Source organism: Oncorhynchus mykiss, chromosome 10, assembly GCF_057628025.1.
Source record: "Oncorhynchus mykiss isolate SJ-2025 chromosome 10, ASM5762802v1, whole genome shotgun sequence".
Lineage (NCBI taxonomy): Eukaryota > Metazoa > Chordata > Actinopteri > Salmoniformes > Salmonidae > Oncorhynchus > Oncorhynchus mykiss.
In genome coordinates, this window is record NC_143031.1 from 12,909,806 (window position 1) to 12,981,894 (window position 72,089).

Consider the following 72,089-nt stretch of genomic DNA (forward strand, 5'->3'; position numbering starts at 1 on the left):
AGCCCTGCTGGAGGACCCTAGATAGCAGCGTCAGCCCTGCTGGAGGACCCTAGATAGCAGCGCCGGAGGATACTGGATAGCAGCGTCGGCCCTGCTGGAGGACCATAGATAGCAGCGCCGGAGGATACTGGATAGCAGCGTCGGCCCTGCTGGAGGACCCTAGATAGCAGCGCCGGAGGATACTGGATAGCAGCGTCGGCCCTGCTGGAGGACCCTAGATAGCAGCGCCGGAGGATACTGGATAGCAGCGTCGGCCCTGCTGGAGGACCCTAGATAGCAGCGTCGGCCCTGCTGGAGGACCCTAGATAGCAGCGTCGGCCCTGCCGGAGGACCCTAGATAGCAGCGTCGGCCCTGCTGGAGGACCCTAGATAGCAGCGTCGGCCCTGCCGGAGGACCCTAGATAGCACCGTCGGCCCTGCTGGAGGACCCTAGATAGCAGCGTCGGCCCTGCTGGAGGACCCTAGATAGCAGCATCAGCCCTGCCGGAGGACCCTAGATAGCAGCGTCGGCCCTGCCGGAGGACCCTAGATAGCAGCGTCGGCCCTGCTGGAGGACCCTAGATAGCAGCGTCGGCCCTGCCGGAGGATACTGGATAGCAGCGTCGGCCCTGCCGGAGGACCCTAGATAGCAGCGTCGGCCCTGCTGGAGGACCCTAGATAGCAGCGTCGGCCCTGCCGGAGGACCCTAGATAGCAGCGTCGGCCCTGCCGGAGGACCCTAGATAGCAGCGCCGGAGGATACTGGATAGCCGCGTCAGCCCTGCTGGAGGACCATAGATAGCAGCGTCGGCCCTGCCGGAGGACCCTAGATAGCAGCGCCGGAGGATACTGGATAGCAGCGTCAGCCCTGCTGGAGGACCATAGATAGCAGCGTCGGCCCTGCTGGAGGACCCTAGATAGCAGCGTCGGCCCTGCCGGAGGATACTGGATAGCAGCGTCAGCCCTCCCGGAGGACCCTAGATAGCAGCGTCAGCCCTGCTGGAGGACCATAGATAGCAGCGTCAGCCCTGCTGGAGGACCCTAGATAGCAGCTTCAGCCCTGCTGGAGGACCATAGATAGCAGCGTCGGCCCTGCTGGAGGACCATAGATAGCAGCGCCGGAGGATACTGGATAGCAGAGTCAGCAGTGCTGGAGGACCCTAGATAGCAGCGCCGGAGGATACTGGATAGCAGCGTCAGCCCTGCTGGAGGACCATAGATAGCAGCGTCGGCCCTGCTGGAGGACCCTAGATAGCAGCGTCGGCCCTGCCGGAGGATACTGGATAGCAGCGTCAGCCCTCCCGGAGGACCCTAGATAGCAGCGTCAGCCCTGCTGGAGGACCATAGATAGCAGCGTCAGCCCTGCTGGAGGACCCTAGATAGCAGCTTCAGCCCTGCTGGAGGACCATAGATAGCAGCGTCGGCCCTGCTGGAGGACCATAGATAGCAGCGCCGGAGGATACTGGATAGCAGAGTCAGCAGTGCTGGAGGACCCTAGAAAGCAGAGTCGGCCCTGCCGGAGGACCCTAGATAGCAGCGTCGGCCCTGCCGGAGGACCCTAGATAGCAGCGTCAGCCCTGCCGGAGGACCCTAGATAGCAGCGTCGGCCCTGCTGGAGGACCATAGATAGCAGCGTCAGCCCTGCTGGAGGACCCTAGATAGCAGCGTCAGCCCTCCCGGAGGACCCTAGATAGCAGCGTCGGCCCTGCCGGAGAATACTGGATAGCAGCGTAAGCCCTGCTGGAGGACCCTAGATAGCAGCGTCAGCCCTGCTGGAGGACCCTAGATAGCAGCGCCGAAGGATACTGGATAGCAGCGTCGGCCCTGCTGGAGGACCATAGATAGCAGCGTTGGCCCTGCTGGAGGACCCTAGATAGCAGCGTCGGCCCTGCTGGAGGACCCTAGATAGCAGCGTCGGCCCTGCTGGAGGACCCTAGATAGCAGCGTCGGCCCTGCTGGAGGACCATAGATAGCAGCGCCGGAGGATACTGGATAGCAGCGTCAGCCCTGCTGGAGGACCCTAGATAGCAGCGTCGGCCCTGCCGGAGGACCCTAGATAGCAGCGTCAGCCCTGCTGGAGGACCATAGATAGCAGCGTCAGCCCTGCCGGAGGACCCTAGATAGCAGCGTCAGCCCTGCTGGAGGACCATAGATAGCAGCGTCAGCCCTGCTGGAGGACCCTAGATAGCAGCGTCGGCCCTGCTGGAGGACCCTAGATAGCAGCGCCGGAGGATACTGGATAGCAGCATCAGCCCTGCTGGAGGACCCTAGATAGCAGCATCAGCCCTGCTGGAGGACCATAGATAGCAGCGTCAGCCCTGCTGGAGGACCCTAGATAGCAGCGTCGGCCCTGCCGGAGGATACTGGATAGCAGCGTCAGCCCTCCCGGAGGACCCTAGATAGCAGCGTCAGCCCTGCTGGAGGACCATAGATAGCAGCGTCAGCCCTGCTGGAGGACCCTAGATAGCAGCTTCAGCCCTGCTGGAGGACCATAGATAGCAGCGTCGGCCCTGCTGGAGGACCATAGATAGCAGCGCCGGAGGATACTGGATAGCAGAGTCAGCAGTGCTGGAGGACCCTAGAAAGCAGAGTCGGCCCTGCCGGAGGACCCTAGATAGCAGCGTCGGCCCTGCCGGAGGACCCTAGATAGCAGCGTCAGCCCTGCCGGAGGACCCTAGATAGCAGCGTCGGCCCTGCTGGAGGACCATAGATAGCAGCGTCAGCCCTGCTGGAGGACCCTAGATAGCAGCGTCAGCCCTCCCGGAGGACCCTAGATAGCAGCGTCGGCCCTGCCGGAGAATACTGGATAGCAGCGTAAGCCCTGCTGGAGGACCCTAGATAGCAGCGTCAGCCCTGCTGGAGGACCCTAGATAGCAGCGCCGAAGGATACTGGATAGCAGCGTCGGCCCTGCTGGAGGACCATAGATAGCAGCGTTGGCCCTGCTGGAGGACCCTAGATAGCAGCGTCGGCCCTGCTGGAGGACCCTAGATAGCAGCGTCGGCCCTGCTGGAGGACCCTAGATAGCAGCGTCGGCCCTGCTGGAGGACCATAGATAGCAGCGCCGGAGGATACTGGATAGCAGCGTCAGCCCTGCTGGAGGACCCTAGATAGCAGCGTCGGCCCTGCCGGAGGACCCTAGATAGCAGCGTCAGCCCTGCTGGAGGACCATAGATAGCAGCGTCAGCCCTGCCGGAGGACCCTAGATAGCAGCGTCAGCCCTGCTGGAGGACCATAGATAGCAGCGTCAGCCCTGCTGGAGGACCCTAGATAGCAGCGTCGGCCCTGCTGGAGGACCCTAGATAGCAGCGCCGGAGGATACTGGATAGCAGCATCAGCCCTGCTGGAGGACCCTAGATAGCAGCATCAGCCCTGCTGGAGGACCATAGATAGCAGCGTCAGCCCTGCTGGAGGACCCTAGATAGCAGCGTCGGCCCTGCTGGAGGACCATAGATAGCAGCGTCAACCCTGCTGGAGGACCCTAGATAGCAGCTTCAGCCCTGCCGGAGGACCCTAGATAGCAGCGTCAGCCCAGCTGGAGCCATAGACAAACGGTAGGAAACAGGATATAACCAACTCAACATGAGGTAGTGTCATGTTAAATGTACCATTTTTGGGTGATGACATCTGTTGGATTCTAGCAAGTTCTCCCACTTAAAAAGATGAGAGAGGCCTGTAATTGTCATCATAGGTACACTTCAACTATGACAGACAAAATGAGAAAGAAAATCCAGAAAATCACATTGTAGGATTTTTAATGAATTTATTTGCAAATTATGGTGGAAAATAAGTATTTGGTCAATAACAAAAGTGTATCTCAATACTTTGTTATATACCCTTTGTTGGCAATGACAGAGGTCAAACGTTTTCTGTAAGTCTTCACAAGGTTTTCACACACTGTTGCTGGTATTTTGGCCCATTCCTCCATGCAGATCTCCTCTAGTTTTGGGGCTGTTGCTGGGCAACACGGACTTTCAACTCCCTCCAAAGATTTTCTATGGGGTTGAGATCTGGAGACTGGCTAGGCCACTCCAGGACATTGAAATGCTTCTTACGAAGCCACTCCTTCGTTGCTCGGGCAGTGTGTTTGGGATCATTGTCATGATGAAAGAACCAGCCACGTTTTATCTTCAATGCCCTTGCTGATGGAAGGAGGTTTTCACTCAAAATCTCACGATACATGGCCCCATTCATTCTTTCCTTTACACGGATCAGTCGCCCTGGTCCCTTTGCAGAAAAACAGCCCCAAAGCATGATGTTTCCAACCCCAGGCTTCACAGTAGGTATGGTGTTCTTTTGATGCAACTCAGCATTCTTTGTCCTCCAAACACGATGAGTTGAGTTTTTACCAAAAAGTTATATTTTGGTATCATCTGACCATATGACATTCTCCCAATCTTCTTCTGGATCATCCAAATGCTCTCTAGCAAACTTCAGACGGGCCTGGACATGTACTGGCTTAAGCAGGGGGACACGTCTGACACTGCAGGATTTGAGTCCCTGGCGGCGTAGTGTGTTACTGATGGTAGGCTTTGTTACTTTGGTCCCAGCTCTCTTTCAGGTCATTCACTAGGTCCCCCCCGTGTGGTTCTGGGATTTTTGCTCACCGTTCTTGTGATAATTTTGACCCCACGGGGTGAGATCTTGCGTGGAGCCCCAGATCGAGGGAGATTATCAGTGGTCTTGTATGTCTTCCATTTCCTAATAATTGCTCCCACAGTTGATTTCTTCAAACCAAGCTGCTTATCTATTGCAGATTCAGTCTTCCCAGCCTGGTGCAGGTCTACAATTTTGTTTCTGATGTCCTTTCACAGCTCTTTGGTCTTGGCCATAGTGGAGTTTGGAGTGTGACTGTTTGAGGTTGTGGACAGGTGTCTTTTATACTGATAACAAGTTCAAACAGGTGCCATTAATACAGGTAACGAGTGGAGGACAGAGGAGCCTCTTAAAGAAGAAGTTACAGGTCTGTGAGAGCCAGAAATCTTCCTTGTTTGTAGGTGACCAAATACTTATTTTCCACCATAATTTGCAAATAAATTCATTAAAAATCCTACAATGTGATTTTCTGGATTTTTTTTCTCATTTGGTCTGTCATAGTTGAAGTGTACCTATGATGAAAATTACAAGCCTCTCTCATCTTTTTAAGTGAGAGAACTTGCACAATTTGGTGGCTGACTAAATACTTTTTTGCCCCACTGTATATGTTGGGGTCAATGGAGGGAGGATAAGAACTAGGTGAATGTAAATTTACTGAGTGAGACAATTGGGGGAGGCAGGAAGCAGGAACAGTCATGCTACTCACACGTAAACTCAGCAAAAAAAGAAACGTCCTCTCACTGTCAACTGCGTTTATTTTCAGCAAACTTAACGTGTAATTATTTGTATGAACATAACAAGAATCAAATACTGAGACAAGCTGAATAAGTTCCACAGACATGTGACTAACAGAAATTGAATAATGTGTCCCTGAACAAAGGGGGGATCAACATCTAAATTAACCACCAGCTGCATTAAGTATTGCAGTGCATGTCCTCCTCATGGACTGCACCAGATTTGCAAGTTCTTGCTGTGAGATGTTACCCCACTCTTCCACCAAGGCACCTGCAAGTTCCCGGACATTTCTGGGTGGAATGGCCCTAGCCCTCACCCTCCGATCCAGACATGCTCAATGGGATTGAGATCCGGGCTCTTCGCTGGCCATGGCAGAACACTGACATTCCTGTCTTGCAGGAAATCACGCACAGAATGAGCAGTATGGCTGGTGGCATTGTCATGCTGGAGGTCATGTCAGGATGAGCCTGCAGGAAGGGTACCACATGAGGGAGGAGGATGTCTTCCCTGTAACGCACAGCACTGAGATTGCCTGCAATGACCACAAGCTCAGTCCGATGATGCTGTGACACACTGCCCCAGACCATGATGGACCCTCCACCTCCAAATTGATCCCACTCCAGAGTACAGGCCTCGGTGTAACGCTCATTCCTTCGACGATAAACGTGAATCCGACCATCACCCCTGGTGAGACAAAACTGCGACTTGTCAGTGAAGAGCACTTTTTGCCATTCCTGTCTGGTCCAGCGACGGTGGGTTTGTTTCCATAGGCGACGCTGGTGATGCCCTGCCTTACAACAGGCCTACAAGCCCTCAGTCCAGCCTCTTGAGGACAGTCTGAACACTGATGGAGGGATTGTGCGTTCCTGGTGTAACTCGGGCAGTTGTTGTTGCCATCCTGTACTTGTCCCGCAGGTGTGATGTTCAGATGTACCCATCCTGTGCAGGTGTTGTTGGACATGGTCTGCCACTGCGAGGACGATCAGCTGTCCGTCCTGTCTCCCTGTAGCGCTGTCTTAGGCATCTCATAGTACGGACATTGAAATGTATTGCCCTGACCACATCTGCAGTCCTCATGCCTCCTTCCAGCATGCCTAAGGCATGTTCACGCAGATGAGCAGGGACCCTGGGCATCTTTCTTTTGGTGTTTTTCAGAGTCAGTAGAAAGGCCTCTTTAGTGTCCTACGTTTTCATAACTGTGACCATAATTGCCTACCGCCTGTAAGCTGTTAGTGTCTTAACGACCGTTCCACAGGTGCATGTTCATTCATTGTTTATGGTTAATTGAACAAGCATGGGAAACAGTGTTTAAACCCTTTACAATGAAGATCTGTGAAATTATTTTGATTTTTACAAATTATCTTTGAAAGACAGGGTCCTGAAAAAGGGATGTTTCTTTTTTTGCTGAGTTTACTTACATGCACACGAAGGTTCTAGTAGGAGGCGGGGCCATGCCTTCACCAGTGAGAGGAACCAATTAATTTCCTTACTAGCAACAGAGATTTATTGGCTGTCTAGATGTGCAAGGAGTTGACATCGTCTAGTAGGAGGGTGTAATTTTTGATTTATTTTACCTTCATTTAACTTGGAAAGTCAGTTAATAACAAATTCCTATTTACAATGACAGCCTACAGGGGAACAGTGGGTTAACTGCCTTGTTCAGGGGCAGACCAATAGATTTTTACCTTATCAGCTCAGGGATTTGATCCAGCAACCTTTCAGTTACTTAACCAACACTCTAACCACTAGGCTACCTGCTGCAACATATAGTGTATATGTGCTTCTGTAAACATGTCTTTGTCTTTGCAGCTGTTTGACCCAGTGGGAGAATTAACTTGGTTTGAGCTTTTCCTCTGTTTGTTTAGAACCTAACACATCACAGGACGGTAAAGGTCACGGTCAGCACCAATGTCCATAATAACAATGTGCCCATGAATAGTAATAATTGCCATACTGCAGTTAAGTACACCACATATTCAGTAGGAATGATTTGTATAGTGTCCACACTATACCGCTTAATTTCAATCCCCCTGCAAGGAAAATACATGAAGTTTATAAGTAAACAACAACAGTTTCCTCGTCTTTTCTTCACAGTACTGTTACTGCAAATGTAAACAAACAAAGATAACAGTCCTTTTTCATTCAACTATGTCTGCTGTTCAAACACTGACACCATGAGTCTCCTAGTCTGAACTTTAGAGTTAGTCTGTCAGGAGACCTGATGACTATGCTGTGATCTGATCAGTACTCCTGGTGTCCTAGTGGAGCTGGGTCTGAGGGCACAGGAGTAGGTCTGGTGTTTGTAAGAAAAAGTCCATCACCCTCTCCTGGAGCCACTGAACGCTCCTATTCCTCAGACACTTTTTCCTGTGGTGTTTCAACTTGTGCTCTACCACCCACAGCTGTTTTGTCTGTATTTGTACATTGTATTTTTCTTTGTCATAGCGCCGGCAGATGTGGCTTCTTGTGAAGTTGCGGAAGTAGACAGTGTCATTGTGTTTTATTAACTGTCTCTCCCTTGCATCATGTCTCTCTTCTTGTTTCTTCTGTTTCCGTTCCACTCGTGCTTTGATGTCTAGCCGCAGCAGGTACAGGTGAGATTTTGGCGTTCTGCTGGAGTCTACCCTGCTCCAAGCCGTTGGAGGCCGGGTGAAACGGAGCTCTGCAGACATGGTGAATCCTGTTTCTCTGTATGAATTCTTGAAACCAGTCACAGGTGAAGGTTGTCGCATTGTCTAACATTAGAGAGTCAGGCAGACCATAGGTTGCAAACACCAGGCTCAGCTTCTCGATGGTTATTGTCGCTGTAATGTTGCTCCTAATGTGTGCCTCAAGACAATCATAATTTGAGCCTCCAGCCACTTGCAGTGCGCATCAACCATGACAAGGAATATGTAACCCATAAAAGGGCCTGCAAAGTCTATGTGCAGCCTGGACCATGGGCAGTCAGGCCACTCCCACAGAGCCATCTTCTGGTTGATCTGGCACTCAGAGAGGCACCCGTTTGAGCCTCATGAACCTTATCCATGACTTATGAATAGCCCCCAGAGTATGCAGCTATCTTGCACACTCATCTCAGTTTGCGCTTTGCATATGGTCTTATGTCCATCATCCTCTATGACAGGAGGCCAACCCTGCATAAGGAATCCTTTTACTTGGGACAGGATAGGATCACTGTCTGTCCACTGTTTAATCTAATCTATTTGGCATTCACAGGTGAGTGTGACAATCTCTCCGTTAGGAAAATTGTCTTGGAAGGTACCACAGCTGTGGCGGGCATCTCTGGTAGCGGAAGATGTCTGAGCGCATCTGCTTTTGCATTGTCCTTCCCCGCTCTGTACACAATGGTGTATTGGTAAGCTAACAGTGTGAGAGCACAGGCGTTGTATCTTTGCTGAAGCCATTGGGGGAATACATCTTGATCCACTGAAAAGGCTCATCAGGAGCTTGTGGTCAGTGCATATGGTGACTGTAGAGGTACTGATTAAAACGTTTTACAGAAAAGACAATGGCTAGACCTTCCTTGTCTAACTGTGAATATCCCTTCTCAGCACTTGTCAGCGTGCGCAATGCTAATGGGCTTTTCTGACCCATCCTCCATCTGATGAGAGAGTGCTGCCCCGACACCATAGGGCGAGGCGTCACATGACAGGATGATCTCTTTGTTTTGGTCGAAGTGAACCAGCAGTTGTGCTGATTGTAGTAGTGCTTTTACTTCCTTGAAAGCTTTCTCTTGTGCTGGTCCCCACTTACAATTACAGTCTTCTGCGGAGCAGCTGGTACAGTGGAGCCAACACTGTTGACAGCTCAGGGAGGAACTTACCATAATAGTTCACCATGAGCAGGAACGACCCGAGTTCTGATAAGTTCTTGGGGTTTGGAGCATCCTTAATTTCTCTGACTTTGTCCTCCATTTTGTGACCTGGGTATGTCACACTCTGTGATTGGATGGTGCTCTGTGTCAGAAAGTCTCTTTAACACTTGGTCCAGATTGCTCCTCCTCCGTCTTCCCTGTAACCAGGATGTTGTCCAGGCACACTGCTACATGAAGGATCCCCTGCAACAGATTGTCCATTGTCCTCTGGAAAATGGCCGGACTGGACGCCACTCCGAGAACCAAGCAGTTGTATTTGAACAAGCCTTTGTGAGTATTGACTGTGACATATTCTTTTGAATCCTCATCCAACAGGAGCTGTTGGTAGGAGTGGCTCATATCAAGCTTTGAAAACATCTTGCCTCTTGCAAGCGTCGCAAACAGGTCCTCCACCAATGGAGGGGGGGCGGTAAGCATCCAGATTGTAAGCACAGTCCAGCATAAAAGCACAGTGCTGTCACTTTTCAGAACGAGAATGATTGGAGCTGCCCAGCGGAAGAACTGAATGGGAATAATGTTTGTTTCCTGCAGTCGCTCCAACTCATCTTCCACTTCCTTTTTCAGTGGATAGGGGATTGTCCTGGGCTTGAAAAAATGAGTCTCGGCCTGTTGATCCACAAACGATTTAACTGCAGTACCATGCAGCGTGCCCAGTTCATCTCTGTAAACCTCAAGGTACCTTTGAATTACATCCTCAGTCACTTGTCTGTGTTTTATCCCACCCCAGTTCAGTTGTATTTTGTTGAGTCAGTCACGCCCTAGTAAACTGGGTCCATTCTCTTTCACTCCCAGGAGCCGTGCTCTCGTTTCCTGGCTGTTGTATGCAATTTACACCTCTAGAGCCCCCAGCAATGGTATGGTCTCTCCGGTGTAGGTACGCAGTATGATCCCTGCCAGTGTGATGGCGGGAGTCTGTTCTGAGTCCCAGTTCTTTCTGTATGTCTCCTCACTGATGACAGATGCAGAGGCCCCTGTGTCAACCTCCATCCTCATCTCTTTTCCATCTACCTCTTCTGTAACATAAATAGGCTCTGCGCACAGTTCACTCACATTAAACATGTTGTAGGAACAATCCTCATCCTCCTCTTCTGTGCTTTCTAGGTGGTGTGCTGCTGACTGTGGCTTCTTTGATTTGAACTTGCCTTGCCCAGTCTGCTCACCCTCTGGATTGCTCTTAGCACCCCTGGACTTTCCAGCTAAACATACTTTTTTTGTGGCAATTGTGACAGATGGTGTCTGTGAACTTAATAGTTTGCATAATGTGTTCCCCCACATCTGAAACATTCCACTGTTTTTCCCCTTTTTCCTGCTGCCTCCTTTGTTGATGCACTGCACTGTTGGCTTTTTGAACATCTTTAGCGTTGCTAGCTGCCATCTCCTTCCCTTAAGATATGTCCAATGCTCTCTTGAAAGTCAGTGTGGCTTCCCCCAGCAAACAGAGCTGTATGCTGTCCTCATTAATGCCACAGACTAATCTGTCACAGAGCATGTCCTCTAACACAGCCCCAAACTCACAATGTTCAGAGAGTAGCCGTAATTCAGCAACAAAGCTGGCAACAGACTGACCTGTTTTCTGAAGATGGCAATTAAACTTGAACCTCTGGCCAATCACTGAAGGCTTTGGATTGTGGTGAGTCTGAAGGAGAGCGACCAGAGCAACAAAAGGAATTTATCTCGTCCTCCGTGGTGTAGCCAAATTCCTCATTAGGGTATAGGCTTTAGCCCTACACACACTCAAGAGAATAGAGCACTGTTTACCCTCATCTGTAATTCCATTTGCCAAGAAAAAGTGTTCCAACCTTTCCACATATGTAACACCAACTTGCCCTTGATCCTCGTTAGCGATTTACAGTTGTTGTTAGTGATTCTCACTGTCGCCGATTCCCTCTGGTCGCTCCTACTCTCCGTTGCTCATAAAACTAGCTAACTGGCTAACTCACTGTTTCTTAGCTAGGAATATCCACATGTGTTTCAATGTTCATTGCCTCTACTGTCAAACCCCAAAATAAATGTTTACAGCCATATCCAAACGGTAGAAAACAGGAGAGCGATATACCCAACTCAACATGAGGTAGAGTCACTTTAAATGTACAGACTCTGGGTGGGTAAAAGTCACGATCAACACCAATATCCATAATAACAATGCTCCCATGAATAGTAATAATGCTATACTGAAGTTAAGTACACCACATATTCAGTAGGAATGATTTGTATAGTGTCCACACTATAACACATCTTAAGAGTGTCATGTAAGACAACATATCATGTAGTGAATTCACCAAGTGTTATATTGGCTAAAACTATATGTTCAGGTAGTCTCAGAAATCCTAACCGCTGGCATCTTGAGCATATCAACACACAGATCATCTCTGGAAATGCCTCAAGTATCCAGGAAATTCACATTTTTACATTGCTTTACACTGAAGAAGTTTCTACCATGAGAGAATTTGTACAGTAAATGCATTCAACTCAGGTAGCACCAATGTGGTAGTCAGTGAGTGTTGAGATATTCTAAATGCTGTGTCAATTATTGTTATTGATTTCTTGTTTCTTATAACCAACCCTCCCTCTGAGATTATTACCATACAAACATCTCTTATGAAGCCATATTCAAGCCCTCCCTATGTATGTATTCCAGAATTAGACCAGATAACACAGAGTACTGCTGAGTCAAATACATAATGTCAGCTTCACAATCATGAATAAGAGGTCCCTTGGATATTGGCTTTAATAAATATCTCTGAGAACTTTATCTGAGATTGGAGTACCTTCTGCAAACACACCTGTAGTTCACCAAGCTTCATTTGCATGAAAGTGGGCTTCATTTGCCCACTGGTTATTTTGAGACACGCTCAGGTTGGAGCTTAGTGGCTTGTGGAAATTGAAAACGTTACCAAGGTGCTAATGAATTTCTGATGTTGACATCTCTAGGCAATAACTCAAGTATTTACTCCTCAGAATATGTGATCATTGTCATGAGATGTAAATTCTTACCTAGAGTTAAATCAAGCTGAATTTTTAGCCATCTCCATACTGTAAAAGAGGAGATGTAATATAACATTCCTTATACATTACAAAAAGCAATATGAAAAAAGAACATGGAAAGATAAACCCTCACCTCGACCCTAACTCATATCTCTACCCTCACCCTACCCTAACCTTACCCCTACCCTCACCCTTATCCCTACCCTATCCCCTACTACCTCTACCCTAACCGCTACTACCTCTACCCTAACCCCTACTACCTCTACCCTAACTTCTACTACCTCTACCCTAACCCCTACTACCTCTACCCTAACCCCTACTACCTCTACCTAACCCCTACTACCTCTACCCTAACCCCTACTACCTCTACCCTAACCCCTACTACCTCTAACCCCTACTACCTCTACCCTAACCCCTACTACCTCTAACCCCTACTACCTCTACCTAACCCCTACTACCTCTACCCTAACCCCTACTACCTCTACCCTAACCCCTACTACCTCTACCCTAACCCCTATTACCTCTACCCTAACCACTACTACCTCTACCCTAACCCCTACTACCTCTAACCCCTACTACCTCTACCCTAACCCCTACTACCTCTAACCCCTACTACCTCTACCCTAACCCCTACTACCTCTACCCTAACCCCTACTATCTCTACCCTAACCCCTACTACCTCTACCCTATCCCCTACTACCTCTACCCTAACCCCTACTACCTCTAACCCCTACTACCTCTACCCTAACCCCTACTACCTCTAACCCCTACTACCTCTACCCTAACCCCTACTACCTCTACCCTAACCCCTACTATCTCTACCCTAACCCCTACTACCTCTACCCTATCCCCTACTACCTCTACCCTAACCCCTATTACCTCTACCCTAACCCCTACTACCTTTACCCTAACCCCTACTACCTCTACCCTAACCACTACTACCTCTACCCTAACCTCTACTACCTCTACCCTAACCCCTACTACCTCTATCCTAACCCCTACTACCTCTACCCTAACCCCTACTACCTCTACCCTAACCCCTATTACCTCTACCCTAACCCCTATTACCTCTACCCTAACCTCTACTACCTCTACCCTAACCCCTACTACCTCTACCCTAACCCCTACTACCTCTACCCTAACCCCTACTACCTCTACCCTAACCCCTACTACCTCTACCCTAACCCCTACTACCTCTACCCTAACCCCTACTACCTCTACCCTAACCTCTACTACCTCTACCCTAACCCCTACTACCTCTACCCTAACCCCTACTACCTCTACCCTAACCCCTACTACCTCTACCCTAACCCCTACTACCTCTACCCTATCCCCTACTACCTCTACCCTAACCCCTATTACCTCTACCCTAACCCCTACTACCTTTACCCTAACCCCTACTACCTCTACCCTAACCCCTACTACCTCTACCCTAACCACTACTACCTCTACCCTAACCCCTACTACCTCTAACCCCTACTACCTCTACCCTAACCCCTACTACCTCTAACCCCTACTACCTCTACCCTAACCCCTACTACCTCTACCCTAACCCCTACTATCTCTACCCTAACCCCTACTACCTCTACCCTAACCCCTACTACCTCTAACCCCTACTACCTCTACCCTAACCCCTACTATCTCTAACCCCTACTACCTCTACCCTAACCCCTACTACCTCTACCCTAACCCCTACTATCTCTACCCTAACCCCTATTACCTCTACCCTAACCCCTACTACCTCTACCCTAACCCCTACTACCTCTACCCTAACCCCTACTACCTCTACCCTAACCCCTACTACCTCTACCTAACCCCTACTACCTCTACCATAACCCCTACTACCTCTACCCTAACCCCTACTACCTCTAACCCCTACTACCTCTACCCTAACCCCTACTACCTCTACCCTAACCCCTACTATCTCTACCCTAACCCCTACTACCTCTACCCTATCCCCTACTACCTCTACCCTAACCCCTACTACCTCTAACCCCTACTACCTCTACCCTAACCCCTACTACCTCTAACCCCTACTACCTCTACCCTAACCCCTACTACCTCTACCCTAACCCCTACTATCTCTACCCTAACCCCTACTACCTCTACCCTATCCCCTACTACCTCTACCCTAACCCCTATTACCTCTACCCTAACCCCTACTACCTTTACCCTAACCCCTACTACCTCTACCCTAACCACTACTACCTCTACCCTAACCTCTACTACCTCTACCCTAACCCCTACTACCTCTACCCTAACCCCTACTACCTCTACCCTAACCCCTACTACCTCTACCCTAACCCCTATTACCTCTACCCTAACCCCTATTACCTCTACCCTAACCTCTACTACCTCTACCCTAACCCCTACTACCTCTACCCTAACCCCTACTACCTCTACCCTAACCCCTACTACCTCTACCCTAACCCCTACTACCTCTACCCTAACCCCTACTACCTCTACCCTAACCCCTACTACCTCTACCCTAACCTCTACTACCTCTACCCTAACCCCTACTACCTCTACCCTAACCCCTACTACCTCTACCCTAACCCCTACTACCTCTACCCTAACCCCTACTACCTCTACCCTATCCCCTACTACCTCTACCCTAACCCCTATTACCTCTACCCTAACCCCTACTACCTTTACCCTAACCCCTACTACCTCTACCCTAACCCCTACTACCTCTACCCTAACCACTACTACCTCTACCCTAACCCCTACTACCTCTAACCCCTACTACCTCTACCCTAACCCCTACTACCTCTAACCCCTACTACCTCTACCCTAACCCCTACTACCTCTACCCTAACCCCTACTATCTCTACCCTAACCCCTACTACCTCTACCCTAACCCCTACTACCTCTAACCCCTACTACCTCTACCCTAACCCCTACTACCTCTAACCCCTACTACCTCTACCCTAACCCCTACTACCTCTACCCTAACCCCTACTATCTCTACCCTAACCCCTATTACCTCTACCCTAACCCCTACTACCTCTACCCTAACCCCTACTACCTCTACCCTAACCCCTACTACCTCTACCCTAACCCCTACTACCTCTACCTAACCCCTACTACCTCTACCATAACCCCTACTACCTCTACCCTAACCCCTACTACCTCTACCCTAACCCCTACTACCTCTACCCTAACCCCTACTACCTCTACCCTATCCCCTACTACCTCTACCCTAACCCCTACTACCTCTACCCTAACCCCTACTACCTCTACCTAACCCCTACTACCTCTACCCTAACCCCTACTACCTCTACCCTAACCCCTACTACCTTTACCCTAACCACTACTACCTCTACCCTAACCCCTACTACCTCTAACCCCTACTACCTCTACACTAACACCTACTACCTCTACCCTAACCCCTACTACCTCTACCCTAACCCCTACTACCTCTACCCTAACCTCTACTACCTCTACCCTAACCCCTACTACCTCTACCCTAACCACTACTACCTCTACCCTAACCCCTACAACCTCTAACCCCTACTACCTCTACCCTAACCCCTACTACCTCTACCCTAACCCCTACTACCTCTACCCTAACCCCTACTACCTCTACCCTAACCTCTACTACCTCTACCCTAACCCCTACTACCTCTACCCTAACCCCTACTACCTCTACCCTAACCCCTACTACCTCTACCCTAACCTCTACTACCGCTACCCTAACCCCTACTACCTCTACCCTAACCCCTACTACCTCTACCCTAACCCCTACTACCTCTACCCTAACCTCTACTACCGCTACCCTAACCCCTACTACCTCTACCCTAACCCCTACTACCTCTACCCTAGCCCCTACTACCTCTACCCTAACCCACATCCTTAATCATGTCAATTAGTTCAATTCAGGCTTTCCCTGTATTGTAGTACATTGCAATTGCAGAAGACGTCTTTGTGACCCTCGCCTTAGTAAATCTGGCCTCAAGTGTTTTGCTTAGTCTGTAGGATTTCTCTCTGTCTATACTCAGGCCAATTAATGGGCTATGGACAGTCCTACTTATCCAACTGAGTGCTCCGTGAACGTTTGTTAAGGCATTACATTAATTGCCTCTTAAATTTGCTGGCCTCAGTACAGTGACCGCCAATGGTGAGTCACAGTAGAGAACATCCATCGCTATTAGGAGTTATTCTGCTCAAAAGACTATGGTTTGCTATGGTTTGTTACGGTCTTATTATAGAGTTTTCCCATGTACTGTGAGCCTGTTGTGGTATTCTTTGCTGATCCACTAGCATCAACACCATCATTTCAGATTACTGATCTTTGTTGTAAATTATAGCCCACCCTTGTCCTACATTATCGACCATATTATGTCGCTCAAACTGCAGAGTTGTCATGGCGGGGCCTTGATCCACAATAATAACAAAATAACACAGAAATGGTCTGGAATGAAGATTATTGTTTTGACACAGTAATACCTTAGAACAATTTTAAAAGTCAAATTCATACTTTTCAACGTTTACAGTATCTTATGTAAAATATATGAATTTCAGCTACCCCTACTTTGGTCAATATGTCAAAATCACAACTTATTTATCTCATGATCACTGCATAACAAAAGTTATTTTGTCGAGATCATGAGATAAACTATATAAATAGGAGTGGATGTATTCGTGATAGACAGATGATTCAAAAGTATAACCATTTGCACGACTTGGTTCAGCTAATGGTGGCACAACCAGTTATTGAGTGTAAGGGGGCAATTACTCTTTCAGACAGGGGCATTGGCTGTTGCATAACTTTGTTTATGAAGTAAATGAAATAAGTATGTAATTGTTGTGTTATTTGTTCACTCAGCTTCCCTTTATGTAATATTAGGTTTTGGTTGAAGATCTGATAACATTCAGTATCTAAACATATGCAAAGGCTGAGAACATTAGAAAGGAGGGAAATACTTTTTCATGGCGCTGTATGTGTAAGGGACACTTCATCTGTTGTGGATAATATTCACATTTGCAGAGTGGATGAGCTCCATTCTTAACAGGCTGATTAGATCAAATTTCATCCTCAGAGCTTGATCAGATGCAAGAGCAGCTTCAGAGGCTGATAAGTCAGGATTCATAGGTAAAGCTCCTTGCAGGCAGATTAGCCGTCAGTGCATTATGTATATGATCAAGACTGGGTACGCTCTATTCCTGGCAGGCTGATCAGGTTTAAAGAAGCCTCAGAGGCTGATAAGTAAGAATGCTGCCTTGTAGGCTGACTACAAGGAGCCTTACATATGAAACAGCCTACAATGCAGCATCCTGATTGATCAGCCTCTGAGGCTGCAATTGAATCTGATCAGAATGCCAGGAATAGAGCTCACCCAGTCTGGATGATATGCATCAGCCTATAACACGCTGACAGATAATCTGCCTGCAAAGAGCTTTACCTATGAAACAGCCTACAAGGCAGCATCCTGACATCAGGCTCTGAAGCTGCTATAGATTCTGATTAGCCTGCAAAGAATAGAGCTCATCCCCTGGATCAGATATGCATTTGCCTTTTAAGCACGTTGACAGCTCATCTGCCTGCAAGGAGCATTACCAATGAAACAGCCTACAAGGCAACATCCTGATTTATCAGCCTCTGAGTCTGAAATTGAATCTGATCAGCCTGTCAGGAATGGAGCTCACCCACTGTAAATGTAAATGTTATCCACAATACATGAAATACACACATCAGTTATGCAGGCAAACAACCAGCATAGAAAACAAGCTAGCTTGCTAGCTAACAAGACTACCTAGCTAACTGGCTAGCTCATAAGACTAGCCACGTTCGCTACATTGTTCCTTGCATACAATTGGCTGTGGTCCAAGGTTTCAGGCTTGTAACTTCAGAAACGAATAAGAAATAACAGTTTTAGTAGAAGGACACAGTCTTAGAAATCCATGTTGAACGAGTGGATTAATAAAAAAATTGATGGCGCCAACTAAACAGACTTTTGGGATATAAAGAAGGATTTATTCTAACAAAACGACACTACGTGTTATAGCTGGGACCCTTTGGATGACAAATCAGGAAGTTTTTCAAAAAGTAAGTGAATATTTAATCTTTATATGTGAATGTATGAAACCTGTGCCGGTGTAAAAATATTTTGATGTCGGGCGCCATCCTCAAACAATCACATGGCATGTTTTCGCTGTAATAGCTACTGTAAATCGAACAGTGCAGTTAGATTAACAAGAATTTAAGCTTTCAGCCAATATAAGACACTTGTACCTAAATGTTTAAAATATCCATAATATTTATGATTATTTATTTGAATTGTGGTTTCACCGGAAGTTGTTCCGCTAGCGGGACACCGATCCTTATTAACCAAATTGACATGACTATTATCATAGCCTACATGAAAAAGTAAGCATTATTGACCCTGGAAAGCTGCTGTGTCTGATCCCATGTAGACCTACCACCTCCTGCCGTTTTGTCCTTGATCAATGCACTTTGACCCCCACATAGAACTGCACTGTTAGTCACATGTTGCCAACCCTCTATCTGGAGAGATCCTGGGTGTGCAGGCTTCTGATCCAGCCCTGAAACACCCAAGTCTGCTTATCAAGGTCCTGTTGAGCAGCCAATGTTTAGTCTACAATGTGGTTAGACCAGGGCTTGAACAAAAGCCTGCACACACAGTAGCTATCCTGTAGGATGGTTGCCACCCTCGATTTAAAATACCACCACATTACAAACAAATACTTTTGTTTTCATAAAATGATTCCCTCATTCAATAAATCAGGGCTCAAATGGATACGGTAGGCTACTTCAAAGCAAGGTACCAAACTAGACATCTTTATATATAAGGCAAAAATATGAATGTTTCACGGGAGATCTATGCACAGCAAGTTATTTGTCAATTAGGCGGTTCTTCTAATATTCCCAGCTTCCCAACGGTGCAGATTTATGTAGGCTCTCCAGAGCCGGTACCTACCAGTCTCTGTTCCTCTCATCCCTCCCTACCTACCAGTGTCTCTGGTCCTCTCCTGCCTCTCTACCTACCAGTCTCTGTTCCTCTCCTCCCCCCTACCTACCAGTCTCTGTTCCTCTCATCCCTATCTACCTACCAGTCTCTGTTCCTCTCATCCCTATCTACCTACCAGTCTCTGTTCCTCTCCTCCCTCCCTACCTACCAGTCTCTGTTCTTCTCCTCCCCCTACCTACCAGTCTCTGTTCCTCTCATCCCTCCCTACCTACCAGTGTCTCTGGTCCTCTCCTGCCTCTCTACCTACCAGTCTCTGGTCCTCTCCTCCCCCCTACCTACCAGTCTCTGTTCCTCTCATCCCTATCTACCTACCAGTCTCTGTTCCTCTCATCCCTATCTACCTACCAGTCTCTGTTCCTCTCCTCCCTACCTACCTACTAGTCTCTGTTCCTCTCCTCCCTCCCTACCTACCAGTGTCTGTTCCTCTCATCCCTATCTACCTACCAGTCTCTGTTCCTCTCCTCCCTCCCTACCTACCAGTCTCTCTGGTCCTCTCCTGCCTCTCTACCTACCAGTCTCTGTTCCTCTCCTCCCCCTACCTACCAGTCTCTGTTCCTCTCCTCCCTCTCTGCCTACCAGTCTCTGTTCCTCTCCTCCCTCTCTACCTACCAGTCTCTGTTCCTCTCCTCCCTCTCTACCTACCAGTCTCTGTTCCTCTCCTCCCAGTCTCTGTTCCTCTCATCCCTCTCTATCTACCAGTCTCTCTGTTCCTCTCCTCCCTCCCTACCTACCAGTCTATGTTCCTCTCCTCCCTCCCTACCTACCAGTCTCTGTTCCTCTCATCCCTATCTACCTACCAGTCTCTGTTCCTCTCCTCCCTCCCTACCTACCAGTCTCTGTTCCTCTCCTCCCTCCCTACCTACCAGTCTCTGTTCCTCTCCTCCCTCCCCACCTACCAGTCTCTCTGGTCCTCTCCTGCCTCTCTACCTACCAGTCTCTGTTCCTCTCCTCCCCCTACCTACCAGTCTCTGTTCCTCTCCTCCCTCCCTACCTACCAGTGTCTCTGGTCCTCTCCTGCCTCTCTACCTACCAGTCTCTGTGCCTCTCCTCCCCCTACCTACCAGTCTCTGTTCCTCTCCTCCCTCCCTACTTACCAGTCTCTGTTCCTCTCCTCCCTCTCTACCTACCAGTCTCTGTTCCTCTCATCCCTCTCTATCTACCAGTCTCTCTGTTCCTCTCCTCCCTCCCTACCTACCAGTCTCTGTTCCTCTCCTCCCTCCCTACCTACCAGTCTCTGTTCCACTCATCCCTATCTACCTACCAGTCTCTGTTCCTCTCCTCCCTACCTACCTACTAGTCTCTGTTCCTCTCCTCCCTCCCTACCTACCAGTGTCTGTTCCTCTCATCCCTATCTACCTACCAGTCTCTGTTCCTCTCCTCCCTCCCTACCTACCAGTGTCTCTGGTCCTCTCCTGCCTCTCTACCTACCAGTCTCTGTTCCTCTCCTCCCCCTACCTACCAGTCTCTGTTCCTCTCCTCCCTCTCTACCTACCAGTCTCTGTTCCTCTCCTCCCTCTCTACCTACCAGTCTCTGTCCCGCTCTACCCTATCTACCTACCAGTCTCTGTTCCTCTCATCCCTCCCTACCTACCAGTCTCTGTTCCTCTCCTCCCTCCCTACCTACCAGTCTCTGTTCCTCTCATCCCTATCTACCTACCAGTCTCTGTTCCTCTCCTCCCTCCCTACCTACCAGTCTCTGTTCCTCTCCTCCCTCCCTACCTACCAGTCTCTGTTCCTCTCCTCCCTCCCTACCTACCAGTCTCTCTGGTCCTCTCCTGCCTCTCTACCTACCAGTCTCTGTTCTTCTCCTCCCCCTACCTACCAGTCTCTGTTCCTCTCCTCCCTCCCTACCTACCAGTGTCTCTGGTCCTCTCCTGCCTCTCTCCCTACCAGTCTCTGTTCCTCTCCTCCCCCTACCTACCAGTCTCTGTTCCTCTCCTCCCTCCCTACTTACCAGTCTCTGTTCCTCTCCTCCCTCTCTACCTACCAGTCTCTGTCCCGCTCTACCCTATCTACCTACCAGTCTCTGTTCCTCTCATCTCTCCCTACCTACCAGTCTCTGTTCCTCTCCTCCCTCCCTACCTACCAGTCTCTGTTCCTCTCATCCCTATCTACCTACCAGTCTCTGTTCCTCTCCTCCCTCCCTACCTACCAGTCTCTGTTCCTCTCCTCCCTCCCTACCTACCAGTCTCTGTTCCTCTCCTCCCTCCCTACCTACCAGTCTCTCTGGTCCTCCCCTGCCTCTCTACCTACCAGTCTCTGTTCTTCTCCTCCCCCTACCTACCAGTCTCTGTTCCTCTCCTCCCTCCCTACCTACCAGTGTCTCTGGTCCTCTCCTGCCTCTCTACCTACCAGTCTCTGTTCCTCTCCTCCCCCTACCTACCAGTCTCTGTTCCTCTCCTCCCTCCCTACTTACCAGTCTCTGTTCCTCTCCTCCCTCTCTACCTACCAGTCTCTGTCCCCCTCTACCCTATCTACCTACCAGTCTCTGTTCCTCTCCTCCCTCCCTACCTACCAGTCTCTGTTCCTCTCATCCCTATCTACCTACCAGTCTCTGTTCCTCTCCTCCCTGCCTACCTACCAGTGTCTCTGGTCCTCTCCTGCCTCTCTACCTACCAGTCTCTGTTCCTCTCCTCCCTCCCTACCTACCAGTCTCTGTTCCTCTCCCCCCCTACCTACCAGTCTCTGTTCCTCTCCTCCCTCTCTGACTACCAGTCTCTGTTCCTCTCCTCCCCCTACCTACCAGTCTCTGTTCCTCTCCTCCCTCTCTGCATACCAGTCTCTGTTCCTCTCCTCCCTCCCTACCTACCAGTCTCTGTTCCTCTCCTCCCTCTCTACCTACCAGTCTCTGTTCCTCTCCTCCCAGTCTCTGTTCCTCTCATCCCTCTCTATCTACCAGTCTCTCTGTTCCTCTCCTCCCTCCCTACCTACCAGTCTCTGTTCCTCTCCTCCCTCCCTACTTACCAGTCTCTGTTCCTCTCCTCCCTCTCTACCTACCAGTCTCTGTTCCTCTCGTCCCTCTCTACCTACAGGTCTCTCTGTTCCTCTCGTCCCTCTCTACCTACCAGTCTATCTGTTCCTCTCCTCCCTCTCTACCTACCAGTCTCTGTTCCTCTCCTCCCTCCCTACCTACCAGTCTCTGTCCCTCTCCTCCCTACCTACCAGTCTCTGTCCCTCTCCTCCCTCTCTACCTACCAGTCTCTGTCCCTCTCCTCCCTACCTACTAGTCTCTATCCCTCTCCTCCCTCTCTACCTACCAGTCTCTGTCCCTCTCCTCCCTACCTACAAGTCTCTGTCCCTCTCATCTCTGCCTACCAGTCTCTGTCCCTCTCCTCCCTCTCTACCTACCAGTCTGTGTCCCTCTCCTCCCTACCTACTAGTCTCTGTCCCTCTCCTCCCTCTCTACCTACCAGTCTCTGTCCCTCTCCTCCCTCTCTACCTACCAGTCTCTGTCCCTCTCCTCCCTACCTACCAGTCTCTGTCCCTCTCGTCCCTCTCTACCTACCAGTCTTTGTCCCTCTCCTCCCTACCTACTAGTCTCTGTCCCTCTCCTCCCTACCTACCAGTCTCTGTCCCTCTCCTCCCTCCCTACCTACCAGTCTCTGTCCCTCTCCTCCCTACCTACTAGTCTCTGTCCCTCTCCTCTCTGCCTACCAGTATCTGTCCCTCTCCTCCCTCTCTACCTACCAGTCTCTGTCCCTCTCCTCCCTACCTACTAGTCTCTGTCCCTCTCCTCCCTCTCTACCTACCAGTCTCTGTCCCTCTCCTCCCTCTCTACCTACCAGTCTCTGTCCCTCTCCTCCCTACCTACCAGTCTCTGTCCCTCTCGTCCCTCTCTGCCTACCAGTCTCTGTCCCTCTCCTCCCTCTCTACCTACCAGTCTCTGTCCCTCTCCTCCCTACCTACTAGTCTCTGTCCCTCTCCTCCCTACCTACCAGTATCTGTCCCTCTCGTCCCTCTCTACCTACCAGTCTCTGTCCCTCTCCTCCCTCTCTACCTGCCAGTCTCTAACCCTCTCCTCCCTAAATACCAGTCTCTGTCCCTCTCCTCCCTCTCTACCTACCAGTCTCTGTCCCTCTCCTCCCTACCTACTAGTCTCTGTCCCTCTCCTCCCTATCTACCTACAAGTCTCTCTGTTCCTCTCCTCCCTCCCTACCTACCAGTCTCTGTCCCTCTCCTCCCTACCTACCAGTCTCTGTCCCTCTCCTCCCTCTCTACCTACCAGCCTGTGTACCTCTCCTCCCTACCTACTAGTCTTTGTCCCTCTCCTCCCTCTCTACCTACCAGTATCTGTCCCTCTCCTCCATCTCTACCTACCAGTCTCTGTCCCTCTCCTCCCTACCTACCAGTCTCTGTCCCTCTCGTCCCTCTCTACCTACCAGTCTTTGTCCCTCTCCTCCCTACCTACTAGTCTCTGTCCCTCTCCTCCCTACCTACCAGTCTCTGTCCCTCTCGTCCCTCTCTACCTACCAGTCTTTGTCCCTCTCCTCCCTACCAACTAGTCTCTGTCCCTCTCCTCCCTACCTACCAGTCTCTGTCCCTCTCCTCCCTCTCTACCTACCAGTCTCTGTCCCTCTCCTCCCTACCTACCAGTCTCTATCCCTCTCCTCCCTCTCTACCTACCAGTCGCTGTCCCTCTCGTCCCTCTCTACCTACCAGTCTTTGTCCCTCTCCTCCCTACCTACTAGTCTCTGTCCCTCTCCTCCCTACCTACCAGTCTCTGTCCCTCTCGTCCCTCTCTACCTACCAGTCTTTGTCCCTCTCCTCCTTACACACTAGTCTCTGTCCCTCTCCTCCTTACCTACTAGTCTCTGTCCCTGGCCTCCCTCTCTACCTACCAGTCTCTGTCCCTCTCCTCCCTCTCTACCTACCAGTCTCTGTCCCTCTCCTCCCTACCTACCAGTCTCTGTCCCTCTCCTGCCTCTCTACCTACCAGTCTCTGTTCTTCTCCTCCCCCTACCTACCAGTCTCTGTTCCTCTCCTCCCTCTCTACCTACCAGTCTCTGTTCCTCTCCTCCCTCTCTACCTACCAGTCTCTGTTTCTCTCCTCCCTACCTACTAGTCTCTGTCCCTCTCCACCCTCTCTACCTACAAGTCTCTCTGTTCCTCTCCTCCCTCCCTACCTACCAGTCTCTGTCCCTCTCCTCCCTACCTACCAGTCTCTGTCCCTCTCCCCCCTCTCTACCTACCAGTCTCTGTCCCTCTCCTCCCTACCTACTAGTCTCTATCCCTCTCCTCCCTCTCTACCTACCAGTCTCTGTCCCTCTCCTCCCTACCTACTAGTCTCTGTCCCTCTCATCTCTGCCTACCAGTCTCTGTCCCTCTCCTCCCTCTCTACCTACCAGTCTGTGTCCCTCTCCTCCCTACCTACTAGTCTCTGTCCCTCTCCTCCCTCTCTACCTACCAGTCTCTGTCCCTCTCCTCCCTCTCTACCTACCAGTCTCTGTCCCTCTCCTCCCTACCTACTAGTCTCTGTCCCTCTCCTCCCTACCTACCAGTCTCTGTCCCTCTCGTCCCTCTCTACCTACCAGTCTTTGTCCCTCTCCTCCCTATCAACTAGTCTCTGTCCCTCTCCTCCCTACCTACCAGTCTCTGTCCCTCTCCTCCCTCTCTACCTACCAGTCTCTGTCCCTCTCCTCCCTACCTACCAGTCTATCCCTCTCCTCCCTCTCTACCTACCAGTCTCTGTCCCTCTCGTCCCTCTCTACCTACCAGTCTTTGTCCCTCTCCTCCCTACCTACTAGTCTCTGTCCCTCTCCTCCCTACCTACCAGTCTCTGTCCCTCTCGTCCCTCTCTACCTACCAGTCTTTGTCCCTCTCCTCCTTACCAACTAGTCTCTGTCCCTCTCCTCCCTACCTACTAGTCTCTGTCCCTGGCCTCCCTCTCTACCTACCAGTCTCTGTCCCTCTCCTCCCTCTCTACCTACCAGTCTCTGTCCCTCTCCTCCCTACCTACCAGTCTCTGTCCCTCTCCTGCCTCTCTACCTACCAGTCTCTGTTCTTCTCCTCCCCCTACCTACCAGTCTCTGTTCCTCTCCTCCCTCTCTACCTACCAGTCTCTGTTCCTCTCCTCCCTCTCTACCTACCAGTCTCTGTTTCTCTCCTCCCTACCTACTAGTCTCTGTCCCTCTCCTCCCTCTCTACCTACAAGTCTCTCTGTTCCTCTCCTCCCTCCCTACCTACCAGTCTCTGTCCCTCTCCTCCCTACCTACCAGTCTCTGTCCCTCTCCTCCCTCTCTACCTACCAGTCTCTGTCCCTGTCCTCCCTACCTACTAGTCTCTATCCCTCTCCTCCCTCTCTACCTACCAGTCTCTGTCCCTCTCCTCCCTACCTACTAGTCTCTGTCCCTCTCATCTCTGCCTACCAGTCTATGTCCCTCTCCTCCCTCTCTACCTACCAGTCTGTGTCCCTCTCCTCCCTACCTACTAGTCTCTGTCCCTCTCCTCCCTCTCTACCTACCAGTCTCTGTCCCTCTCCTCCCTCTCTACCTACCAGTCTCTGTCCCTCTCCTCCCTACCTACCAGTCTCTGTCCCTCTCGTCCCTCTCTACCTACCAGTCTTTGTCCCTCTCCTCCCTACCTACTAGTCTCTGTCCCTCTCCTCCTTACCTACCAGTCTCTGTCCCTCTCCTCCCTCCCTACCTACCAGTCTCTGTCCCTCTCCTCCCTACCTACTAGTCTCTGTCCCTCTCCTCTCTGCCTACCAGTATCTGTCCCTCTCCTCCCTCTCTACCTACCAGTCTCTGTCCCTCTCCTCCCTACCTACTAGTCTCTGTCCCTCTCCTCCCTCTCTACCTACCAGTCTCTGTCCCTCTCCTCCCTCTCTACCTACCAGTCTCTGTCCCTCTCCTCCCTACCTACCAGTCTCTGTCCCTCTCGTCCCTCTCTGCCTACCAGTCTCTTACCCTCTCCTCCCTCTCTACCTACCAGTCTCTGTCCCTCTCCTCCCTACCTACTAGTCTCTGTCCCTCTCCTCCCTACCTACCAGTATCTGTCCCTCTCGTCCCTCTCTACCTACCAGTCTGTCCCTCTCCTCCCTCTCTACCTACCAGTCTCTGTCCCTCTCCTCCCTCTCTACCTACCAGTCTCTGTCCCTCTCCTCCCTACTTACTAGTCTCTGTCCCTCTCCTCCCTATCTACCTACAAGTCTCTCTGTTCCTCTCCTCCCTCCCTACCTACCAGTCTCTGTCCCTCTCCTCCCTACCTACCAGTCTCTGTCCCTCTCCTCCCTCTCTACCTACCAGCCTGTGTACCTCTCCTCCCTACCTACTAGTCTTTGTCCCTCTCCTCCCTCTCTACCTACCAGTCTCTGTCCCTCTCCTCCATCTCTACCTACCAGTCTCTGTCCCTCTCCTCCCTACCTACCAGTCTCTGTCCCTCTCGTCCCTCTCTACCTACCAGTCTTTGTCCCTCTCCTCCCTACCTACTAGTCTCTGTCCCTCTCCTCCCTACCTACCAGTCTCTGTCCCTCTCGTCCCTCTCTACCTACCAGTCTTTGTCCCTCTCCTCCCTACCAACTAGTCTCTGTCCCTCTCCTCCCTACCTACCAGTCTCTGTCCCTCTCCTCCCTCTCTACCTACCAGTCTCTGTCCCTCTCCTCCCTACCTACCAGTCTCTATCCCTCTCCTCCCTCTCTACCTACCAGTCTCTGTCCCTCTCGTCCCTCTCTACCTACCAGTCTTTGTCCCTCTCCTCCCTACCTACTAGTCTCTGTCCCTCTCCTCCCTACCTACCAGTCTCTGTCCCTCTCGTCCCTCTCTACCTACCAGTCTTTGTCCCTCTCCTCCTTACCAACTAGTCTCTGTCCCTCTCCTCCCTACCTACTAGTCTCTGTCCCTGGCCTCCCTTTCTACCTACCAGTCTCTGTCCCTCTCCTCCCTCTCTACCTACCAGTCTCTGTCCCTCTCCTCCCTACCTACCAGTCTCTGTCCCTCACCTGCCTCTCTACCTACCAGTCTCTGTTCTTCTCCTCCCCCTACCTACCAGTCTCTGTTCCTCTCCTCCCTCCCTACCTACCAGTGTCTCTGGTCCTCTCCTGCCTCTCTACCTACCAGTCTCTGTTCCTCTCCTCCCCCTACCTACCAGTCTCTGTTCCTCTCCTCCCTCCCTACTTACCAGTCTCTGTTCCTCTCCTCCCTCTCTACCTACCAGTCTCTGTCCCCCTCTACCCTATCTACCTACCAGTCTCTGTTCCTCTCCTCCCTCCCTACCTACCAGTCTCTGTTCCTCTCATCCCTATCTACCTACCAGTCTCTGTTCCTCTCCTCCCTGCCTACCTACCAGTGTCTCTGGTCCTCTCCTGCCTCTCTACCTACCAGTCTCTGTTCCTCTCCTCCCTCCCTACATACCAGTCTCTCTGGTAATATCCTGCCTCTCTACCTACCAGTCTCTCTGTTCCTCTCCCCCCCCTACCTACCAGTCTCTGTTCCTCTCCTCCCTCTCTGACTACCAGTCTCTGTTCATCTCCTCCCCCCTACCTACCAGTCTCTGTTCCTCTCCTCCCTCTCTGCCTACCAGTCTCTGTTCCTCTCCTCCCTCCCTACCTACCAGTCTCTGTCCCTCTCCTCCCTCTCTACCTACCAGTCTCTGTTCCTCTCCTCCCAGTCTCTGTTCCTCTCATCCCTCTCTATCTACCAGTCTCTCTGTTCCTCTCCTCCCTCCCTACCTACCAGTCTCTGTTCCTCTCCTCCCTCCCTACTTACCAGTCTCTGTTCCTCTCCTCCCTCTCTACCTACCAGTCTCTGTTCCTCTCGTCCCTCTCTACCTACAGGTCTCTCTGTTCCTCTCGTCCCTCTCTACCTACCAGTCTATCTGTTCCTCTCCTCCCTCTCTACCTACCAGTCTCTGTTCCTCTCCTCCCTCTCTACCTACCAGTCTCTTTTTCTCTCCTCCCTACCTACTAGTCTCTGTCCCTCTCCTCCCTCTCTACCTACAAGTCTCTCTGTTCCTCTCCTCCCTCCCTACCTACCAGTCTCTGTCCCTCTCCTCCCTACCTACCAGTCTCTGTCCCTCTCCTCCCTCTCTACCTACCAGTCTCTGTCCCTCTCCTCCCTACCTACTAGTCTCTATCCCTCTCCTCCCTCTCTACCTACCAGTCTCTGTCCCTCTCCTCCCTACCTACTAGTCTCTGTCCCTCTCATCTCTGCCTACCAGTCTCTGTCCCTCTCCTCCCTCTCTACCTACCAGTCTGTGTCCCTCTCCTCCCTACCTACTAGTCTCTGTCCCTCTCCTCCCTCTCTACCTACCAGTCTCTGTCCCTCTCCTCCCTCTCTACCTACCAGTCTCTGTCCCTCTCCTCCCTACCTACCAGTCTCTGTCCCTCTCGTCCCTCTCTACCTACCAGTCTTTGTCCCTCTCCTCCCTACCTTCTAGTCTCTGTCCCTCTCCTCCCTACCTACCAGTCTCTGTCCTTCTCCTCCCTCCCTACCTACCAGTCTCTGTCCCTCTCCTCCCTACCTACTAGTCTCTGTCCCTCTCCTCTCTGCCTACCAGTATCTGTCCCTCTCCTCCCTCTCTACCTACCAGTCTCTGTCCCTCTCCTCCCTACCTACTAGTCTCTGTCCCTCTCCTCCCTCTCTACCTACCAGTCTCTGTCCCTCTCCTCCCTCTCTACCTACCAGTCTCTGTCCCTCTCCTCCCTACCTACCAGTCTCTGTCCCTCTCGTCCCTCTCTGCCTACCAGTCTCTGTCCCTCTCCTCCCTCTCTACCTACCAGTCTCTGTCCCTCTCCTCCCTACCTACTAGTCTCTGTCCCTCTCCTCCCTACCTACCAGTATCTGTCCCTCTCGTCCCTCTCTACCTACCAGTCTCTGTCCCTCTCCTCCCTCTCTACCTACCAGTCTCTGTCCCTCTCCTCCCTAAATACCAGTCTCTGTTCCTCTCCTCCCTCTCTACCTACCAGTCTCTGGCCCTCTCCTCCCTACCTACTAGTCTCTTTCCCTCTCCTCCCTATCTACCAACAAGTCTCTCTGTTCCTCTCCTCCCTCCCTACCTACCAGTCTCTGTCCCTCTCCTCCCTACCTACCAGTCTCTGTCCCTCTCCTCCCTCTCTACCTACCAGCCTGTGTACCTCTCCTCCCTACCTACTAGTCTCTGTCCCTCTCCTCCCTCTCTACCTACCAGTCTCTGTCCCTCTCCTCCATCTCTACCTACCAGTCTCTGTCCCTCTCCTCCCTACCTACCAGTCTCTGTCCCTCTCGTCCCTCTCTACCTACCAGTCTTTGTCCCTCTCCTCCCTACCTACTAGTCTCTGTCCCTCTCCTCCCTACCTACCAGTCTCTGTCCCTCTCGTCCCTCTCTACCTACCAGTCTTTGTCCCTCTCCTCCCTACCAACTAGTCTCTGTCCCTCTCCTCCCTACCTACCAGTCTCTGTCCCTCTCCTCCCTCTCTACCTACCAGTCTCTGTCCCTCTCCTTCCTACCTACCAGTCTCTATCCCTCTCCTCCCTCTCTACCTACCAGTCTCTGTCCCTCTCGTCCCTCTCTACCTACCAGTCTTTGTCCCTCTCCTCCCTACCTACTAGTCTCTGTCCCTCTCCTCCCTACCTGCCAGTCTCTGTCCCTCTCGTCCCTCTCTACCTACCAGTCTTTGTCCCTCTCCTCCTTACCAACTAGTCTCTGTCCCTCTCCTCCCTACCTACTAGTCTCTGTCCCTGGCCTCCCTCTCTACCTACCAGTCTCTGTACCTCTCCTCCCTCTCTACCTACCAGTCTCTGTCCCTCTCCTCCCTACCTACCAGTCTCTGTCCCTCTCGTCCCTCTGTACCTACCAGTCTCTGTCCCTCTCCTCCCTACCTACCAGTCTCTGTCCGTCTCGTCCCTCTCTACCTACCAGTCTCTGTCCCTCTCCTCCCTCTCTACCTACCAGTCTATGTCCCTCTCCTCCCTACCTGCCAGTCTCTAACCCTCTCCTCCCTAAATACCAGTCTCTGTCCCTCTCCTCCCTCTCTACCTACCAGTCTCTTTCCCTCTCCTCCCTACCTAATAGTCTCTGTCCATCTACTCCCTCTCTACCTACTAGTCTCTGTCCCTCTCCTCCCTCCCTACCTACCAGTCTCTGTCCCTCTCCTCCCTCCCTACCTACCAGTCTCTGTCCTTCTCGTCCCTCTGTACCTACCAGTCTCTGTCCCTCTCCTCCCTACCTACTAGTCTCTGTCCCTCTCCTCCCTACCTACCAGTCTCTGTCCCTCTCCTCCCTCTCTACCTACCAGTCTCTGTCCCTCTCCTCCCTACCTACTAGTCTCTGTCCCTCTCCTCCCTCTCTACCTACAAGTCTCTCTGTTCCTCTCCTCCCTCCCTACCTACCAGTCTCTGTCCCTCTCCTCCCTACCTACCAGTCTCTGTCCCTCTCCTCCCTCCCTACCTACCAGTCTCTGTCCCTCTCCTCCCTCCCTACCTCCCAGTCTCTGTCCCTCTCCTCCCTCTCTACCTACAAGTCTCTGTCCCTCTCCTCCCTCTCTACCTACCAGTCTCTGTCCCTCTCCTCCCTCTCTACCTACCAGTCTCTGTCCCTCTCCTCCCTCCCTACCTACCAGTCTCTGTCCCTCTACTCCCTCCCTACCTACCAGTCTCTGTCCCTCTCCTCCCTACCTACCAGTCTCTGTTACTTTCGTCCCTGTCTACCTACCAGTCTCTGTCCCTCTCCTCACTACCTAACAGTTTCTGTCCCTCTCCTCCCTACCTACCAGTCTCTGTCTCTCTCTTCCCTACCTACCAGTCTCTGTCCCTCTCCTCCCTCCATACCTACCAGTCTCTGTCCCTCTCTTCCCTACCTACCAGTCTCTGTCCCTTTCCTCCCTCTCTACCTACCAGTCTCTGTCCCTCTCCTCCCTCTCTACCTACCAGTCTCTGCCCCTCTCCTCCCTACCTACCAGTGTATGTCCCTCTCCTCCCTACCTACCAGTCTCTGTCCCTCTCCTCCCTACCTACCAGTCTCTGTCCCTCTCCTCCCTCCCTCCCTACCAGTCTCTGTCCATCTCCTCCCTCCCTACCTACCAGTCTCTGTCCCTCTCCTCCCTCCCTACCTACCAGTCTCTGTCCCTCTCCTCCCTCCCTACCTACCAGTCTTTGTCCCTCTCCTCCCTACCTACCAGTCTCTGTCCCTCTCCTCCCTCCCTACCTACCAGTCTCTGTCCCTCTCCTCCCTCTCTACCTACCAGTCTCTGTCCCTCTCCTCCCTACCTACTAGTCTCTGTCCCTCTCCTCCCTACCTACCAGTCTCTGTCCCTCTCGTCCCTCTCTACCTACCAGTCTCTGTCCCTCTCCTCCTTCTCTGCATACCAGTCTCTGTCCCTCTCCTCCCTACCTACCAGTCTCTGCCCCTCTCCTCCCTACCTACCAGTCTCTGTCCCTCTCCTCCCTCTCTACCTACCAGTCTCTGTCCCTCTCCTTCCTACCTACTAGTTTCTGTCCCTTTACTCCCTCTCTACCTAACAGTCTCTGTCCCTCTCCTCCCGCCCTACCTACCAGTCTCTGTCCCTCTCCTCCCTCTCTACCTACCAGTATCTGTCCCTCTCCTCCCTACCTACTAGTCTCTGTCCCTCTCCTCCCTACCTACCAGTCTCTGTCCCTCTCCTCCCTCTCTACCTACCAGTCTCTGTCCCTCTCCTCCCTACCTACTAGTCTCTGTCCCTCTCCTCCCTACCTACCAGTCTCTGTCCCTCTCCTCCCTCTCTACCTACCAGTCTCTGTCCCTCTCCTCCCTACCTACTAGTCTCTGTCCCTCTCCTCCCTCTCTACCTACCAGTCTCTGGCCCTCTCCTCCCTACCTACTAGTCTCTGTCCCTCTCCTCTCTACCTACCAGTCTCTGTCCCTCTCCTCCCTCTCTACCTACAGTGCCTTGCGAAAGTATTCGGCCCCCTTGAACTTTGCGACCTTTTGCCACATTTCAGGCTTCAAACATAAAGATATAAAACTGTAGTTTTTTGTGAAGAATCAACAACAAGTGGGACACAATCATGAAGTGGAACGACATTTATTGGATATTTCAAACTTTTTTAGCAAATCAAAAACTGAAAAATTGGGCGTGCAAAATTATTCAGCCCCCTTAAGTTAATACTTTGTAGCGCCACCTTTTGCTGCGATTACAGCTGTAAGTCGCTTGGGGTATGTCTCTATCAGTTTTGCACATCGAGAGACTGACATTTTTTCCCATTCCTCCTTGCAAAACAGCTCGAGCTCAGTGAGGTTGGATGGAGAGCATTTGTGAACAGCAGTTTTCAGTTCTTTCCTCAGATTCTCGAGTGGATTCAGGTCTGGACTTTGACTTGGCCATTCTAACACCTGGATATGTTTATTTTTGAACCATTCCATTGTAGATTTTGCTTTATGTTTTGGATCATTGTCTTGTTGGAAGACAAATCTCCGTCCCAGTCTCAGGTCTTTTGCAGACTCCATCAGGTTTTCTTCCAGAATGGTCCTGTATTTGGCTCCATCCATCTTCCCATCAATTTTAACCATCTTCCCTGTCCCTGCTTAAGAAAAGCAGGCCCAAACCATGATGCTGCCACCACCATGTTTGACAGTGGGGATGGTGTGTTCAGCTGTGTTGCTTTTACGCCAAACGTAACGTTTTGCATTGTTGCCAAAAAGTTCAATTTTGGTTTCATCTGACCAGAGCACCTTCTTCCACATGTTTGGTGTGTCTCCCAGGTGGCTTGTGGCAAACTTTAAACAACACTTTTTATGGATATCTTTAAGAAATGGCTTTCTTCTTGCCACTCTTCCATAAAGGCCAGATTTGTGCAATATACGACTGATTGTTGTCCTATGGACAGAGTCTTCCACCTCAGCTGTAGATCTCTGCAGTTCATCCAGAGTGATCATGGGCCTCTTGGCTGCATCTCTGATCAGTCTTCTCCTTGTATGAGCTGAAAGTTTAGAGGGACGGCCAGGTCTTGGTAGATTTGCAGTGGTCTGATACTCCTTCCATTTCAATATTATCGCTTGTACAGTGCTCCTTGGGATGTTTAAAGCTTGGGAAATCTTTTTGTATCCAAATCCAGCTTTAAACTTCTTCACAACAGTATCTCGGACCTGCCTGGTGTGTTCCTTGTTCTTCATGATGCTCTCTGCGCTTTTAACGGACCTCTGAGACTATCACAGTGCAGGTGCATTTATACGGAGACTTGATTACACACAGGTGGATTGTATTTATCATCATTAGTCATTTAGGTCAACATTGGATCATTCAGAGATCCTCACTGAACTTCTGGAGAGAGTTTGCTGCACTGAAAGTAAAGGGGCTGAATAATTTTGCACGCCCAATTTTTCAGTTTTTGATTTGTTGAAAAAGTTTGAAATATCCAATAAATGTTGTTCCACTTCATGATTGTGTCCCACTTGTTGTTGATTCTTCACAAAAAAATACAGTTTTATATCTTTATGTTTGAAGCCTGAAATGTGGCAAAAGGTCGCAAAGTTCAAGGGGGCCGAATACTTTCGCAAGGCACTGTAGGTGTTGTACACTTCCTGAAGTCTATGCACATATCTTTGGTCTTGTTGGTATTGAGGACCAAGTGTGATTCCTCACACCACTATTTTTATTATTAGTCATTTTTGTTTGTTTTTTGCTGAGCTTTTTTTGTTTGTTTACTGAGCTTTTAAATATTTTTTTTTACAAAACTTGTTTAGTTATTTTTATTGTTGGACATAAAAGACTGTAAAAACTCAAATCTGTCCCTCCCTCTCTACCTACCAGTCTCTGTCCCTCTCCTCCCTACCTAACAGTCTCTGTCCCTCTCCTCCCTAGCTACCAGTCTCTGTCCCTCTCCTCCCTACCTACCAGTCTATGTCCCTCTCCTCCCTACCTACCAGTCTCTGTTCCTCTCGTCCCTCTCTACCTACCAGTCTCTGTCCCTCTCCTCCATACCTACCAGTCTCTGTCCCTCTCCTCCCTACCTACCAGTCTCTGTCCCTCTCCTCCCTACCTACCAGTCTCTGTCCCTATCCCCCCTCCCTACCTACCAGTCTCTGTCCCTCTCCTCCCTCCCTACCTACCAGTCTCTGTCCCTCTCCTCCCTACATACCAGTCTCTGTCCCTCTCCTCCCTCTCTACCTACCAGTCTCTGTCCCTCTCCTCCCTACCTACCTACTAGTCTCTGTTCCTCTCCTCCCTCCCTACCTACCAGTCTCTGTCCCTCTCCTCCCTCCCTACCTACCAGTCTCTGTACCTCTCCTCCCTCCCTACCTACCAGTCTCTGTCCCTCTCCTCCCTACCTACGAGTCTCTGTCCCTCTCCTCCCTACCTACCAGTCTCTGTCCCTCTCCTACCTACCTACCAGTCTCTGTCCCTCTCCTCCCTACCTACCAGTCTCTGTCCCTCTCCTACCTACCTACCTACCAGTCTCTGTCCCTCTCCTCCCTACCTACTAGTCTCTGTCCCTCTCCTCCCTACCTACCAGTCTCTGTCCCTCTCCTACCTACCTACCAGTCTCTGTCCCTCTCCTACCTACCTACCAGTCTTTGTCCCTCTCCTCCCTACCTACCAGTCTCTGTCCCTCTCCTCTCTACCTACCAGTCTCTGTCCCTCTCCTCCCTCCCTACCTACCAGTCTCTGTCCCTCTCCTCCCTACCTACTAGTCTCTGTCCCTCTCCTCCCTACCTACCAGTCTCTGTCCCTCTCCTCCCTCCCTACCTACCAGTCTCTGTCCCTCTCCTCCATACCTACCAGTCTCTGTCCCTCTCCCCCCTACCTACCAGTCTCTGTCCCTCTCCTCCCTACCTACCAGTCTCTGTCCCTCTCCCCCCTCCCTACATACCAGTCTCTGTCCCTCTCCTCCCTCCCTACCTACCAGTCTCTGTCTCTCTCCTACCTCTCTACCTACCAGTCTCTGTCCCTCTCCTCCCTACCTACCAGTCTCTGTCCCTCTCCTCCCTACCTACAAGTCTCTGTCCCTCTCGTCCCTATCTACCTACCAGTCTCTGTCCCTCTCCTCCATCTCTACCTACCAGTCTCTGTCCCTCTCCTCCCTACCTACCAGTCTCTGTCCCTCTCCTCCCTACCTACCAGTCTCTGTCCCTCTCCTCCCTCTCTACCTACCAGTCTCTGTCCCTCTCCTCCCTACCTACTAGTCTCTGTCCCTCTCCTCCCTCTCTACCTACTAGTATCTGTCCCTCTCCTCCCTCTCTACCTACCAGTCTCTGTCCCTCTCCTCCCTCCCTACCTACCAGTCTCTGTCCCTCTCCTCCCTCCCTACCTACCAGTCTCTGTCCCTCTCCTCCCTACCTACCAGTCTCTGTCCCTCTCCTACCTACCTACCAGTCTCTGTCCCTCTCCTCCCTACCTACCAGTCTCTGTCCCTCTCCTACCTACCTACCAGTCTCTGTCCCTCTCCTCCCTCCCTACCTACCAGTCTCTGTCCCTCTCCTCCCTACCTACCAGTCTCTGTCCCTCTCCTACCTACCTACCAGTCTCTGTCCCTCTCCTCCCTCCCTACCTACCAGTCTCTGTCCCTCTCCTCCCTACCTACCAGTCTCTGTCCCTCTCCTCCCTACCTACAAGTCTCTGTAACTCTCGTCCCTCTCTACCTACCAGTCTCTGTTCCTCTCGCCCCTCTCTACCTACCATTCTCTGTCCCTCTCCTCCCTACCTACCAGTCTCTGTCCCTCACCTCCCTCCCTACCTACCAGTCTCTGTCCCTCTCCTCCCTACCTACCAGTCTCTGTCCCTCTCCTCCCTACCTACCAGTCTATGTCCCTCTCCTCCCTACCTACCAGTCTCTGTTCCTCTCGTCCCTCTCTACCTACCAGTCTCTGTCCCTCTCCTCCATACCTACCAGTCTCTGTCCATCTCCTCCCTAACTACCAGTCTCTATCCCTCTCCTCCCTACCTACCAGTCTCTGTCCCTCTCCCCCCTCCCTACCTACCAGTCTCTGTCCCTCTCCTCCCTACCTACCAGTCTCTGTCCCTCTCCTCCCTCTCTACCTACCAGTCTCTGTCCCTCTCCTCCCTCCCTACCTACCTACCAGTCTCTGTCCCTCTCCTCTCTACCTACCAGTCTCTGTCCCTCTCCTCCCTCCCTACCTACCAGTCTCTGTCCCTCTCCTCCCTACCTACTAGTCTATGTCCCTCTCCTCCCTACCTACCAGTCTCTGTCCCTCTCCTCCCTCCCTACCTACCAGTCTCTGTCCCTCTCCTCCCTACCTACCAGTCTATGTCCCTCTCCTCCCTACCTACCAGTCTCTGTTCCTCTCGTCCCTCTATACCTACCAGTCTCTGTCCCTCTCCTCCATACCTACCAGTCTCTGTCCCTCTCCTCCCTACCTACCAGTCTCTGTCCCTCTCCTCCCTACCTACCAGTCTCTGTCCCTCTCCCCCCTCCCTACCTACCAGTCTCTGTCCCTCTCCTCCCTCCCTACCTACCAGTCTCTGTCCCTCTCCTACCTCTCTACCTACCAGTCTCTGTCCCTCTCCTCCCTACCTACCAGTCTCTGTCCCTCTCCTCCCTACCTACAAGTCTCTGTCCCTCTCGTCCCTCTCTACCTACCAGTCTCTGTCCCTCTCCTCCATCTCTACCTACCAGTCTCTGTCCCTCTCCTCCCTACCTACCAGTCTCTGTCCCTCTCCTCCCTACCTACCATTCTCTGTCCCTCTCCTCCCTCTCTACCTACCAATCTCTGTCCCTCTCCTCCCGTCCTACTAGTCTCTGTCCCTCTCCTCCCTCTCTACCTACTAGTCTCTGTCCCTCTCCTCCCTCTCTACCTACCAGTCTCTGTCCCTCTCCTCCCTCTCTACCTACCAGTCTCTGTCCCTCTCCTCCCTCCCTACCTACCAGTCTCTGTCCCTCTCCTCCCTACCTACTAGTCTCTGTCGCTCTCCTCCCTACCTACCAGTCTCTGTCCCTCTCCTACCTACCTACCAGTCTCTGTCCCTCTCCTCCCTACCTACCAGTCTCTGTCCCTCTCCTACCTACCTACCAGTCTCTGTCCCTCTCCTCCCTACCTACAAGTCTCTGTCCCTCTCCTCCCTACCTACCAGTCTCTGTCCCTATCCTACCTACCTACCAGTCTCTGTCCCTCTCCTCCCTACCTACCAGTCTCTGTCCCTCTCCTACCTACTTACCAGTCTCTGTCCCTCTCCTCCCTACCTACCAGTCTCTGTCCCTCTCCTCCCTACCTACCAGTCTCTGTCCCTCTCCTCCCTCCCTACCTACCAGTCTCTGTCCCTCTCCTCCCTACCTACCAGTCTCTGTCCCTCTCCTCCCTACCTACAAGTCTCTGTCCCTCTCGTCCCTCTCTACCTACCAGTCTCTGTTCCTCTCGCCCCTCTCTACCTACCATTCTCTGTCCCTCTCCTCCCTTCCTACCAGTCTCTGTCCCTCACCTCCCTCCCTACCTACCAGTCTCTGTCCCTCTCCTCCCTACCTACCAGTCTCTGTCCCTCTCCTCCCTACCTACCAGTCTATGTCCCTCTCCTCCCTACCTACCAGTCTCTGTTCCTCTCGTCCCTCTCTACCTACCAGTCTCTGTCCCTCTCCTCCATACCTACCAGTCTCTGTCCATCTCCTCCCTAACTACCAGTCTCTATCCCTCTCCTCCCTACCTACCAGTCTCTGTCCCTCTCCCCCCTCCCTACCTACCAGTCTCTGTCCCTCTCCTCCCTCCCTACCTACCAGTCTCTGTCCCTCTCCTCCCTACCTACCAGTCTCTGTCCCTCTCCTCCCTCTCTACTTACCAGTCTCTGTCCCTCTCCTCCCTCTCTACCTACCAGTCTCTGTCCCTCTCCTCCCTACCTACCAGTCTCTGTCCCTCTCGTCCCTCTCTACCTACCAGTCTCTGTCCCTCTCCTCCCTCTCTACCTACCAGTCTCTGTCCCTCTCCTCCCTACCTACTAGTTTCTGTCCCTCTCCTCCCTACCTACCAGTCTCTGTCCCTCTCCTCCCTCTCTACCTACCAGTCTCTGTCCCTCTCCTCCCTCTCTACCTACCAGTCTCTGTCCCTCTCCTCCCTACCTACCAGTCTCTGTCCCTCTCCTCCCTACCTACCAGTCTCTGTCCCTCTCCTCCCGCTCTACCTACCAGTCTCTGTCCCTCTCCTCCCTACCTACTAGTCTCTGTCCCTCTCCTCCCTCCATACCTACCAGTCTCTGTCCCTCTCGTCCCTCTCTACCTACCAGTCTCTGTCCCTCTCCTCCCTACCTACTAGTCTCTGTCCCTCTCCTCCCTCCCTACCTACTAGTATCTGTCCCTCTCCTCCCTCTCTACCTACCAGTCTCTGTCCCTCTCCTCCCTCCCTACTAGTCTCTGTCCCTCTCCTCTCTAACTACCAGTCTCTGTCCCTCTTGTCCCTCTCTACCTACCAGTCTCTGTCCCTCTCCTCCCTCCCTACCTACCAGTCTCTGTCCCTCTCTTCCCTACCTACTAGTCTCTGTCCCTCTCCTCCCTAGCTACAAAGCTCTGTCCCTCTCCTACCTACCTACCAGTCTCTGTCCCTCTCTTCCCTACCTACCAGTCTCTGTCCCTCTCCTACCTACCTACCAGTCTCTGTCCTTCTCCTCCCTACCTACTAGTCTCTGTCCCTCTCCTCCCTACCTACCAGTCTCTGTCCCTCTCCTACCTACCTACCAGTCTCTGTCCCTCTCCTCCCTACCTACTAGTCTCTGTCCCTCTCCTCCCTACCTACCAGTCTCTGTCCCTCTCCTCCCTCTCTACCTACCAGTCTCTGTCCCTCTCCTCCCTCCCTACCTACCAGTCTCTGTCCCTCTCCTCCCTCCCTACCTACCAGTCTCTGTCCCTCTCCTCCCTCCCTACCTACCAGTCTCTGTCCCTCTCGTCCCTCTCTACCTACCAGTCTCTGTCCCTCTCCTCCCTCCCTACCTACCAGTCTCTGTCCCTCTCCTCCCTACCTACTAGTCTCTGTCCCTCTCCTCCCTACCTACCAGTCGCTGTCCCTCTCCTCCCTACCTACCAGTCTCTGTCCCTCTCCTACCTACCTACCTACCTACCAGTCTCTGTCCCTCTCCTCCCTACCTACTAGTCTCTGTCCCTCTCCTCCCTACCTACCAGTCTCTGTCCCTCTCCTACCTACCTACCAGTCTCTGTCCCTCTCCTCCCTACCTACTAGTCTCTGTCCCTCTCCTCCCTACCTACCAGTCTCTGTCCCTCTCCTCCCTCTCTACCTACCAGTCTATGTCCCTCTCCTCCCTACCTACTAGTCTCTGTCCCTCTCCTCCCTCTCTACCTACCAGTCTCTGTCCCTCTCCTCCCTCTCTACCTGCCAGTCTCTGTCCCTCTCCTCCCTACCTACCAGTCTCTGTCCCTCTCCTCCCTCTCTACCTACCAGTCTCTGTCCCTCTCCTCCCTACCTACTAGTCTCTGTCCCTCTCCTCCCTCTCTACCTACTAGTCTCTGTTCCTCTCCTCCCTCCCTACCTACCAGTCTCTGTCCCTCTCCTCCCTCCCTACCTACCTGTCTCTGTCCCTCTCCTCCCTCCCTACCTACCAGTCTCTGTCCCTCTCGTTCCTCTCTACCTACCAGTCTCTGTCCCTCTCCTCCCTACCTACTAGTCTCTGTCCATCTCCTCCCTACCTACTAGTCTCTGTCCCTCTCCTACCTACCTACCAGTCTCTGTCCCTCTCCTCCCTACCTACTAGTCTCTGTCCCTCTCCTCCCTACCTACCAGTCTCTGTCCCTCTCCTACCTACCTACCAGTCTCTGTCCCTCTCCTCCCTCTCTACCTACCAGTCTCTGTCCCTCTCCTCCCTACCTACCAGTCTCTGTCCCTCTCCTCCATCTCCACCTATTAACTGCCTTAATTTTGCTTGACTGCAGAAAGAGTAGCTGTTGCTTTGGCAGCAGCTATTGGGGATCCATAATAAATACAAATACCTACCAGTCTCTCTGCCCCTCTTCGGCTGCTCCACTCAAAAACACGTTAATTAAGCCTTTCATTTCCACTGAAGTCACATTATTCCGTTCCCCCACCTGAGCACAGACCACAAATGAGTTTGAGCCACAGTACAGAGAGTCTAACTAACTTTCTATCTTCGTTCCCAGTCAGTTCTCTGATATAGAGAGAACTATGAGGAGGCCAAGGGAGATGAATTAAGGTCACAGTGGGCAGCGGAGACATTCTCCCCCCTCTGTCCATGAGCTGTCTGTCCCTTAAGCTATTATTTGTTACATCATTTTGGCCCTGTCCCACAAGGACTAAAGTGACCAGAGGCTTGGCTCTCTCCTCTAGTTACTATCTAGCAGGCAGGAGTCTGTACTGGCACACTGTCTGACATGTTCACAGTGCCTGCGCCAAGCCGAGCCACAAATGCTGCTTCATAATTAGTACCTTGTTTACATATTAACTTTGTTCTCGAATAAAATCACTTTTCATGACATACCCTAAACCCAAGATGGCACAATGGCAGGTGCCTTTATGTAGTTTTGCCTTTCACATCGTTGATACATATTGCCCCAGACTTTCCACTTGCTTACCGCAGAGACAGAGGTTCACTCTGCTCAGAATAATTGGCTTGTTCCAGTAGGTTAGGATGGGAACCATGGTGAAGTTGTTTTAGAGTTGCTCTAATTAGCCAGTATAGTGCTGACCCCGTGGTGGTGGGGTCACATGCTAATCCCCCCAGTCAAACACTGAAGAAAGAAAACAGATTGCCTTGAACTATATGTTGTCTAGTAAGAGACGCTAATTAGGGTTACGGTTCACCTTCTCACACTTTAAATGCAAGCAATACAACACCTGCTACTGAGTGGGGTTATGTTGTGTGGGAAATGGTCCTGGCTGCACCTGCAGAGGCAAATGGTGAATTTCTGGTTGGCCTGCTTGCTCAGCCCTTCCCAAATGGTGAATCTCTGGTTGGCCTGCTTGCTCAGCCCTTCCAAATGGTGAATCTCTGGTTGGCCTGCTTGCTCAGCCCTTCCAAATGGTGAATCTCTGGTTGGCCTGCTTGCTCAGCCCTTCCAAATGGTGAATCTCTGGTTGGCCTGCTTGCTCAGCCCTTCCCAAATGGTGAATCTCTGGTTGGCCTGCTTGCTCAGCCCTTCCAAATGGTGAATCTCTGGTTGGCCTGCTTGCTCAGCCCTTCCAAATGGTGAATCTCTGGTTGGCCTGCTTGCTCAGCCCTTCAAATTGTTAATCTCTGGTTGGCCTGCTTGCTCAGCCCTTCCCAAATGGTGAATCTCTGGTTGGCCTGCTTGCTCAGCCCTTCCCAAATGGTGAATCTCTGGTTGGCCTGCTTGCTCAGCCCTTCAAATTGTTAATCTCTGGTTGGCCTGCTTGCTCAGCCCTTCCCAAAAAAACGATTTCAGTTTTGAAACTACAGTAAAAGTGCAGCAACTGCAGTCAAATGGGTTAATTTGAACGTAGTGTACTGCAGTCAAATGGGTTAATTTGAACGTAGTGTACTGCAGTTGAACTGCCAATTTACTGCACTCTAACTACAATATTTTTTCATAAGGGAGATGCCTTTCAATACAAAGCAGTGGTAGACGTATGATATTAAATGATGACTTTACACTTTACATTTAAATGACTTTACATACAGAAGATCAGGTATAGGAAGATAATCAGATAGTCTACTGATCAACACGTTTCAGCGAGAAGCATGCAAGCTGTACATGGCATTCACCAGCCATCCATGCTACTGTGCATGATCGGCAGAAACTTCAATTGAGATGGACTTTTCAATGTCTTCCTTCCCATCATGGTGTTGATGATGAGCAAACTATAACATTCGATCTGTTCCTAATCACCCATTGGCCCACAATTCAAGTAATAACTTTCAGCCATTATCCCGCATAGCTGTTAATCAAATCACGACCGTGATCATCAAGCTATACTTTTTCACCTGTCAATGTTTCCAGGCTCATAAAGTACCAGAGTGTTTTCTTGGACTAAAAGCACTCCATGGCAACAATAAAACAATCAGTGAAATGCATTCAGCAAGTATCGCTTTCCATAAAGTGTCCAATTCTCCCTCCTCTCCTCTCCCTTTCCCTCCCCTCCTCTCTTCTCCCTTTCCCTCTACCTCTCCTCTCCATGCCTAAACTGTAGTGAATATATAATGGTTTAGCAGGTTTCAGTGGAGGTTATGTTAAAGGAATATGCTTGATAGAGCAGGGTATGCTTGGTATGCTTGATAGAGCAGGGTATGCTTGATATGATTGGTAGAGCAGGGTATGCTTGGTATGCTTGGTAGAGCAGGGTATGCTTGGTATGCTTGGTAGAGCAGGGTATGCTTGGTATGCTTGGTAGAGCAGGGTATGCTTGGTATGCTTGGTAGAGCAGGGTATGCTTGGTAGAGCAGGGTATGCTTGGTAGAGCAGGGTATGCTTGGTATGCTTGATAGAGCAGGGTATGCTTGGTATGCTTGATAGAGCAGGGTATGCTTGGTATGCTTGATAGAGCAGGGTATGCTTGGTATGCTTGGTAGAGCAGGGTATGCTTGGTAGAGCAGGGTATGCTTGGTATGCTTGGTAGAGAAGGGTATGCTTGGTAGAGCAGGGTATGCTTGGTATGCTTGGTAGAGCAGGGTATGCTTGGTAGAGCAGGGTATGCTTGGTAGAGCAGGGTATGCTTGGTATGCTTGGTAGAGCAGGGTATGCTTGGTAGAGCAGGGTATGCTTGGTATGCTTGATAGAGCAGGGTATGCTTGGTATGCTTGGTAGAGAAGGGTATGCTTGGTAGAGCAGGGTATGCTTGGTAGAGCAGGGTATGCTTGGTATGCTTGATATGCTTGATAGAGCAGGGTATGCTTGATATGCTTGATAGAGCAGGGTATGCTTGGTATGCTTGATAGAGCAGGGTATGCTTGATATGCTTGGTAGAGCAGGGTATGCTTGGTATGCTTGCTAGAGAAGGGTATGCTTGGTAGAGCAGGGTATGCTTGGTATGCTTGGTAGAGCAGGGTATGCTTGGTATGCTTGGTAGAGCAGGGTATGCTTGGTAGAGCAGGGTATGCTTGGTATGCTTGATAGAGCAGGGTATGCTTGGTATGCTTGGTAGAGAAGGGTATGCTTGGTAGAGCAGGGTATGCTTGGTATGCTTGATATGCTTGATAGAGCAGGGTATGCTTGATATGCTTGATAGAGCAGGGTATGCTTGGTATGCTTGATAGAGCAGGGTATGCTTGATATGCTTGGTAGAGCAGGGTATGCTTGGTAGATCAGGGTATTCTTGATATGCTTGGTAGAGCAGGGTATGCTTGGTATGCTTGATAGAGCAGTGTATGCTTGATATGCTTGGTAGAGCAGGGTATGCTTGGTATGCTTGGTAGAGCAGGGTATGCTTGGTATGCTTGATAGAGCACGGTATGCTTGGTTGAGCAGGGTATTGCTCAGCAAGGTGTTGGGCCATTAAATGCTGTGGATTACATACCTCTAAATAACAAGGCAGTTAATCCACTGTTCCTATCATTGAAAATAATAATTTGTTCTTAACTGACTTAGTTAAATAAAGGTCAAATAAAAATATACAGTATATCTCAGGATGCAACTCTATGTCCATACTGAATATCAATGAAAGGTGACTGCCTATGTACAGAATAGAGTGTAGTCCAATATCTTACATAGGGATACAGTTATTCATGTGCAGTAGCACCAGGTTCAGTATTATAGAGAACTTGTTCAGTTTCAAGCTCTTCTGTGAGGGTTTAACGTCCCAGTCAGTACACATTGCTCTAATTTTTCAATGAATTAATGATACCCATATATTTATAAATACCTTCATCAGAATAGTGCTATATGGTATGTTAAAATGGCATTGTTTACAATTCTGTTGGTACCCCCTTTTATATTGTATGCATATCTTACAGAGTGGGCCTTTTAATGTTTCTGAGGCCGTGCTTTCTAATCACATTTAATGCTCGTTTTTATTTCCAGGGAGGGAGGGAAGTTTCCCGCAGCATCAAAACATTATGCATGACATTACTGCATCTGGTCTCATCATCATATGCATTCTGCTATGATTCCTCCTGCTCCCTTATATAACCAACTCCATTATATAACCAAGTCCTTCCAACCTCCTCCTCCAGGGGGCAGTGTCGTCTCATGTCTCACTTTGAACATGTTGTGAAAAATCTAACTATGGAGAGGGGATATTTTTAAAAGGCAAAAAAAATAATAACAAAAACCTCCTGTGAGAAACCATGACACCATTAAAGTGAGTCTGGAGATGAGACATGTCTGTGTGATGCGGTGAGTAGGGTAATTAGATGGTGGGCTAGCATGGGAAGTTCCCATGCTTCATATCTTGATAGCACCGTTCGAAAAGCGAAGGTGGATTAACACTACTTTTGTATATAAATAACCCTCCCATCTATGAATGCCAAATATACAGCCCAGTCAGACACACAGGGCTTAATTAAATGCATTTCCACCCTCACTACACCCCCCTCTCTCCTCCGTCTCCCAGGAGACGAGACCCTTGATCAAACCTAAAGCATTTTTCTCAACGTCATGCTGGCAGTTGACATGAGTTCTGTAACATGCATACATTCCCTACATATAATACATTATGGATGTTCTCAAAATGCATTTCCTTTGGAATCAGATGCATACTGTAAAAACAGCAGCAAGTGTAATATATATATTTTTTAAATGTCTTGTGAAAATACAGGGGGCTGCTGATGCAAAGTCTGTGTGGGTTTATGCCTGGCTATAATACCTTATGATCATTTCATCACTCAGCTCCTGATGTGCCCAGGGCTCGAAATGGGAGATGTTTACACACAGCCACTGTAACAATATCATCTAATGACCATCTGTAGTTTGGTATCGGAAGTTTGAGACACAATATCCTTCAATACAACACTTTTCAGTAAAAGTAAGTATTGTACTTGTTCTCCCTGTCTGTGGTGTGACCAGTCTACAATAAGCCAGAGAGGAAGAGGAGAAGCGAAAGGGTCCACTCCCATCAAAATCTGTCCATGCGAGAAGACAGCGATGAGCATAATGATAAGCAGAATGCCTACCTTCCTGCCTTTGGGACAACGACTCCCATTGTTAGGGCGGAGACAAGAACATCTTGTCATTGTATACAGCGGTGGTCACCAACCGGTCGATCGCAATTGACTGGTCGATCTTCAAGGCATTCCTAGTCGATCACCAAACATTTCTGTTGAAAGGCCAATGACGAAGCCTTGCACACCTATTTCTTGTCTTGGGCTGTTGGTGGTAAGTGCACTTTATTCAGAAAACCTGTTGCTGGATAGTGTTCCCATTTTGAAACATTTCATTTGTCAGAAGGGACAGACTCTGCCTTCCAGGTGGACCAGTAGAGCTGTGGCTAAATCAAGTGCGCCTACTGGGCCGGCTAATCGGATAGTTCGGCCAATCGGATAGTTCAAATCACTGTGCCTACAGCTTCCATGACCCCACAGCAAAGTTTCATACTAGCCTACATGATATTTCATAACTTTTAAACCACTTTTAAAACCATGACCAGAGAGAGACCGTCAAAGAATACAACAAACAGATGCTGTTTTTATGAGTGAGTTCATGTTTTACGTTTTTATTCAGCACTGTCAACACCATTTTTATTCAACACTATTACAAAACATCAAACTTGCTTCTCCCTACTCCCACCCGCACTGAAGCTGCAATGAATGAGTAGCCACGTGTATCGGTAGCCCTGAGTTTTTTTCATTATTAGCAGATCGTGGTGTCTATTTTAATATCGAGAAATGTTTCACTTTTCTGGTCAAAGGAACAACATCAATTTGTGCATATGGCAGAAATAATGCGATGCGACTCGAGTTTCGCCATCAGGTGGAAGACGGTGTCTCATCTCTCTGGTCAGTCTCACTGGAGGAAAGGCAGTTCTCTCCCTCTGCTGAAACGGATAGAGGTAGGGGGAGAAAGTAAGGAACTTGTCTGTCAGCCCCGCATTAAAGACCAAAATTGGTTAAAGAAAATTGTAATAAATAAAAAGGTACACCAGTTTAATTTAAGGACCTAAAAATTGATAGCTGTGCCTTATAGACTGCAAAATAGTTGGGAAGAGATTTTCAACGTACCGATTCCATGGCACATGGTTTATGAACTGATGCACAAAACTACGCTGGATTCAAACTGAGTTTTTCCATTTTAAATTATTATACAAAATTATTGTAACCAATAGAATGTTATATATATATATATATATATATATATATATATATATATATATATTGAGACACAATATCCTTCAATATAACACTTTTCAGTAAAAGTAAATATTGTACTTGTTCTCCCTGTCTGTGGTGTGACCAGTCTACAATAAGCCAGAGAGGAAGAGGAGAAGCGAAAGGGTCCACTCCCATCCAAATCTGTCCATGCGAGAAGACAGTGATAAGCATAATGATAAGCAGAATGCCTACCTTCCTGCCTTTGGGACATAAATACCTTCATCAGAATAGTGCTATATGGTATGTTAAAATGGCATTGTTTACAATATATATATATATGGGGGATATGGGGGATACAACCATCCCAGCTCTGCAGATTTTGCTGTGAAGAGACAGAATCATTAGATCATTTGTTTTGGTACTGTCCATCAGTAGCAGTGCGTGGGTAAAATCACTGAGGAAGCCTGATTTCTGTGTGTGCGTGCGTGTTCGTGCAAGTAGAAAACATGTTGACTCACCCTACTTGTAGAGAAATGCCAATGCCATCCTCCTCTCTTTCATGTTGATGAAACAGTCTATCACTCTGTCATACAGTACATTTTTTGTTGTCCTAGGCTACCTGGCTAAAATGCTTGCTCTGTAGCCTAAATTCCATTCATGAGCAACATTAGCTAGTTAACCTTAGTGTGCTACATCTAGCTACATTTTGAACTTTCATCCTCTCAATCCAGGGGTACAACAATGGATGAATTAATGGTTGGATCAGAATCACTGTTATAATCATTGGCCAGTACAGATAATTAAGTAAAACCACAAGTCCAAATCCCTATCTCCATCCATGGCTAATTTAGGAAAGGAACCATTTTTGCTAGCTGGCTAGCTAGCCACCGGAGGACAACAACACAACAATTCAATAAAGTTTTTCTGTCAGTGACATACTCTGAATGGGATTTGATAGGAGTGATGCCAAATCCAAGCTGGCTTCCCTTGACACTTTTTTTGTTGTTGAGCCAGGACCATTTAGCTCAACTCTGATTGGCTAACTTGTTAGTTTTTTTTGTCAAGGGAGGCCCGCTTTCCTTGTTTTCAATGATACGGGCGGCAACAATGTCATACTCGTTTGGACCAGACAGCATCAGATAAATGGCCTACATGTAGAGAGACACAGGGGCGCTATTTCACTCGCTCGGATGCTTTCTCCTGTGAGATACATTCAGCCTTTTGCGAATTGAAGGAAAATGTTGAAACACAGAAGGACGAAACCTAAATGATATTATGTTTTTTTCTTTAGGAATTTTTTGGGGGAAGCCTGGTATTCTTTGGCATACTGTACATGAATTTAGGAAAGGAACACCACTGCTGTCCATACTACATGTAGCTTGATTTTGGTTGCAGGTTCAGCAATGGCTGAAGAATTGCAACATTTACCTGGAGTTGACTCCAGATAGCACTGCTGGGTGATCTGAAAAGTCATAGTCAATCGATCAATAATATAATAATATTCTTAGCAAAAAATGTTATTGTTTATTTACAATCTGTAGAAATTGAGAATAGAAAAGTTCAGAACTTTTGTGAAACATAACAGCACAGTTGAACAATATGCGGCAAATGGAAATCAAAACTGGATGGTGTTCAGAGAGAAATGGGAGGGTTGAGGGGAGCTGAAAGATGGGACAAAAAGTAACAAAAAAACTAATGTCAAATATACTGTGCATTCAGAAAGTATTCTTGACTTTCTCAACATCTCGTTAGGTAACAGCCTTATTCTAAAAGTGATTGAACAGTTTTGCATCCTCATCAAACTACACACAATACCCCATAATGACAAAGCAAAAACAGTTTCTAGAATTTTTTGCGAATGTATTAAAAATAAACTGAAATATCGTAAGTACATAAGTATATATAAGTTTACATAAGTATTCTGACTCTTTACTCTGTACTTTGTTGAAGCACCTTTGGCAGCAATTACAACCTTGAGTCTTCTTGGGTATTACGCTACAAGCTTGGCACACCTGTATTTGTCAGGTTGGATGGGGAACTTTGCTGCTATTTTCAGGTCTTTCCAGAGATGTTCGATCGGGTTTAAGTCCGGACTCTGGCTGGGCCACTCAAGGACATTCAGAGACTTGTCCCGAAGCCACTCCTACTTTGTCTTGGCTGTGTGCTTAGAGTCATTGTCCTGTTGGAAGGTGAACCTTCGCCCCAGTCTGAGCACTCTGGTGCAGGTTTTCATCAAGGATCAAGGTCTCGATCCTGACTAGTCTCCCAGTCACTGCTGCTGAAAAAAATCCCCATAGCATGATGCTGCCACCACCATGCGTCACTGTAGGGATGGTGCCAGGTTTCCTCCAGATGTGACGCTTGGCATTCAGGCCAAAGAGTTCAATCTTGGTTTCATCAGACCAGACAATCTTGTTTTTCATGAAATGAGAGTCTTTGGGTGCCTTTTGTCAAAATCCAAGCGGGCTGTCATGCTTTTTGCTGAGGAGTGGCTTCCGTCTGGCCACACTACCATAATGGCCTGATAGGTGGAGTGCTGCAGAGATGGTTGTCCCATCTCCACAGAGGACATCAACACAATCCTGCATAAGGTCAACTGTGGGACCTTATATTAACAGGCCTTTCCAATTCATGTCCAATCAATAAAAATCCAATCAAGTTGAAGAAACATCTCAAGGATGAACAATGGAAACAGGATGCACCTGAGCTCAATTTCGAGTGTCATTGCAAAGGGTCTGAATACTTATGTAAATAAGGTATTTTTTAAATTTTTAATAAATTAGCAACAATTTCTAAAGAACATGTATTTCACTTTGTCATTAAGGGGTGTTGTGTGTAAATTGCTGAGGATTATTTAAAAAATAGAATTATTTTAGAATAAGGCTGTAACAACAAAATTTGGAAAAAGTCAAGGGGTCTGAATACTTTCCAAAGGCACTGTATATAGTATGTATAAGCTGGAAGTAGAAGCCTAAATGTTGTTGTCCATTAGTTTACTCCAATTAGGGGGAGGGATGGTAGGGGGAATAATTAAGAAAAATATATCAAAAAAAATATATATATATATTTAAAATAATATACAGTACCAGTCAAAAGTTTGGACACACTTACTCATTCAAGGGTTATTCTTAATTTGTACTGTTTTTTACATTGTAGAATAATGTTTTTGTCCCTGGCTGCCGGTGCGGGATGGAACGACAGGGCCATGATCGACCATTATCGTTGCAGTCTGCGCGAGGACGTCTGTCGGGAATTGGCCTGCAGAGACACCACCCTCACCTTCGACCAGCTGGTGGACCTGTCCAACCGGTTGGAAAACCTGCTGGCTACCCGCGGACGTTCAGATCAGGGTCTGTTGGTTCCATCCCCTCGCACCCCCTCTCCGATGCCCATGGAGCTGGGAGGGGCGGTGCACTGGGAGGGGCGGTGAGCTGGGAGACCAGAGGGGGTTCCAGCTCGTGCACCATCTGTGGCCGCAGAGGTCACACTGCCGATCGGTGCCGGGTTGGCTCCTCTGGGTATCGAGGCAGCAGGCAGGGCGCTCTGGTGTCATCCCAGGTGAGCCGGCACCATTCTGACCCAGAGCCCTCTGTCGCATATATGTTTCTGTATGTCACTTTTCCTGAGTTTTCCCCGCATTCCCAGCATACGGTGCTCGTCGATTCAGGCGCGGCTGGGAATTTTATAGATAGATTTTTCGCCCTTAGTTTAGGGATCCCCATTGTTCCCGTGGCTGTGCCTTTCCCCGTTCACGCCTTAGATAGTCGACCATTAGGGTCAGGGTTGATCAGGGAGGCCACCGCTCCTCTGGGCATGGTGACGCAGGGGATCACAAGGAGAGAATTTGTCTCTTCCTTATGGACTCTCCTGCATTTCCCGTGGTGCTAGGCCTACCCTGGTTAGTTTGTCATGGCCCCCACTGTTTCTTGGCCACAGAGGGCTCTCACGGGGTGGTCGCGAGAGTGCTTGGGGAGGTGCTTAGGGGTTTCCGTTGGTGCTACTACGGTGGAAAGTCCAGACCAGGTCTCCACCGTGCGCGTTCCCCCTGAATATGTCGATTTGGCTCCAAAAAGAAGGCGACTCAATTACCACCCCATCGACGGGACGATTGTGCGATAAATCTCCTGGTAGACGCTGCACTTCCCAGGTGTCACGTGTATCCCCTCTCACAGGCGGAGACAGAGGCTATGGAAACATATGTCTCCGAATCCCTGCTTCAGGGGTACATTCGATCATCCACTTCACCGCCTCCTCGAGTTTCTTTTTTTGTGAAGAAGAAGGAGGGAGGTCTGCGTCCGTGTATTGACAACCGGGGTCTAAATCAGATCACGGTGAGGTATAGTTACCCGCTACCGCTCATAGCCACAGCGATAGAGTCAATGCACGGGTCGTGCTTCTTCACTAAACTAGATCTCAGGAGCGCTTACAACCTGGTGCATATCCGGGAGGGAGACGAGTGGAAGACGGCTTTCAGTACCACCTCAGGGCACTATGAGTACCTCGTCATGCCGTACGGGTTGATGAATGCGCCATCAATCTTCCAGGCCTTTGTAGACAAGATTTCCAGGGACCTGCAAGGGCAGGGTGTAGTGGTGTATGTTGATGACATTCTGATATACTCCACTACACGCGCCGAGCATGTGTCCCTGGTGCGCAGGGTGCTTGGTCGCCTGTTGGAGCATGACCTGTACGTCAAGGTTGAGAAGTGCCTGTTCTTCCAGCAGTCCATCTCCTTCCTAGGGTACCGCATTTCTACAGCAGGGGTGGAGATGGGGAGTGACCACATTTAATCCGTGCGTAATTGGCTGACTCCCACCACGGTAAAGGAGGTGCAGGTGTTCTTAGGGTTTGCCAACTACTACCGAAGGTTTATCCGGGGTTTTGGTCAGGTAGCGGCTCCCATTACCTCACTGCTGAAGGGGGGCCCGGTGCATTTGCAGTGGTCGGCTGAAGCGGACAGAGTTTTTGGTCACCTGAGGGCTCTGTTTACCTCGGCTCCCGTGCTGGCCAATCTGGATCTCTCTTTGGTGTTCATAGTGGAGGTGGATGCGTCTGAGGCTGGGATAGGAGCTGTGCTCTCTCAGCGCTCGGGTACGTCACCGAAGCTCCGCCCCTGTTCCTTCTTCTCGAAGAAGCTCAGCTCGGCGGAGCGAAACTATGATGTGGGGGACCGGGAGTTGTTGGCTGTCGTCAAAGCTTTGAAGGCGTGGAGACATTGGCTTGAGGGGGCTAAACACACTTTCTTCATCTGGACTGACCACCGCAATCTGGAGTACTTCCGGGCAGTGAGGAGATTGAACCCTCGCCACCCTTACCCTTTCTGACAGATCAGGCTCCCAGAACGTGAAGACAGACGCATTGTCCTGGCTGTATGACACAGAGGAGCGGCCCATGGATCCCACTCCCATACTCCCCTCCTCCTGCCTGGTGGCGCCGGTAGTGTGGGACCTGCATGCAGACATTGAGCAGGTGTTACGTGCAGAGCCCGCTCCCGTCCGGTGTCCCGCTGGGCGTCTATACGTCCCAACTGCTGTTCGTGACCGGTTGATTTATTGGGCCCACACGTCACCCTCCTCTGGTCATCCTGGGATCGGTCGGACAGTGTGCTGTTTGAGCGGGAGGTACTGTTGGCCTACCTTGGCTAAGGACGTGAGGGTTTATGTTTCCTCCTTCTCTGTGTGCGCCAAGTGTAAGTGTCCTAGGCAACTGCCCAGAGGGAAGCTACACCCCTTACCCGTCCCACAACGGCCTTGGTCACACCTGTCGGTGGATTTTCTAACCGATCTCCCCCCTCACAGGGTAACACCGCGATCCTGGTCGTTGTGGATCGGTTCTCGAAGTCCTGTCATCTCCTCCCTCTGCCCGGTCTCCCTACGGCCCTACAGACTGTGGAGGCCTTGTTTACGCACGTCTTCCGGCACTACGGGGTGCCTGAGGATATAGTGTCTGATCAAGGTCCCCAATTCACGTCTAGGGTCTGGAAGGCATTCATGGAACGTCTGGGGGTCTCAATCAGCTTTACTTCAGGATTTCCCCCGAGAGTAATGGGCAGGTGGAGAGAGTAAACCAGGATGTGGGCAGGTTTCTGAAGTCCAATTGCCAGGACCGGCCGGGGGAGTGGGCGGTGTTCGTGCCCTGGGCCGAGATGGCACAGAACTCGCTTCGCTACTCCACTAACCTCTCTCCCTTCCAGTGTGTACTGGGGTACCAGCCGATTCTGGCACCTTGGCATCAGAGTCAGACCGAGGTTCCTGCAGTGGAGGACTGGATCAGGCGCACGGAGGAGACATGGGAAGCTGTCCGTGTTCACCTTCAGCGGGCCGTGCAGCGCCAAAAGGAGAATGCAGACAGCCACCGCAGTAAGGACCCGGTGTCCGCACCGGGGGACCGGGTCTGGTTCTCGACCCGAAACCTGCCCCTCTGCCTGCCCTGCCGGAATCTGGGTCTGCGATTTGTGGGGCCATTTAAAGTCCTGAGGAGAGTGAACAAGGTTTGTTATAGGTTACAGCTCCCCCCGATTACCGTATTAACCCCTCGTTCCATGTGTCTCTCCTCAGGCTGGCCCGCTCCAGGAGTCTGAGGTGCGGGAGGTTCCTCCCGCACATCGAGGGGGCCCCGGCGTACTCCATTTGCTCCATACTGGATTCGAAGCGTCGGGCGAGGGGCCTTCAGTATCTTGTGGAGTGGGAGGGGTACGGTCCGGAGGAAAGTTGCTGGGTTCCGGTCGAGGACGTGTTGGACCCTTTAATGCTGCAGGAGTTACACCGTCTTCGTCCGGAACGCCCTGCGCCTCGCCCTCCGGGTCGTCCCCGTGGCTGGTGTCGACTAGTGTTAAGGGGTGGGTGGGGTACTGTCACGACTTCCTCCGAAGTTGGTCCCTCTCCTTGTTCGGGCGACGTTCGGCGGTCGACGTCACCGGTCTTCTAGCCATCGCCGATCCACTTTTCATTTTCCATTTGTCTTGTCTTGTCTTCCCACACACCTGGTTTCAATTCCATCAGTCACATGTTGTGTATTTAACCCTCTGTTCCCAACATGTCCTTGTCCGATATTGTTATTGTAAGTGCTTGTGCACGTTATGTCTGGGGTTTTTGTCCCATTGTTTATATGGTATATTGTTTATTGTTCACGTAGATTTTTATCATTAAACTGCACCGTTGTAACACAGTCGTTGCTCTCCTGCGCCTGACTTCTCTACCGCCAGTACGCACGCCTTACAAAACCTCACTTTGAACCAAGTCTATATAGAGACAAATCCTATTGATTTTGCCCAATGAGAAGAAACACAAATACTTGGCAATACCTGTTGTTGTGTCCAACAGATCTACACACGTAGACATTCATATCAATATAACCATGAGTAATAGAGTACTTAAAAATAAAGTCAAAGCTTGATCTTTAACTGGAGAGTACATTTTTTTTCAAATACTGTAAAACTATTTGGTGGAAATGTGCTTTGTGGCTTACTAAACGGGTAAGTAAAATGTTTTCTTGAAGTCAATGTTGATTTGATTTGACCCTAGTGTTCCATTTGTACATGTGCATTTGCAGGGCACAACAAAACAGAAACCAAGCCAAGCATCACACAGTTCTTCTCCCTAAATTCCCTTTCCCCTCCATATCTCATTAACTCAATTGTGTTTCGAACTTCCGACAGCATTGTTCACACATGCCTGCTGAAAGCGCACACAAAACATATCTAGCTAATGGGATACACAAGCTACATTCATTGCCAAATGTCAAAAGTTTTATCACAAATTCAGAATAGACTGGTTTTTATTTTTTATTTCACCTTTATTTAACCCAATAGGCCAGTGTGAGAACAAGTTCTCAATTACAACTGCGACCTGGCCAAGATAAAGCATAGCAGTGCGACAAAAACATCACAGAGTTACACATAAACAATCGTACAGTCTATAACACAATAGAAAAATCTACAGTATGTACAGTGTGTGCAAATGTAGAAGAGTAGGAAGGTAGGCAATTTTTTATATTTATTTTACCTTTATTTAACTAGGCAAGTCAGTTAAGAACAAATTCTTATTTTCAATGACGGCCTAGAAACAGTGGGTTAACTGCCTGTTCAGGGGCAGAACGACAGATTTGTACCTTGTCAGCTCGGGGATTTGAACTTGCAACCTTTTGATTACTAGTCCAACTCACTAACCACTAGGCTACGCTGCCAATTTTATTGGTCACATACACATGGTTAGCAGATGTTAATGCGAGTGTAGCGAAATGATGGTGCTTCTAGTTCCGACCATGCAGTAATATCTAACAAGTAATCTAACCTAACAATTTCACAACAACTACCTTATACACACAAGTGTAAAGGAATGAATAAGAATATGTACATAAAAGCATATGAATGAGCGATGGCCGAACAGCATAGGCAAGATGCAATAGATGGTATAGAGTGCAGTATATACATATGAGATGAGTAATGTAGGGTATGTAAACATTATATAAAGTGGCATTGTTTAAAGTGGCTAGTGATACATTTATTACATCAATTTTTCATTATTGAAGTGGCTAGAGATGAGTCAGTATGTTGGCAGCAGCCACTCAATGTTAGTGATGATTGTTTAACAGTCTGATGGCTTTGAGATAGAAACTGTTTTTCAGTCTCTCGGTCCCTGCTTTGATGCACCTGTACTGACCTCGCCTTCTGGATGATAGCGGGGTGAACAGGCAGTGGCTCGGGTGGTTGTTGTCCTTGATGATCTTTTTGGCCTTCCTGTGATATCGGGTGGTGTAGGCGTCCTGGAGGGCAGGTAGTTTGCCCCCGGTGATGCGTTGTGCAGACCTCACTACCCTCTGGAGAGGCTTACGGTTGTGGAGAGCAGTTGCCGTATCAGGCGGTGATGCAGCCCGGCAGGATGCTCTCGATTGTGCATCTGTAAAGGTTTGTGAGTGTTTTTGGTGCCAAGCCAAATTTCTTCAGCCTCCTGAGGTTGAAATGGTCCACCCACGCTGTCTGTGTGGGTGGACCATTTCAGTTTGTCCGTGATGTGTACGCCGAGGAACTTAAAACTTTCCACCTTCTCCACTACTGTCCCGTCGATGTGGATAGGGGGCTGCTCCCTCTGCTGTTTCCTGAAGTCCACGATCCTCTCCTTTGTTTTGTTGACATTGAGTGTGAGGTTATTTTCCTGACACTACACTCCAAGGGCCCTCACCTCCTCCCTGTAGGCCGTCTCGTCGTTGTTGGTAATCAAGCCTACCACATAACAATATGGGGAGGAGGTAGTTGGGTGTGCTATTTACAGATGGGCTATGTACAGGTGCAGTGATTGGTAAGCTGCTCTCACAGCTGATGCTTAAAATTAGAGAGGGAGATATAAGACTCCAGCTTCAGTGATTTTTGAAATTCGTTCCAGTCATTGGCAGCAGAGAACTAGAAGGAAAGGCGCCCAAAGGAAGTGTTGATTTTGGGGATGACCAGTGAAATATTCCTGCTGGAGCGATTGGGTAAGGCGGGGCTTTACCTAGCGAAGACTTATAGATGACCTGGAGCCAGTGGGTTTGGCGACGAGTATGAAGTGAGGGCCAGCAAATGAGAGCGTACAGGTCGCAGTGGTGGGTAGTATATGGGGCTTTGGTGACAAAACGGATGGCACTGTGACAGACTACATCCAGCTTGCTGAGTAGAGTGTTGGAGGCTATTTTATAGATGACATCGCCGAAGTCAAGGATCGGTAGGATGGTCAGTTTTACGAGGGTATGTTTGGCAGCATGAGTGAAGGAAGCCTTTTTGCGAAATAGGAAGCCGATTCTAGATGTAATTTTTGATTGGAGATGCTTAATGTGAGTCTGGAAGGAGAGTTTACAGTCTAACCAGACACCTAGGTATTTGTAGTTATCCACGTATTCTAAGTCAGAGCCGTCCAGAGTAATGATGCAGGATGGGTGGGCAGGTGCGGGCAATGATCGGTTGAATAGCATGCATTTAGTTTTATTTGCGTTTAAGAGCAGTTGGAAGGAGAGTTGTATGGCACTGAAGCTCGCCTGGAGGTTAGTTAACACAGTGTCCAAAGAAGGGCCAGAAGTATACCGAATGGTGTCGTCTGCGCAGAGGTGGATTAGAGAATCACCAGCAGCAAGAGCGACATCATTGATGTATACAGAGAAGCCGGCCCGAGAATTGAACCCTGTGGCACCCCCATAGAGACTGCCAGAGGTCCGGACAACAGGCCCGCCGATTTGACACACTGAGCTCTCATTTGCCTCAGGCAGCGCAACGCATCTCCTTCGCATAGAGTTGATCAGGCGGTTGATTGTGGCCTGTGGAAGTTTATCCCACTCCTCTTCAATGGCTGGATATTGGCGGGAACTGGAACACACTGTGGTACACGTCGATTCAGAGCATCCCAAATATTCTCAATGGGTGACATGTCTTGTGAGTATGCAGGCCATGGAAGAACTGGGATATTTTCAGCTTCCAGGAATTGTTTACAGATCCTTCCAACATGGGGCCATGCATTACCATGCTGAAACATAAGGTGATGGTGGCGGATGAATGGCACCACAATAGGCCTCATGATTTCGTCACGGTATCTCTGTACATTCAAATTAACATCGATAAAATGCAATTGTATTTTTTTGTGTGTAGTTTATGCCTACCCATACCATAACTCCACCTCTACCATGGTGTTCACAATGTTTACATCAGCAAACCACTCGCCCACACGACGCCATACACACATCTGCCATCTGCGGTACAGTTGAAACCAGGATTAATCCATGATGAGCAGACTTCTCCAGCGTGCCAGTGGCCATCGAAGGGGAGCATTAAGTCGGTTACGAATTGAGGTTAGGTCAAGACACTGGTGAGAATGACAGCCATGCAAACTGACAGTTTGTGCAGAAATTATTTTGTTGTGGAAACCCACAGTTTCATCAGCTGTTCAGGTAGCTGGTCTCAGACTATCTCGCAGGTGAAGAAACCAGATGTGGAGGTCCTGGGCTGTCGTGGTTACACATGGTCTGCAGTTGTGAGGCCGGTTGGATGTACTGCCAAATTCTATAAAATAATGTTAGAGATATTAACATTAATTTCACTGGCAACAGTTCTAGTGGATATTCCTGCAGTCAGCATGTCAATTGCACACTCCCTCAAAACTTGAGACATCTGTGGCATTGTGGTTTAACAAAACCACAATGTTTGTTTGTTGTGTTTGTTGTCCACAACACAAGGTGCACCGGTGTAATGATCATACTGTTTTAATCAACTGCTTGATATGCCACACATGTCAGGTGGATGGATTATCTTGGCAAAGGAGAAATGCTCACTAACAGGAATGTAAACAAATTTGTGCACAACATTTGAGAGAAAAAAGGTTTTTGTGTGAATGTAACATTTCTGGGATCTTTTAATTCAGCTCATGGGACGAACATTTTACATGTTGCATTTATATTTTTGTTCAGTATATTTTGGTGAAAGGTAGTCTCACTACTGGCACAAAATGACAGACTCTGCGCCTGCATTCCTTGTCCCAATGATTTAAACCTGAGCTGTTGCTGTCCTAAATGGACTCCCTAATCTGTGAGGAGTTCGACAGCGGCTGGGAGTTTGAATATGGGGACGGCAAAACGGGCATCTTGGAGTGCCTGAAAAGCCAACACCACTAACGATGTGCAAAATATCGCTAGAGCCTGAATGCTCGGCCTCTGTGGGCCCGGTGCTGTGCCTCTGTGGGCCAGGTGCAGATCTGTGGGCCCGTTGCTGTAATGTCTTGTACATAGTGTTAGGTTCTAAATGAACCTATTAAAACTCACGGATACTTAATAAAGCTCCAACCAAGTTTATTCCCCCATTAGGTCAATACAGCTGCATAAGACAAAGACACTACCTGTGGTAGTATATATACCCCCATTTGGGGTGGAATCTCCTTCTCTCTAAACATGACATTTTTCTTGCTAATCAGGAAATTAAGTGACATGGGAAATAAACTGTTCTTTCTCCCTTAACGTCACCTGACCTGACCTCGGCCCCCTTCCTCAATAAACCACGTCTCTCCACCCTTATCAGTGTCTGCCAAGATGTGATCGTCTTTCCTTCACTCAGTACATTCCAAGCATAATTGCCTCAACCATATATACATTCCTCCTACAGATACCCATTATCTTCTGGTGTATAAACCAGACTATGGCACCCCTCATGTCTCTAGTATAATTGGTGATTAACAATATTTAAAGTTTAGAAATCACTGGCCACTTTAATAATGGAACACTAATCACTTTAATAATTTTTACATATTTTGCATTACTCATCTCAGATGAATATACTGTATTCTATTTGACTGTATCTTAGTCTGTGCCACTCTGTGCTTACCCAAATATTTATATATTCTTAATTCAAGTCCTTTACTTTAGATTGTGTGAATTGTTGTGAAATTGTTAGATATTACTGTTAAATATTACTGCACTGTTAGAGCTAGAAACACACGAATGTCACTACACCCACAATAACATCTGCTAAACAAATGTATGTGACAAATAAAATTTGATTTGGCACTCTTTTCTAGCACTTTACGTTGCTGCTTCAAAAGCGTCACCTCTCGCTCTAAGGAGGCAACATTTTCAACATTTTGCTCATGTTTCTTTACCCTAGCAACGTGTCTGGAACGCATCTCGTCAGAGAAGAGTTCCAAAATGTTTATATTTTCCTCATCAGCCTTCAATTGGTGTTGCTAATCAAATGCACACTAACCTCTAGAATGTGGGTTTTCTGCGTCTCCTTTTTATGCATGCCAATTGTTTGACAGCAATCAACTATTTCATTACTTGTCAAATTAATATGAAGACCCTTTTATTTTCTTTCTTGATCAGCTTTTGAGCCAAATCATTAATACGAGATTCCCTTAAATTAAAAATATTGGATGCCTGTAGGATACAGGATAAGAGGAATTTCATTCCTTTTATAACACCTGAAGGTGTAACTTTTGCAAGTTAAAACCAACCACCATTGACCAATCAACCAAGTTCACAGGAACCTGATCAACCAGACCCAATCTCAGCAAGGTTCTTGTTCAGGATGAGACCAATGTAAATAAGGCAGAATTCCTAAAGACAATACAAGTCCTTTGCATAGAGTCTTGTAGAGTTCACCCTTTACAGACACAAGTTACCACAGAGATCATACATCCACATAGATGCCTAAATTTGCCATGAGGCAGAGGTGACAGAGAGCACAGAAATTAGGGCTGAGCCTACAACTCCACCCAGGGAGGTGGTTCAGAATGATCTCATCCCCTTGTTAAATTAAGGAGAGTGTAATGAAGACAATCACACGTGGCTTTAGTTCAGTAATGATATAATTGGGATGCATAATTAAAGCTGAAAAACGAAGTGAACACTTTCCTTCAACATGTTCGGAAGGTGATGAGCATGGGGAAGGAGCTATAGCTCAAATCCTGATTGCTTTGAAACGGCTCTGAGCTTGTGTAGTTCTGAAATGACAGAACGCCCGGCAGAGAGGAAGAGACAGTGTACATCCACTCCTGCAAATTGTTGGGAAAATCTTACATACGAAATGTTTTTATTTGAAAGTTTCCCAACTTCCAATCAATTTTGAAAGGATTTTATTTTTGTGTAAGAAAGAAAGAAATGTTATTAATCTAGGTTTGGAGAGAAGGAATATCCTAGAGGACACCTACTACTAAGTTTTGACGCATGGAAATAACGTGACACACAGAAGGGAAACTGCCAAAAAAATAAGATAGTCAAATATGTAAAAAGCTGAAAATGAATGGCTAGAAGGTTTGAAGAGGGTATTCATTAAACATTGGGATGCTTTACATCTGTGAACAGGGCATGTGCAGCCCCTTCCCAATAGGCAGAGCAGCAAGAGATGAATAGGCTGGAAGCAGGAAGACTTTCCAGGCTCTGGACAATCAAAGAGGTCAATCAGCATTCCTGTCGAAGAGACTGAATTCATTTCCCTGAGAGATCAAAGAGAATTAAGGCTACTGCTTCACAGTGGAGAGTGGTTATGGCACGCACGTGAGAGCACGCACGCACACGCACACACACGCACACTTTAAAAATGTATCATGGAGGAGCTGAATATGGTAATGAAATGTAGGCAATCTTTCTTTGCCGCAATGGCAGAAAAGTTACTTCCAAACCATGATGTCTTGTATTCTCAAATTACTTGGTAGAGTTATAATTCATCAGATTACATTCACTCTTGAGAATTTTTGAACACATCTAAGAATTTAGGAAGAAGGCACTACTTGTATGATTTCTTTGAAAAATGTACAGTACCAGTCAAAAGTTTGGACACACCCACTCATTCCAGGGTTTTTCTTTATTTTTTTACTATTTTCTACATGGTAGAATAGTAGAGAAGTCAATGCAACTCTTAAATAACACATATGGAATCATGTAGTAACCAGAAAAAGTGCTAAACAAATCAAAACATATATTAGCCACCCTTTGCCTTGATGACAGCTTTGCACACTCTTGGCATTCGCTCAACCAGCTTCATGAGGTGATCACCTGGAATGGAAAATCCACTCGAGCCACTGCCTGTTCCCCCCGCTATCATCCCAAAGGAAAGGTCAGTACAGGTGCATCAAAGCTGGAACCGAGAGAAAGCAGCTTCTATCTCAAGGCCATCAGACCGTTAAATAACCATCACTAACACATAGAGACTGCTGCCCTATATACATAGAATTGAAATCACTGGCCAATTTAATACATGGAACACTAGTCACTTTAATAATGTCTATATATCTTGCATTACCCATGCCATATGTATATACCGTGTCCAATACTATTCTACTGTATTTTACTCTATGCTGCTCTGACATTTCTCGTACAAATATGTATATATTCTTAATTCCATTCCTTTACTAGATTTGTGTGTATTGGGTATATGCTGTGTTAGATATTACTTGTTAGACATTACTGTACTGACGGAGCTAGAAGCACAAGTATTTCGCTACACCCGCAATAACATCTGCTAAACATGTACATGTGACCAATAACATTTGATTTGATTTGGAATTAAGAGGTGTGCCTTGTTAAACGTTAATTTGTGGAATTTCTTTCCTTCTTAATGTGTTTCTCAAATATGCAAAGAAAAACGACAGTCCATCATTACATTATGACATTAAGTTCAGTTTTGCAGTTGCAAAAACCATCAAGCTCTGTGATGAAACTGGCTCTCATGAGGACCGTCACAGGAAAGGAAGACCCAGAGCTACCTCTGCTGCAGAGGATAGGTTCATTAGAGTTACCAGCCTCAGATTGCAGCCCAAATAAATGCTTCACAGAGTTCAAGTAACAGACACATCTCAACATCAACTGTTCAGAGGAGACTGTGTGAATCAGGCCTTCATGGTCAAATTGCTGTAAAGAAACCAATAGTAAAGCACACCAATAATAACAAGAGACTTGCTTGGGCCCAAAAACATGAGCAACGGACATTAGGCTGGTGGAAATTTGTTCTTCGGTCCGATGAGTCCAAATGTGAGATTTTTAATTCCAAACACTGTCTTTGTGAGACGCAGAGTTGGTGAACGGATGATCTCCGCATATGTGGTTCCCACTACGAAGCATGGAGGACGAGGTGTGATGGTGTAGGGGTGCTTTGCTGGTGACACTGTTGGTGATTTATTTAGAATTCAAGGGCTCCCGATTGGCGCTGTGGTCTAAGAAACTGCATTTCAGTGCAAGAGGCTCTACAGTCCCTGGTTCGAATCCAGACTGTATCACATCCGGCTGTGATTAGGAGTCCAGTAGGGCGGTGCACAATTGGCCCAGTGTCATCTGGGTTTGACTGGGGTAGGCCATCATTGTAAATAAGAATTTGTTCTTAACTGACTTGCCTGGTTAAATACAGTGCCTTGCGAAAGTATTCGGCCCCCTTGAACTTTGCCACATTTCAGGCTTCAAACATAAAGATATAAAACTGTATTTTTTTGTGAAGAATCAACAACAAGTGGGACACAATCATGAAGTGGAACGACATTTATTGGAAATTTCAAACTTTTTTAACAAATCAAAAACTGAAAAATTGGGCGTGCAAAATGATTCAGCCCCCTTAAGTTAAGACTTTGTAGCGCCACCTTTTGCTGCGATTACAGCTGTAAGTCACTTGGGGTATGTCTCTATCAGTTTTGCACATCGAGAGACTGACATTTTTTCCCATTCCTCCTTGCAAAACAGCTCGAGCTCAGTGAGGTTGGATGGAGAGCATTTGTGAACAGCAGTTTTCAGTTCTTTCCACAGATTCTCGATTGGATTCAGGTCTGGACTTTGACTTGGCCATTCTAACACCTGGATATGTTTATTTTTGAACCATTCCATTGTAGATTTTGCTTTATGTTTTGGATCATTGTCTTGTTGGAAGACAAATCTCCGTCCCAGTCTCAGGTCTTTTGCAGACTCCATCAGGTTTTCTTCCAGAATGGTCCTGTATTTGGCTCCATCCATCTTCCCATCAATTTTAACCATCTTCCCTGTCCCTGCTGAAGAAAAGCAGGCCCAAACCATGATGCTGCCACCACCATGTTTGACAGTGGGGATGGTGTGTTCAGCTGTGTTGCTTTTACGCCAAACATAACGTTTTGCATTGTTGCCAAAAAGTTCAATTTTGGTTTAATCTGACCAGAGCACCTTCTTCCACATGTTTGGTGTGTCTCCCAGGTGGCTTGTGGCAAACTTTAACCGACAATTTTTATGGATATCTTTAAGAAATGGCTTTCTTCTTGCCACTCTTCCATAAAGGCCAGATTTGTGCAATATACGACTGATTGTTGTCCTATGGTGAGAGTCTCCCACCTCAACTGTAGATCTCTGCAGTTCATCCAGAGTGATCATGGGCCTCTTGGCTGCATCTCTGATCAGTCTTCTCCTTGTATGAGCTGAAAGTTTAGAGGGACGGCCAGGTCTTGGTAGATTTGCAGTGGTCTGATACTCCTTCCATTTCAATATTATCGCTTGTACAGTGCTCCTTGGGATGTTTAAAGCTTGGGAAATCTTTTTGTATCCAAATCCAGCTTTAAACTTCTTCACAACAGTATCTCGGACCTGCCTGGTGTGTTCCTTGTTCTTGTTAAAAAAGTTTGAAATTTCCAATAAATGTCGTTCCACTTCATGATTGTGTCCCACTTGTTGTTGATTCTTCACAAAAAATACAGTTTTATATCTTTATGTTTGAAGCCTGAAATGTGGCAAAAGGTCGCAAAGTTCAAGGGGGCCGAATACTTTCGCAAGGCACTGTATTTGACCAAGAAGGAGAGTGATGGAGTGCTGCATCAGATGACCTGGCCTCCACAAAAATCACCCAACCTCATCCAATTGAGATGGTTTTGGATGAGTTTGACCGCAGAGTCAGCATATGTGGGAACTCCTTGGAAAACCATTCCAGGTGAAGCCGGTTGAGAGAATGCCAAGCGTGTGCAAAGCTACTTTGAAGAATCTAAAATATAAATATAGTTTTAGTTGTTTAACACTGTTTTTGTTTATGATTTGTTTATGATTCCATATGTGTAATTTCAGAGCTTTGATGTCTTCACAGTAAAAATAAAGAAAAACCCTTGAATGAGTAGGTGTGTCCAAACTTTTGACTGGTACTGTGTGTCTGTGTAATGAATACTCAGGGAGAAAAATGTGTAGATTCACACGCAGAGCGCTCCAGGTGTTTATTTCGCCTTCGCAGAAGGCAGGAACCGTGGTCACAGGCAGGCAATGGACTACCTACACAGATAGGCAAACAGGCAGGGGAATCAAAACTAGGACTGAAGGCTATAACTGGTTCTCAAAAACTAGTTTGGAAAAGGCTTAGTAGAGTCAAAACGAACAATACCTCACAAAGGCACAAAGAATTAACTGAACTAAAAAGGGAGCTGATGAGACCAGGTGAGAAACGGACACAGGTGATATCAATGTACAAAAATGAAAGACAGGGCTACATTCAAGAACACAATGAAACAGAACACAAAGTTGACTAAGAAAATAAATACAGAACCTTCGTCTGAGCTAACACTTCCCTTTGTGGTAACTAACATATTATCAGTGACAATGCCTTTAGTCCTATAGCCACTGAAGTATTCAAACAAATAGTGGAACACAATTTAAGCAGCTTAGGGTTTGGATGCAAATAGAGTTCACGTTACATGAATTACCATGATGATGTGTTTTAAAAGACAGTTGTGTCACTTTGTTTTGAGCCCAGGCTCAGTTAATCCCATTGACAGCAGGGTAAAATGTACAGGTCTCTACATTCTACCAGTGCTCCACAAAACACACTCTATTAAAAGCACTGTCAGGTTTACACCTCTGGAGGAGAGCTTTAAGATAAACAATCTGCTTAAAGCCAGGGGTGTGAAATACAGTAAGAGAGGGGTTGGGGGACTGAGGGAGAGAGAGAGAGCAGGAGAGAGTAGGAGAGAGATGGAGAGAGAGAGTAGAAGAGCGAGAGAGATAGAGAGTAAGGGAGAGAGAGCGAGAGAGTAAGGGATAGAGAGCGAGAGAGTAGGATAGTGAGAGAGTAGGAGTACGAGAGAGTAGGAGTGAGAAAGAGTAGGAGAGAGGTGGAGAGGGAGGGAGAGAAAGAGAGAACAGACTGCTAGAGAGGAGTGGGATGAGCTGGGAAACCAACCATGCCTGTGATCTGCTTTGGGAAATTAGTACATTTCCTTCGCCTTTTTACGGCTATAAAAAGCAACTGGATTGTCACTGGTTTATCCCTTCTCTGTCGCGTCTTCCCTCCCTTGATGTTTCTCTCATTTGAGTGAAAAAGATAGGAACAAAAGCATGCACACAAGGGCCCACACGCAAACCCACACAAACAAACCCACTCAGCAAAACAATAAGCGTTGTGTCCTTAGTCGGTTCCTTTATGGAACACGCTATTCTCTAGAGCTGGCTGTCAGGGAACATTATTGACAGATGAGGAGCGAGGTTAGTTACCAATGTGGATGTTTTGTGTTGACAACACCCACGAAAAGAGTGGCGCTGCAAGCCATGAGCTAGTGGTGATCATCCCTCTTTCACATACAGCCCAGCCTTCGCCAATAGGTGAGGGTAACAAGTCCCTCCACTGCCTCTGGGTTTTACAGAAATGTTTATGTTTCTGTTATAGTCTGGGTTGTAGTGCGTTTATCAGGCCTGTAATGGATGGCCATAGCAGGTGTGCTGGAAAACAGCTGCATCACATGTCCCACATATGACAGCTTGTTACACAAAGGAACAGGGCTGGGTTTGAGTGAAAGAGCGGGAAGACTGAGGAACAAAGGGAAAAAGCTGTGCTATCGTAAATACATTATCTTATGCATTGTAAATTACCGCCCATTTGGAAAAGGAAAATGCAATAAATATTTACTCTGAGCTAAGCTTCAGTAGGTTGATGGTAGATGGAAGGCCGTGTTGCCAAACTGAGTCCTTTGAAGAATGTCTCTGGTTGTCAATTGAATACGTTGTAGTAACATCGTTGGGTGATAGACTGGATACTCTGTCTGTTCCATCCTAACCCTCGTTGCATCTGCTGTTGTTAACTCAACGGCTAGGAGGTATCACTTCTGTAGTGAATAAGAGTTCAAAGTTCATACCATTCGCAACCAAAGCTCACGCCACTGTTGGCTTCGTTCTGTAGTTATTATCTGAACCATTCTGACATCGGACCGTCGTCCTCAAGTCCTCAGAACAGGAGGTTATATTGTCGTCAAGGGCTTATATAGGAAGGGAGAGGAGGGTTTTTGTTGATAGTGCTGTTAAGAATGCAGAGCAGTGCTTTATTATGGACAGACTTCACCTCATCCTAGCTACTGTTGTATCAATATGTTTTGACTGTGACAGTCTACAATCCAGGGTTACTCCAAGCAGTTTAGTCTCCTCAACTTGCTCAATTTCCACATTATTAATTACAAGATTTAGTTGAGGTTTAGGGTTTAGTGAATGATTTGTCCCAAATACAAGTTTTTGAAATATTTAGGACTAGCTTATTCCTCGCCACCCATTCTGAAACTAACTGTAGCTCTTTGTTAAGTGTTGCAGTCATTTCAGCTGCATTGGTAGCTGACGTGTATAGTGTTGAGTCATCCGCATACATAGACACACTGGCTACATTCAAAGCCAGTGGCATGCTGTTAATAAAGATTGCAAAAGTAAGGGTCCTAGACAGCTGCCCTGGGAATTCCTGATTCTACCTGGATTTTGTTGGAGAAGCTTTCATTAAAGAACACCCTATGTGTTCTATTAGACAAGTAACTCTTTATCCACAATATAGCAGCGGGTGTAAAGCCATAACACATACGTTTTTCCAGCAACAGACTATGATCGATAATGTCAGAAGCCGCACTGATGTCTAATTAAAACCGCCCCCACAATCTTTTTTATCATCAATTTCTCTAAGCTAATCATCAGTCATTAGTGTAAGTGCTGTGCTTGTTGAATGTCCTTCCTTATAAGCGTGCTGAAAGTTTGTTGTCAATTTGTTTACTGTAAAATAGCATTGTATCTGGTCAAACACAATTTTTTCCAGAAGTTTACAAAGTGTTGTTAACAGGCTGATTGGTTGGCTATTTGAGCCAGTAAAGAGGGCTTTACTATCCTTAAGTAGGGGAATAATTCTAGTGGGCTTAAATTGAAGATGTGGCAAATAGGATTGGCAATATCGTACGCTATTATCCTCAGTAATCTTCCAACCAAGTTGTTAGTCCCGGGTGGCTTGTCATTGTTGATAGATAACAATCATTTTTTCACCTCTCCATACTTACTTTACGAAATTAAAAATTACAGTACTTGTCTTTCATAATTTGGTCAGATATACTTTGATGTGTAGTGACAGCATTTGGTAATCTTGCCAATGAAAAAAGTAGTTGGCAATATCAGTGGGTTTTGTGATGAATGAGCCATCTGATTCAATGAATGAAGGAACGGAGTTTGCCTTTTTGCCCAAAATTTCATTTACAGTTTTCCTCAATTGCCTAAACACAAAAACTGGTTCCTGTAGCACAAAAACCCACACACATTTCCCTTAACCGTAAACACTATTCACCTGTTTCCACATCATGTTTCAATATTCAAAACTCTTTCTGCAAAACCTAACACAAAAGTGGCCAAATATATCATCCATTGCACTTTATATTCATTCAGCAAACACATGCTCTCAATATAATTAACTCAAGTCATCACAACCTAAACTCAAAGAGTTAATCTCAGATGAAATCGGTGTCACCCTAGTTCAGCATATGCTCATACATGGGAGGACTATGAGAGAAGCTGGACAGTTAGCACAAACAAACCTAAGCCATTACATGGTTGCATCCATTGTCCGTACTTTCAGAAGGGAAAACAGGTCATTTGCCGTGTTGTTACTGTAATACATGTAATGTTGCAGTGCATATAGACTGAATCTCCATTTCTCAGTGTAGTTTTTACCACAGTAATGGATGACCATAGGTCAGTAATGGTCAAATGTATTTTTTGCAGAACTGAGAGACGGCCATCTATTGGAGGTAGGTGGAGACTTCTCACAGCTGAGCAGGAGACTGCCCTGGTGAATATGGTGATTGCCAGTAATGCCAACTGTTTGAGGGACATTCAAACCCAAATCGCTGAAAACCAGGTAGTCTTCCAAGGAATTGACAGCATCAGCATTTCCACCATTGACCGGATCCTTCAGAAGAACCACATAAGAACAAAGCAGCTGCACCATTTGCATTTTGAAAGGAATTCAAACAGAGTTAAGGAGCAACGATTCCATTTTGTGCAGGTAATTGCTATACTGTACAGAATATTTACAGTATGTAGAGTATGGCCCATCTCTCCAGTATATCAATTCAGTACTGTATAGTAATTTGCAGAGGTGGGACCAAGTCATTGTTTTACAAGTCACAAGTAGTCTCAAGTCTTAGCACTCAAGTCCCAAGTCAATTCCAAAGTCAAGACAAGCAAGTCCGAGTCAAGTCTCAAGTCAAGACCAACAAGTCTCAAGTCTCAAGTCCTAAACTTTGAGTTTCGAGTCCTAAACAAGTCATAACGTGCTCTTCACCAAATGTAATACCATTTCATATTTTTAACAAGAGTAATATTTAGTATATTACACTTTGAAAAATCATTAATGATTTAAAAAATATACATATTTATTACTTTCCAAATGAACTTTATATTTTCATGGAAATACATGGGTAGCCATGAGAAAGAGACCCTCCCATAGCAATCAACTATCGAGGATCGCTATGGGGTGCAATCGGGCAATGTAGGCTTGTACACAATCGCCTAACCTTAACACACACACACTCTGTGTGTGGTTATAGTGGGCTAACGTATGTCAATGGTTTTAGGAACAGCAGTAACATCAGGCAGGATTTAGGCTACCGACTGCCTAGCCAGTTGTAGCTCAATCTTGGGTGCAATGTTCACGTTCCCACACTGACTGACTGTGTGGAGGCTCATTGATTTAACGTTACATTAGCCTACATGCTATACTAGCAAAGATATAAATTATATAGCTGTCTGTAAGGGTGTGTGCTGGTGGCAGGGAAGTCAGGCGTAGGAGATCGAACTTGGTATAAAGGGAGCAGTTTAAAAACCTCTCTGGGATATGTGGGATGGTAGCGTCCCACCTGGCCAACATCCAGTGAAAATGCAGAGAGTAAATTTAAATAAATTACTATAAAAATGTAACTTTGATGAAATCACACATTCAATATAACAAATTAAAGCTACACTTGTTGTGAATCCAGCCAACGTGTCAGATTTCAAAAATGCTTTACGGCGAAAGCAAACGATGCTACTATTTGAGGATAGCACCCCAGTAAACAAAGACAGAAAAGCATATTTCAACCCTGCAGGCGCGACACAAAACGCAGAAAAAATATATAATATATTCATATATTCATATATATAATTCATGCCTTACCTTTGACGAGCTTCATCTGTTGGCACTCCAACATGTCCCATAAACATCACAAATGGTCCTTTTGTTCGATTAATTCCGTCGATATATATCCAAAATGTCCATTTATTTGGCGTGTTTGATCCAGAAAAACACCGGTTCCAACTGACTAGAAAATATCTCAAAAGTTACCTGTAAGCATTGTCCAAACATTTCAAACTACTTTTGTAATCCACTTTAGGTATTTTTTTACGTAATTAATCGATAAAATTTTATACGGGATGATTGGTGTTCAATACCGGAGGAAAACAAAGTGGAGCGTGCTTTCAGGTCACGCGCCTCTAACAAAGAGTACACTTCCCTCAAGCCTCGTTCTGGACAGTGTTACTTCTTAATTTCTCAAAGGAAAAACCTCAACCAATTTCTAAAGACTGTGGAAGCGTCCAGTGGAAGCGATAGGAACTGCAGGAAAGTCGATTAGAAATCTGGATTCCCAATGTTAACCCATTGAAAAGAGAGTGACCTCAAAAAACAAACATCTGAACCCTTTGTTCTGTTATACTCGCAGACATGATTCAAACAGTTTTAGAAACTGCAGTGTTTTCTATCCAAATCTACTAATAATATGCATATCGTAGCTTCTGGGTCTGAATAACAGGCCGTTTACTTTGGACGCGCTTTTCATCCGGACGTGAAAATACTGCCCCCTGTCCCAAAGAAGTTTAATAAGTACTCAAAAACTCAGAAAACCAAAATATACAAAATAAAACAAGTGGGTACAAAACCCGTCGCACACCAAAACATAACTTACACAATGCTAACAAACAAACAATCACTGACAAGGACAATGAGGGGGAACAGAGGGTTAAATAAACAACATGTAATGAATGCGATTGAAACCAGGTGTGATTGAGACAAGACAAGACAAAACCAAAAGAAAATGAAAAGAAGATCAGCGATGGCCAGAAGGTCGGCGACTTCGACCTCCGAACACCGGCCGTACAAGGAGAGGGACCAACTTCGGTGGAAGTCGTGACACTGTCTGCTATATTAGCCACGACTTACCGTTCTTTGTGCAGCTTCAAATGTCTAACAAAGTTGGAAGTCCATCTGTAATTCTCTTCTGCATGTTTTGCATGTTACAATACATTTTTTGTTGATACAGCGTAGTCTTTATATCCAAGTACTGTATTTGTAGTATAGTAAAATGTGTGTTTTTGGACTTCTGTAGAGAATCTTTTAGCTGGATGCCATGGCTGACCCACAGGAGTACATCTTCATCGACAAGGAAGGGTTCAACCTAACAAAAAAGTGCAAAAGGGGACGCAACCTCATTGGTCACCGTGCCATAATACAAGTTCCTGGCCAGACGGGAGGCAACGTCCCACCCTATGTGCAGCCATCAGCAATCGTGGCTTCCTCCACCGCCATGTCAAATTGGGTCCATTCAACATGGCACAACTCCTTCAATCAGCTGCACAATAACATTATTCAACAGGAAGGGGAGCCAGGGCAACCAGAGCAAGCCCAATATGTTGTCATTTGTTATAACATGAGTTTCCATCGGGCTGCTCTGGTTCGCGCCTGGTTCAATGACCACACCAGATTCACCGTTCTTTTTTTGCCAGCATATTTCCCATTTCTGAATCCGATTGAGTAATTTTTCTCAGCATGGGTTGGAGAGTGTATGACAGCAACCCCTCTGCACAGCAAAACCTCCTGGAGGCAATGGTGGATGCCTGTGGTGATGTGTCTGTGGAGTCTATCCAGGGTTTTCTAAGGCACACAAGGGCATTTTTCCCACGCTGCCTGGCAAGAGCAAACATAATGTGTGATGTTGATGAGATATTATGGCCTGACCCAGACCTGAGACGAGATACTGAGAACGCTGATGCTGATGCTGATGGTGATGCTGAGTAACCTGTACATTTGCTGCATTTGGAAATAAAGCTTTTGAAAATTGTGTATTTTACTGTGCATGGACTCTTCCTTACATGTTTTGTCAGTGTGACATTTCAAAGGTCAGGTTTTTGACCAAAACAGCATATACAGTAGTATTCCCTTATCCGCTAATGTAAGAGGCATTTATTACAGTAATGTTTTGAATCTCTCTCTCCAGGGTGTTCCTGAAAGGGTTTTCTGGATAGTCAGGGCTGTGATTTTACAAAGTTCCAAATTATTTATCTGAAAACCTATTCTAAACATTTTGGTAGCAGTGTTTTGAATGAATCCCTCTAGCGTGTAATAAACAGTCATGTTATCTGTGTTTTTGACAGCTTGTGTTTGTTGTCTGAGGGCAAAGTTTAATTTGGGACCCAGAAGTTAGATATTTGTACTGCTGGGTGTGAGTTTTTAAAATTGTGTGTGAAGATTTGAGAAAATTGTGAGTTGTTCCAGGAATTGTGTCGAAGCAATTGAGAAAAACTATAATAATTGATATGTTTGATTCACGTCTCCTTCTCAACCAATGATTACTTTTATTAAAGAATAGGACTAAATCAAATCAAACTTTATTTAAAGTGCTTTTAAAGTTGGATTTGATTTAGTCCTGTTCTTTAACTTAGATTTTTGGTTGAGAAGAGGACGTGAATCCAACATATCAAGTATTAATTTGTAGACCAACTGGAATTAAAGCCAGACTAAGTCAGTGGCACAGATGGAACTATCCAAGCAGAAGACAACCAAATTCAATATCCAGTTTGTCTACAAATTAATAATTGATACAGTATCTTGTAAATACAAAATCAATATTATCAATAATATATCAACATATTTCCAAAACATGATGCATTTTAAGTGGCTGAAAACTTGTTATTTTCTGCACAGGAAGTAACTATATTTCCTTATTGGCGAAAGCTCAGCATATTGGAAACAAGTTTCACCAGGTTGAAATTTAAATGCAAAGCCAAACTGAAAAATATTAACCAGAATCGCGGGTTGGGTCTGGCTTGAATGTGCTCAAGATGTTTCCTCAATAGTTCCCCTTCAGGAGTATTGTAGTGGAGGAGTTTGAGCTGTCCCCGGGAA